This window comes from Gossypium hirsutum, chromosome D10 (assembly GCF_007990345.1).
Source record: "Gossypium hirsutum isolate 1008001.06 chromosome D10, Gossypium_hirsutum_v2.1, whole genome shotgun sequence".
Lineage (NCBI taxonomy): Eukaryota > Viridiplantae > Streptophyta > Magnoliopsida > Malvales > Malvaceae > Gossypium > Gossypium hirsutum.
In genome coordinates this window covers 60,862,110-60,934,198 of record NC_053446.1, presented here as the reverse complement: position 1 = coordinate 60,934,198, position 72,089 = coordinate 60,862,110, and the positions used below count along the sequence as shown (strand labels likewise).

The 72,089-nt window shown below is 30.8% G+C and overlaps 3 protein-coding genes and 1 pseudogene across 6 annotated transcripts; 1 reads left to right on the top strand and 3 right to left on the bottom strand.

Annotated features, from left to right (window-relative positions):
• Positions 1-46,810: 46,810 nt before the first annotated feature.
• LOC107915817 (phenylalanine ammonia-lyase G4) lies at positions 46,811-51,710 on the top strand. Its single transcript, XM_016845015.2, has 2 exons — positions 46,811-47,397; positions 49,679-51,710. Exons 1-2 carry the CDS (start codon positions 47,015-47,017, stop codon positions 51,426-51,428), a joined length of 2,133 nt encoding a protein of 710 aa, XP_016700504.1. The 5' UTR covers positions 46,811-47,014; the 3' UTR covers positions 51,429-51,710.
• A 4,183-nt stretch (positions 51,711-55,893) lies between these two features.
• On the bottom strand, positions 55,894-60,165 carry LOC107915818 (ATPase GET3B). 4 transcript variants are annotated; one of them, XR_005919841.1, is made up of 12 exons: positions 59,882-60,164; positions 59,170-59,381; positions 59,022-59,084; positions 58,732-58,842; positions 58,268-58,342; positions 58,110-58,178; positions 57,958-58,023; positions 57,627-57,701; positions 57,445-57,543; positions 57,178-57,312; positions 56,719-57,016; positions 55,894-56,549 (listed from the first exon to the last, which is right to left on the bottom strand). XR_005919841.1 is itself a non-coding variant. In XM_016845016.2 (12 exons), exons 1-11 carry the CDS (start codon positions 60,069-60,071, stop codon positions 56,879-56,881), a joined length of 1,233 nt encoding a protein of 410 aa, XP_016700505.1. In that variant the 5' UTR covers positions 60,072-60,164; the 3' UTR covers positions 55,894-56,549; positions 56,857-56,878. The 4 variants fall into 4 exon arrangements, 2 of the variants coding, with proteins under 2 accessions (XP_016700505.1, XP_016700507.1); XM_016845016.2 differs by having other exon boundaries at positions 56,857-57,016; XM_016845018.2 differs by lacking the exon at positions 59,882-60,164 and adding an exon at positions 59,475-59,755 and having other exon boundaries at positions 56,857-57,016.
• On the bottom strand, positions 56,062-56,562 carry LOC107915819 (putative RING-H2 finger protein ATL19). Its single transcript, XM_016845019.2, has one exon. The coding sequence runs from the start codon at positions 56,560-56,562 to the stop codon at positions 56,062-56,064; it is 501 nt and encodes a 166-aa protein (XP_016700508.1).
• Positions 60,166-60,909: 744 nt separating the features above from the next.
• Positions 60,910-66,830, bottom strand: LOC107915820 (ABC transporter G family member 28-like; annotated as a pseudogene).
• Positions 66,831-72,089: the final 5,259 nt, after the last annotated feature.

Sequence of the window (72,089 nt, the reverse complement as noted above, 5' to 3'; positions counted from 1 at the left end):
AACAAGCTTGCATATACATGTATGATACTTTATATGGATTTGGGAATGAAATTATGGATGTATATATATTAGATTCGAATATGTATGAGTATACAAATATAAATTCATGCTTTGATTATGAGTACGTAATTATACATGTATATGATAGACTCAAAAATATATATATAAATGTATTCGGTTGAATCATTGAATTTTTAAGTCTGGAATTGGTGAATTGAATCAGGTTATAAACCTAGCAGGCTAAGTGCCGGTGATTTGAATCAGGCTATAAGCCTAGCAGGCTAAGTGCCGGTGATATGAATCAGGTTATAAACCTAGCAGGCTAAGTGCCGGTGATCTGAATCAGGCTATAAGCCTAGCAGGCTAAGTGCCGGTGATCCGAATATGATGAATTAAGTGATTCTAAGCATTTGGTTTAAATATAGATATGATTTTATATGAAATGGATGAATGTATGAACATTGTTTCAAGATGTTGATGAGTATATAATTGTTCGAATCTTTGTGATTAGTGAGTATATATATATATCTCGGATGTCATGAAAATTGTTGGATATTTATGTGTGCATATTTAGGCATTCGGCATAGGTGAATATATATTTGTATGCATTCGGCATAGATAGATATAAGTGCATATATGTATGCATTCGGCATAGGTGGGTATAAGTGAATATGTGCATTCAGCCTTTATAGTTTATAAGTATAAAAATTATGCTTTTGGTGTATGTAATTGAACAATTATATATATAAATGGATCCGATGAAGTACGAACAACAAGTACTCTAGAAATCTGTATATGCAGATAATGATTATGTTAGTAATTTGATTTTATGCATATAATGTATATACCTTTGTCCGTTTATGTATATTAGTTAAATATACATTCTTTTAGATTTAAACGAAATGACTTAATATAGAAATGTTTGGTTAGTAATTATATTTGATATTTGTGATTTCGATAAATTTACTTAAATAATTATGTGATTCTTTTATATGTATTTTTAAATACGCTATAGACTTACTAAGCTATAAAAGCTTACTTTGGTTATCTTTGTCTATCTATTCTTATAGATTTTGGAGACGCGTTACGAGCTCGGGGATCATCAGCATAGTCTATCACACCATCGACCGTCTTTGGTATTTTATATATTTTGAACTCGAACCTATGGCATGTATAGTCTAGTTAATATGTTTAAATTTTTTTGATATGTGAATATGAGCCATGTGAAAATGGCTTGTCTCTTTTCGTTTTGAATTTGGTATTAACGAATATGTTTTAATGGTCTATTTCCTATGCTTAAATTCGGTTTAATTAAAAATGGCTTGATCATTATGTTTAAACTTAGTTTTATATATTCTAGGTTGAATGTTCAATGTGATTGATTTAAATGATTCGACCATGGTATAAGTCTATTTGTATAAATGATAATTAGTATGATTGATAATTTGATTATATTTCTTGATTAGTTACATCATGAATAAATTATGAATTAGTTTGTATTAGTAAGTTTGAAACATAGTAAAAATGCTTGTAAGTTTTTATTAAACAATTCGGCTAAAGAGTATGAAAGAACATAATGTATATTTGATCATGATCTAACCTTAATTTGAAGTGGTGTTTATGCTGTAAATTAGTTAAGGGATGAGTTTCGGTTGTGCTATGATATTGAATTGACGGATATGTATGTTCTGTATTAATAATTGGTGTGGATAAAAAAAATGGTTGTGTTGTTCGGTAATGCCTTGTAATCCTAATACGGCGACGTATACGGGTTAGGGGTGTTACAGTCGTACCCACGACTCCAAACCAACCTGCTAAAAAATAAATTAAATGAATTAGAGGAGTTAGAAATATCTAGAAATTAAATAATTGAGATAGAAGAAATAAGCAATTAAAGAAATCGAAAGTAAAATTAAATTAGAAAATGAATTTGGATTTTTGCAAACAAAATTATAAAGCCTTAGCTCTAGTCTCGGTAAAGTCCGGTCTCTGAATTGATCCTTGAAAATGAGTTTTCTCTTCCAAATAATAAGTTGGCTATAGCGGCTAAGAACGCCCTAACCATCAATTCTTCCTCTGATAGTTGATTCTGGTACGCCCTATAAACCAACCCTTACCGATTATCTAACTGTGATACACACATTTGCGAATTCAAGACTTCGGTATCCTTGCGTTATGAAGAACCCAACTCGAATTAATGGCCCCAACCGCGCGGGTCGTTTAAATCAGATCATTATATCCCTTAACGAAAATCCCAGTAGTATGACCCCGCCAAGATACGCCAATTTGTTCGAGGCCGACTCGTCTTCCCAACTATACACTAAAATGACTCCAGCATAACGTGCACTTTGTGTTAAAATTGAGTTAACTTTAAGGGATAAATTTGTTAATCTCGATATTCCGGAGAGATGATGAATATCATTATGAAAGATTTTAGTGTGGATACATTTCTTACGATTCTTGACTGGAAAGAATATTGGCCTAATAAAACTAAGTAGAGATTTAGTGAAGCATGAAATTAATCATGCTTTTATTGGTTTATGGAAATGGTTTAAATGGAAATGGTGGTAGATGAAAAGGGAAGGGACTTGGAAAGTAATTAAACTATTTTGTAAAGAAACAAGAAAATGGAAATGGAATGGTAGTTTGCTTACTGACGCATGAAATTGGAAGGGAAAAATATAATTTTATTCAATTCCAAGTGAATTCAAGTGTGTCCTTTCAAGTCCACCATATCACCTATTTATACATAAATCATATACTAAAATTAAGCTAATCCCATCTACCCACTAATTACATAAAATATCAGATTTTATTTTCTAAATTTGGTTTTTACAAGGTTAAAAATCTGATCAGCCCTTAAAAGTATCCAAATTTCTGATTTGGCCCCTCTTCTATTGTTCATGCTTCAATTGAATCATTTTTTGTTTAATTTTTGCATTAAAGCATCCGAATTTCATTCCTAATAAGCTTTAAACATAAAATTCACCAATTAGCAGGAATTAATTCAAAAACAAATTGATTTGAGCACATAAAATATGCAAAATAAACGTGCTATCAAAATTTTAAATAATTTAATATATATAATGTATTTAACTTAAGTCATATTCCCAACACTAACTCAAAGTCTCTGACACGGGAGACCCTTTACTCTTTCTTTAAACATCACAAAAAGATGTACAATTTGTTACCTTTTTCTTAGTTTTCGTGACATTTTTATAAATGTACAGATTGAAAAACTTTTCGTGATGTTCCGTCTCATTTTTTCTTGATTTCTTATGCATCAGAAAAACCCATGTTTTTGTTACTTCTCTAATTGCCTAACGAGACGCTTTGAAATGTAACAAAAAAAATTTTGTGATGCTTTTTTTATTTTTTTGTGACATTTTTAAAGTGTCACAAAATTTTTCTCTTACTATTATTCGTGATGCTTTTTTACCTTCGGAAAAAAGTTAAAAATTGACTTTTTGTGATGATTTGGTGTGGTTTTTGTGACATTTTTAGAGTGTCACAAGAACACAATTTTGATGTAGTGTAAGACATATTGTGGAGGATGTCAAAGAGGCTAATTTGGAGGTTTCAAGGATGTTTATTTCGGGATTGTAATAAATTAGCCCGTTCTTTTGCTAAGTTCGCATTAAATTTGGCAAATGAGAGAGTTTGGATAGAAGAAGAGCCACACTTGGTCTCGGACATTGCTGCTAGTGATTGACATTTGTAATCAATTATCATTTATTTAAGGTAAAAAGATCATTATGATCCCTCTAAAAAAATTGGAGCAATTTAATATCTATAAATTTTAAAAGTCGGTAATTATGGACAATTAATCACAACGTTAATGTTTTTTATTGGTATTATAATAAATTTAGCCTTCAAAGTTTACACATTCTAACAATTTGATATTGATTTAACAAATTTAGATCGCAACATTCAAAAAAGGTGTTTTTACATTTTTCCCTAAAAAATAAAAAAAGAGTTTTACCTATTTAAACGACCCAACGAGTTTTACCTATACTCAAATTTACCATACTGAAAAAATATTGTTTCAAAAGGAGAAAATGCATTTTAAAAGAAATAATACTTAAAAAAATTAATTATGTTATGAAAATCTTATTAAGTGGATATCCATCATAATCAAGATAAAGTTTTAATGTCCTTTAAATTCTAATAGTTATTAGAATTTAATCTCTACTTCTTTTATACTTCTTATGCCTATAAATAAAGACTTTATGAAGCATTGTAATCATTCCTTTTGATCAATAAAGTACATCCTCTATTGCTTTCATATTTTCTTTGTTCTTTATTCTCTCTATCTCTCTTTATTTTATAACACATTATCAGCATGATCTTGCTCAAAGTGATAGTTCCTTTTATCAACGATCAAATTTATCCTTCATGATTTTCAATATCTTTGACGGCAAGATGCAAAGTTTTTTACAGGAAGTTTCTTTTATTTAATGTTTCATATCTGATTATTATTTTTCATTCTTCTTTCATTATACATTATCATTATTTTGATTAACTTATTTTACTTTTTATTCTTAAGGATGGTGAAAGATTTGATACCGTTATCTATATGAAATCAAGAAGTAAGAGTCACTCTCAAAGTTTGCTTTTTGATATTTTCTTGGGGATGATCTTTTTTTCTTCATTACAAAGGATTTTTATAATCAGTACTTCTCATCCATGATAACGTAAGTCAATCTAATCAACTTTTGAAATTTGATTTGATTTCGATTAAAAATTTCAATTTATATAATTCACTATTCGTGTCTCTATGAATTTATAAAACCCTTCACGCATTTTGTTATTGAGATTTTTATGTGGAGATAAATATTTTTTCATTTTTAATAAAATTGATTGATTTAATTTTGATTTTGATTAAGATATATGATTATTGCAGAATGTGAGTAAAAATAATTACTTGTCATGAACTTTGGGATATTCACCTTGTCTGTGATAATTTCATATCATTGTAAAAATTGAGATGAAATTATGTCATAACAGGTGGAGGTTAGAAAATGTTTATGTTTAAAATTTTATAGTTGTAAAGTTATTTTAATTTGACATTATAATATTTTGTATTTTGTTGTGGTATGATATATAAAATATATATTATTTAACCATAATGATTTATTAGTGACATGAATTTATTATTTGTTACGTTTAATATATGTTTTATTTATACTTATTCATTTTATTTTTATATGAATGAATAAAATTTTATTTAAAATAAATTAAACATTTATTAAGGTTATATATAAATAACATAAGATACTCATTTATTTGCATTATATATATTCCCCGAAAGAATACATTACTATATGATTGAAATATCTAATATGCTCTTGCAGTAGCAATATTGTGAAAATGACTTTAACAGTATTTTCGAACGATCTCATCCCTTCTAGTGGCTAAGCAAAATAATAAGTTACTAATGAAAAACTATGAAATTCTTCCCACTAGTTTTGCTTCATTCCCTGAAACGAATGTAGCAATACATAACAATTATAAAAAAAAATGAAAATATAGAGATCATGATTGTTGTTGTAATTGAGGATGTGGTTGGAGACTAATCATGACAAAATGAATAAATAGATTTTAATTTGAAATCCACGCATGTTTTGCGATAGTGATTATGAAATAAATAATCAATGGCGGTGTTTAGAAGTGTGTCCTACCAGATTTATTGCATTCTTTAAAGTGAATACAAATATAAAGAAAATAAAAAATATAATCATGGACCACTAAAAGTGGGAACATAGTAATATATAAGAGAACAATGAGAGTTCTCAAGATAACTCTTCAAAAGGTGTTTGCCCAAATATTTTGTTTCTATTAATATTCTTTGAGGAAGGATATGAGAATGTAGTAATGAATTCTATCATTATAGATAGAAAATATTTATCTTATTTGGTACTAAAACAAACAAATATTATTCCAATATTTGGTAGTACAAAATTATCGAAAGCTTCAGAAGAGCTAATATATTAATATCTTGTGATGGTTAATCAATTGGTTTTAAAATATATTTACAATTGATCTTATATTGAGATTATGAATGAGGAAAATATTATATTTCATATGAATCACTATTGCTATAAATATCTATTTTGAAAGGATGAAAAAGAAAGGACTAGGTTATTAATTTATATTTATTTTATAATCTTTGTGATCTTCTTTTGTCATCATCCCCATTAAGGGGTTGAAAGTAAAATATTTGACTATGAAAGATCTATTTATGAGCAATAAAATATGATAATTCTATCTAAAGCTCGTTATGGTTGGATGCATCTGAAGTTGCAAATTTTTTTTTAGTTATTTGAAGATTTTAGCATATTCCCTAAAGCGAATATTGCATATAATTGTTTGAAAATTATATTGTTGACTTAGTGACATTATAATATTCACATTGATTTAGACATTTCTAGTAGTAAATGTCATTATAGCACTTATATGTGGATACAAAGTAAAAGGAATGATAGTAAAAATATTAATTTGTTACAATTTAGTACAATTGAAACACATGTTAAAGTAAACCAGAAGTTTACTGATATAAATGCATTTACTACTTGGCGTGACCAATTAGACTATCCTAGATCATATATGATGCGAAAATTAATTAAGAATTCATATGGACATTCATTAAAGAACCAGAAGATTCTTTAATTTAAAAGAATTCTCATTTGTTGCTTGTTCTCAATGAAAATTGATTATTAGAAACTCACTAGCTAAAGTTGAGATTTAATGTCTTGCATTTCTAAAATGAATATCGGTTCATTCATCCACCATGTGGATGGTTTTGATATTATATGATTTTGGTAGATGCATATACAAAATAATCACATATGTGTTATCAATTAGCAACATGTTGTTTGCAAGATTGCTTGTTTAAATAATTAATTTCGGATCATGCAATTAAGACAATTCATCTTGCTAATACTGATGAGTTTATATCTCAATCTTTTATTGATTGAGTTTGAAAAACTTTTGTAAAAGTTTGCACATAATGGTTTAGAGAAATTATTGATTAAACACATTTGATTAATGTCTAAACCATTACTTGTGATAATTAAACTTCCTATTTCAACATGAGATTATGTTGATTTACGTGTTGTACGCATCAAGCCAATAAGTTATAAATACTCACCGTTACAATTGGTTTTTGATCAAGAGCTAAATATTTCTCATCTTTAAATTTTTGTATGTGTGTATATGTTCCAATTGCTCCACCACAATGCACAAAGATGAGTGAATTCTCAAAGAAAGTTGGGAATATATATTAATTATAAGTTTCTTTATATTATTAAATGTTTTGAATGTATTTGAGATTCAATTATGATATGATTTGTGATTACAATTTTGATTCGATAGTTTTCCTGACATTAGGAGGAGAGAAATAATAACTTGTAATGGATTAGGAGGAGAGTATTTTGAATCAGAAGTTCAATAATGATAACTCATTACAAGTTAACTATTAGATGTATTTACAAACTTAATGAGAATAACCAAGTGCTATATACCATCTAATATTTTAATTTGAATCAAAGTCCCAGTAGGAAAATTAGTTAAAATAAATAATAGATTGATCGTTTCCAAAGATAAAATCCTTCTAGATGGTCATATAGTGGAGGCGAGTGCTCTAGAAGAGACCCAAGACATAACTAATAAGTAAAACTTCAGAAGAAATTGAGGTACCTAAAACTGAATTTTAAAATAATAAAAATAAGAGATCTCGATAAGTTATGTCAATTCGAGAAAATGTGGAACCGAATAATAAAAGTGGTCGACAATGATTTTGCATGCAATATTATTATTGAAATAATGAAATAAAAGGAAGATCTTGAATAAATCTACTGAGAAATATAGATATGGAATAAATTGACCAAAATAGAAAGACGCAACTCAAGTACAATTAAATTCATGGAGTTTTTGGACTAGTAGTCCAAATATCTAAAGGTATAAAGCCAGTGAGGGTGCAATTGAAGTGTTTTGCAAGAGCAGAATAAAAATATGAAGTTTTTCGCTAAGTCCCGACATTGATTATGAAAAGGTATAATATTCTTTTGTGGCGGATGCAATAACCTTTAAATATATTATTAAATTGATAATTCATAAAAGATTTAACTTGCGTCTAATGGTTATTGTTACAACCTTTTATGAACCACTATATAGTAAAATTTATATTAAAATCCTTGAAGAATTTAGGATGTTAGAAGCATATTGAAATCCTCGAGAAATTATTCATTTATATGAATTGAAATAATTTGAACATATGTGGTAAATTTGAATTAGTGAATAGTAGTTGAAGGAGGATTATAAAATGATCCAAAATACCTATTTGTGTTTTTATAAAAAATCATGATTAAAGTTTGTTATGATTATTGTTGAATCTTATGAAGAGATCAAAATATATTTCCCCAAATTTCCCTTACTCATGACTTTTAAAAGAATGATAATATAAATGCTTAGCAAATACATTCAAATAGTCATTTGAAAAACTAGTATTCAAGATTGAATACGTAGACTATGAGAAAGTATATGATGTTTTCGTGAGGGGGAGTAAATACGCGTTGCACTCTTTTTCCCTTAATCGAGGTATTGTCCCGTTGGGTTTCCCAGTAAGGTTTTTAATGTGGCAGCATATTATGCATGTAGAAGCCCAATTTCGCCCGGACCCATTTACAAAATAAACAAACCAAACCGACCCAATTACTAACCTAGATAGCCCAAAATTAAGGCCCAAATACCCATCAGACCTAATAGCTAGTCAGACTAGGGTTTCAGACACTGAAACCCTAGCACCGCTTTTGTCACCTCAGCTCTCTGCCCTCCTAGCTGCCACTTACTTCTTTTGCTCTTCTGCCATCGCCGCACCCTAGCCTCCAGACCTGGCGCCGCCCATCAATCACCTGCAAAGAAGAAACTCACGCAAAGAACAGTAGCAAACAGAGAAAAAGAAAAAGAAGACTAAAATAACATGTAAAATTGGCTATAAAAGCCAAGTATCATCTCTGTAACGGGCTTCTCCTATTTTTCACGAGTATGAAATAAAAAACACAACCACCATTGAATCGAAATAGCAGAAGAAATTTTAAGGTGGATTTAGATTATTCTTTTTATTGTTTTCCTCTTGTATTTTTATTTTTCTATCCATTTTTATTATTTGTTTTTTAATTTACGAACCTAATTCAAAAAAAAAAAACAAAAAAGGGGTGAACGTACCTGTGGCCGGACCGCGCACCATCGTCGGAGATCTCCTCCGTTCGCTAAGGCCTCGGAAACTCTTTAGAGTGTCGCTTGGATTGCGGCCGGAAGGATAGTAAGGCCGAAAGGCCGTTCTTTTTTCTTTTTTTCTTTTCATTTTTGGTTTAAAAACACCCAAATCGGGTATATGCTTTAAAAATGAGAAATCTTTAAAAAATTTTGGGTTTTGAATCGTTTTGGACCAGCGGTACGGCAGAGCCACCGTGAGAGCTCGTCGGATACCAAAGGCCGGATGTTTGAGAAAAAGGGGGAGAGTTTTTTAAGGGTTTCAGATTTTTTTATATTTTAGAAAGGAGAAATGAATTTTTAAAAAAATATATAACTTATATAGGCCTATCCAAACGGTGTCATTTTGGGTAGACCATAATTTCCCTAAAACGGTGCTGTATCACTCCATGGCTCGCGCGTGAGACCCGACCCGGGGAGGATCCGCGTGTTTTCACTCTAATGGGAATTTTGCACGTTTGGCCCTTCCTCCTTTCCTGTCCCTTCAAATCGGTTTATTTTATTTTCAAATTTGGCCCCAAGAAATTATTTCCATTTCGCTTTGATCCGCATTTGAACGACGATGTTTTAAAAAGAGGGATATTTGCTGTTTTGGTTCCCTCATTGTGTGCGTGTCTTAATTTAATCCCTTTCATTTTGTTATTTTGAACCTGCCCTATATTTTTCGTTTTTATTTTAAATTAGTCTGTATTTTAGTAATTTCATTATTTAATTAATTATGTTAATGTTATTATCATGATCATATCATACCATTAATCTTATATTATTATTATTATAATTACTATTATTAGTTGCTCATTATACTTTTTTTTATTTTAGATCTAATTATATATATATATACATATCTATATATCTATATACATATTTTGTTTTCATAAATATATATATACACACACTTATATATATTCTTTAGATTTTAAAACATAACCTCTTTTACACATATCTTTTATATTTTATAATTCACATATACATATATATATTCCTATATTTTACAACTTACATATACATCTATATATATCTACATATATATATTTTTTATACTTTATAATTTTAATATATGTACATATATACATATATATATTTTTATAATTTTATTCATTTTCTTTATCGTTACTATTGCTTTTGGTGTTCATTTATTTATTTATTTACATGCCCATTATTATTATTATTTAAGTGCTTTAGTTTTTATTTGTTTATTTACTTTGTATACATGATTGATTTTTTTATTATATATTTGTCAATCGTCATCTTATTTATTTATCTTTTTGTCTGCTCGTATTATTTTTACTTGCATTATCATACTTGTTATTCCGTCATATATAATTTTACCCGAACTCGTAAACAAGAGAAAATTTTGAAAATAAAGGCAATACTCGGTATTTGGGATCTTCGAGAGGATTGAGCCCTAACGTATTGGGTTTCAATTTTCTTTGTTGAATCTAAATAATCGAGAATGCTCGTATTTTAAAAAAATAAATAAAAACTCATTATCGGGAATTCAATCATTGTGTCCTAACGCATTGGATATGACACGTTGTTTTCTCGAAACGAGGATTTTTTTTAAAACACAAAAAATAAATAAAAGCAATATTCAATGTTTAGAATTTTGAGAAATTGTGCCCTAACGTATTGGGCTGCGATTTTTTCATCTGACTTAAACAATTGAATATCCTTTTAAATTTTATTGCATGAGTTTTTTAAGGACAAACTCATCTTTGAAGATGTAAAATATCATACCCTAACTCATTGGGTATGTCATTTTCTCTCTCTGAAATGAGAGGGTCTTAACATATAATTTGATTTATATAAGTTTTTAATACAAGGATAGTATTTTGAATTTCTTTAAACTTTTCAATCTTTGACACTAAGACATTAATTAATCAACTAGGTACCAATTTTGGGCGTTACGAGGGTGCTAATCCTTCCTCGTACGTAACCGACTCCTGAACCCATTTTTCTAAATTTCGTGGACCAAAATCGTTATTTTAATAAAATTAAATTGTTTATTAAAAACAACCATTTTTCAAGGTGGCTCGATCACACCTTATCAAAAAAGATTGGTAGCGACTCCCGTGTTCGTCTTCGTTTTTTAAAATCCAAGTCGACCCTGGTTTTATAAAAAAAATGGTGTCAACAATGCATATTATAGATTGTATACTATTTTTCCTTCATTAAGTTTTTATCCCACAGGGTTTTTCCTAATAAGATTTTAACGAGGCACATTATCTACTAATGGACATCCAAGGAGGCGTATTATGAATATCTTATTAAGTGGATGTCTATCATGATCAAGATGAATTTTTAATGTACTTTAAATTCTAATAGTTATTAGAATTAGATCTCTACTTCTTTTATACTTCTTATGCCTATAAATAGATATTCTGATGAAGCATTGTAATCATCACTTTTTTTTATCAATAAAGTACATCCTCTATTGCTTTCATATTTTTTTTGTTCTTTATTCTCTCCATCTCTCTTTATTTTATAACAAATTAATAATTTTTAATGAGTAATTATTTTAATTAAAAGCATAAATTTTCACCGTTGAAGTAATATATCGTTTATTCATAGATCTTTATATATATACACTAATATTATATGTAAATTTTGTTAGCATAATCCTATCAATTATTACATAACAATAAGCACATAAAAATTGCTAAATTAAAATATTGAGCCAATACAACCTGATTAAACCTTGATTATTGAAATTAAAACCCAAACCTTTACTAATATTCTAATTACAACATAAGTCAAACCTTTTGTTTTCAATTTGATTAATTTCCGAATATATATATTATAAGTAATTATCATCAATTAAAAATTTTATTTTATTCTCAAATCAATTCATATGTATACACATGCACTTAGATGTAGTCAAGGCATAATGAATTGACTTGTACCGAATGCTCTATACATATGTATATATATCTAAAGCACAACCTCATTGGGTTCACCTACCCCTTTTAGGGGAGAAAAGAAGTAGTGGTTGGTGATGATCATGACTTAAGCTTAACAACGCCCTTTATAACTTTATTCATTTAATTACCTCATCCTTATTTATGTTTATTTTATTAATCTTGTATGGATAATGCAATTGTTTTGGCCCCTCGAAACCTTGCTTTTCTAAGCTGAAATAAACTCTCGAGCAACATTTAATTTGGAGAAAAATTAAAAAAGTTTACTCTCTAAAGGGCTTCACATATCTATTTCTCAAATAAATTAAAAACATTCATTAGAGAAACCCCATATGTAAAGAATAAAAGGTGGCCTAAAATATCATTGGTTTTTAGAATTATGATTAAAGTTGAGAGAATTAAAAATATGACTATCATTGAGCAGTTGATAATCATCACCAATTTGTGATGAAACTATGACTAGGACAATATGAATGTATGATTAGAAAATTTGATCATAAATTAAATTTTTGAGAACTAAAAAGATGAAAGAGTTTTTAAAGGAGGTGGGTGGATGCAATAGATATTGTTGACAACATCCTACCAACTATTAGGCAATTAACTAATTGAAATGGGGTTGGTAGATTTTCCACCATTAAGTGATGGGAATTTTGTAAGGTATTTTTGTTATAGGAAATTGTTTTTTTTTAATTTTTATGAAATAATTTGATTAATCTAAAGTATATTTGATTTAGAACTTATCAAGAAAACTCAAACTTGTTTTTGGAATAAAAAAGTAGTAGTAGGCAATTCGAATTTGATAGCTAGTTGTGAATATTCAAATTCTATCCTATTTTTTTAAAATGTTTTGTCTATTTATTTCCTGGTGTGAGATATCTTCTCATTTCCAAGCAAAAGCTAATTATAGAAAAAACAAAAAACATACCAACACAACTCAAACCAACTTCTATAAGGACATTAACAAATAAGAAAATTAAGTAAAATTTTAGGGTTTTCTTTTTTTTTTTTTTTGCAAATTTCAAGTTAGACTTATTATATAGGTTTTATAAGTTAAATGAATGAAAAGAACCTATTAAGTAATAAGATAGTTTAGTCATATAATTATTTTAGAAGTTAGTAATTTTTGGGTGGAAGAATTAATGATCACAAATGATTTTTTCCCAATTTTTTACAATTTGACTTTTATCATTTAAATATTTTAATTAAAATTTTATATGAAATATATTTTAAAATTATTGTTGCTATCTACAGTTGTTTATTGAAAATCAAAATAGATATTTGAAGTATCTGATTGCATTGGTCACTACGGCTTAGCACTGCACAACTGTGCACACTAAAACAGAAAGGACATCAATGTTTGTTTATACAATTTGATTTCCCTATATTTGTGGAGCCTAAATCAATGAGTAATTTCACTATATTTAATCTACAATACAACAAGTGAATCACATTCTATCACTTTCCAAGTATAAAGATCTTATCTTTGTACCTAAATACTAGAACACTCACCTCTAAATTCTCCCTTTAAGAACTTGAGCAGTAAATACTCAATGTTTACAAATCAGTTTGCACTTACAAAATAATTTTTCAATGAATATATTTAAGTGCTCTCGCTATGCTCTCATACATAGCCTAGACAAGCCTCAAAACACTTATCAATTTCAGTTTGCTAACAAATAACCTAAGTGGATACAAAGTAACTACTTGAAAATAAATATTACAACATAAACATTAAAAGCATAATTAATCAAAGATATGATCTTCAAAAATCAACAACGCAATCTCGATTAAATCTCTACATTCTAAGGGTTGAATTGATTCACTCAAATCCAATCCAATCTTAAATAGCCAAGGATTGATTTTCATAGATGAACTATAGTTTCTTTAAAATAACAACACATTAACTAGGCCAAAGATTTCCTTCATTAAATTGTCAATTCAAATAAAACAAACAATTTTGTCGCCTCAACGACAACCTACAATGAGCATTACCGAGCGCCACTCAAATCAATCAACACACCTTACCTCAACAACTACTACATCCAAAAGTTTTAAAAACTTTTATCAATAATAAATATAAAATGATAAAAAGTAAAAGTTAAAGATTCTTTACCATTAAAATCAAAATGTGATAAGCTTATTGGAACGGAAGTAATTATCTATTCTAAAAATCTATCGTTTTCTTTTCTTTCTTTTTTCCTTTTAAGTTGGAGGTCAAAAGCAGGACTTTAAGCATCGAGGTGAACTGAATAAATTAATGTAAAATAGTAAACCCCTAAGATTACGTATATTTTTATATCGATATAAAATTAGAAATGATATTAATTAAAAGATATCTATGATTATTAAAGCATAATTTGTCGATTGAGTCTTAGCTCAATTGGCATGAGTATTGTTGCTAATGTAGGAGGATGTGGGTTCAAGTACGCTGAAGTGCATTATTCTCCTATTTATAGGTTGGGAGAGGTAATTGATAGTTTTCAGTATTGTATAAAAAAAACAGATATGATCAGAAAAATCAAACATCGTAGTTTATTAATATTTTTTTGAATGAGTAGTTTATATTTGTTTGCATGTTAACACATATTTATATGTTAAAACATAATTTTATTGATTATAAATATTTTGATGTTCTTTAATTAAATATGTGTACGTGTCACGGGGCTAGATCTTTCGCCTCGTGATCCATGCGGCCTTAGGCGATCCGTTTGCTCCAAACTCGCCTAAGTCAGCCTTTACACCCAAAAATGAGGATTCTTTTAGAATTTCTCTGAGGCACCAATTTGTATAGTAGAAGCGATTGTGCCAAAAGAAGCCACAAATGAACAACAGAAAGCCAAAGAAAGAATGCACACAAAGTGTTTGAGTAAATGCTTAAAGAATTCTATTACTCTTAAGAATTCAACATACAATGGATGAGATACAAATGAGGGGAGGCTCTCTATTTATAGTTGAGCTCCCCCAGAACCGATTGTCAAGATCAAATTACATAGACAGACGAGATTAGTCTATCCTTTGATTTTAGGGATTTACAAGATTACATCATATCAAATCAAATCTACAAGATATGATTCTCCTACTTACTAAAAATAGACTAAGTTGTCATATCTTCATTATCAGGCCAACCAGGCTTTAATCTGACAGTCTTATCCAACAGTTCTTTGAATCGGGCCAATTCTCGTGGGCTAAATGTTTCTCATCTAATCAATAGACTTCCATGAGGCGCATCTTGTGCCATGGTCACGAGTTTTACACTTTGGCCCATGACATACGCATATGAATAAAAAGAGTTATAATTACCAACCATTAAATTTGAGGTTAAAACATTTAATTAAATGCAAATATACTCAAATTGAAGGAGAAAAAAAATCTACTTTTCTTTATTAGAATTAGTGTTTGATTATTAATTGAAGCCTTTCGAAACATGCCAAAAGCTTTTAAGATAATTAATATAGTTAGACATCATGAATACCATACGTTTTAAATATATATAATGTAATTTTTATTCTGTGTTGGTCTGATGGTTAAGGTGTTCATCATTTCAAGTGTAGCTTGAATTCAAGTCACGCTAATCACGTTGCCGTTACGACTTTACCCTCCTCTTATAATTCATAAAAAAAACTTTTACTCCAAACAAAATCATTATTAATAATGAAAAATATCAATGTCTATTTGATGTTTAAATAACCTAATGAAGGCAGGCCTCGGGTGGCTTTACAACTTTCATTTCCAACATTTTATATTCATTACTTCAATGGGATTTTTGGTTAATTTAATTTCGATCAAATTAATAATAACAATTGGATACGGTAAAAAATAAGATTTGAATAAAACTTGATAGTTAAAAACATTTGTTTAAAAAATATATAATTTATTTTATTTTTATATTAAATAATAAAATTTAAGTTGAAAAGTTTTTGTTAAGTACTGAATAATAATCATTAAATCATATTTATGTCAAACGTAAATTATTTAAAATTATTATTATTATTAATTTTAATAATATTTATGTAAAAAGTAAATCATATTCAAAATTATTTTTCATATTAATTATTTTATGAAATATTTTTAATAATTAATTTAAATTTAAATGCCATTAATAAATAATGTACACATAAACGATAATAAATTTTTGTTTTTGTAAAAACTTAGTATAGATGTACCCCATGAATTTGTAATTTGTAAATTTATATTATTAATGATTTAAAAATCAATTGGTTATTTAAAATTATATATACTCTTATTGAACATAATATATATAACGACAAGTGCCGGAACCCTGTTTTTTCTATTTATTTTTTAATTATTTTTAAAATAAAATCAAGTTATTTTTAGACATAAATTAATAAAATATTCACCTATTATTATTTTTAATAATATTAAATTATAAGACACTTTTTTTAATTATTTAAAATTTAAATTTATTTTAAGATTAATTAACTTTCTTTTAAATTTAAATTAAAATTAAATCAACACCATCATAATATTAACAATTATTATTTTTAATTTATCTTAATATAACTATATATTTATTTATGAGCGTATATACATATTGTTTATGAACGTAAATTAATTATTATAATAATTATGAACAATTGATACAAATTGTTATTTATATACAATTTGTAATTTACGTTTATAATAATTATTATAAATAAAAATGATCAATTGTTTGTAAAAAAAAATAAGTATTATAAACACGGATCTAGAAATATGACTTAGAGGGGGCAAACTTATATTAACATTGCTACAAATTCTTTTTACTATTAATTTTCATGTATAATTATTCAATAATTAAAGTATACACATATATTTATGATTTGAAATATGAATAAAATTAAAGTTTAACCTTGAGAATTGTATTGTGCTTTTATTTTATTTTTTAGGGGTTTGGGGGAAAATTTTAAATTTTTAGAAGGTTTAATGTAATAAAGTTTATCTTAAAAGGAGTGTTATATATAAATTTCTGAAAAACAAGGCTGTGACGCCCGCTAACATATTTACCTACATTGATGCTTTAATCACCCTTTTAGTTGATCCATTTTGCATACTTTGTAAGCAATGAAAAAACAGTTGGATTTTAATTAGCAAATAGACCTTTCATTCTGCATAAATCATTATATTAATCTCATTATAAGTTCTTATCATATCAATTACTCATAACCTCTCTCCAACCCTTAAATAGGAGGATAATGCGTTTCAATACACTTGAACTCACGTTCTCTTGCATTAACAATAATATCAATGCCAGTCAAATTAAGATTCAACCGGTTGCCAATCAAATTAAGATTCAATCGGTCATTTTAGTTCATTGTTTTCTTTTTTGATCTATTTTACTTACATTCATCACTTTTTTCTTCATTTTATTGCAACAAATAAAACTTCAATTACTAACTTTTCTTTTTTCATTTAAAAAATTGAATGGTAGTTTAACACAAAATTACATATCTAATATTTTTACCGTAAAGCTTTAATGTACATCTCAAATGTTTTTTAGGAACAAAATGTTCTTGACGAAATTAAAAAGATAAATGATTAATATTATTTCAAAAAATTAAAATGTAAAATGGTCACTATATTATTAATAATATTGAAATTTGTAACTAAATTTTATTTTAATTAATATTTATCATTATATTTCAAACATATAATTAAATTTGTCATTCAATTTTTTTGTTATTGAACTTTATCTCTAAACTTTGAATTTTACTAAATTTTGCCACTAATCTTGATTTTTAAATAAATTTTACTGATTAATATTGATTTTGGTTATTTGAAAATAAAAAAGAATATTATTATTTCAAATATTAATATTAATATTAATATTTAAAATATTAAAATATATAAATTAACATAAAATTGTTATTTAATAAAAGGAAAAGTTGAAAAATAAAAAAAAAGTTTACTTTATTTTATAAATAACTTAATTATTTATTTATAAGTATTTAATTTTAAAATTTTATTATATTTTATTCAAAATATTTTTAAATTAAAATTAAATAGTAAAGTTCAATAAAAAAAATTAAATTTTAGTAACAAAATTCAATCAAACAAAAGTAAAGTACCAAACCTCAATATAAAATTAAAATATAATGGTAAATTTATCTTAGGCTCAAAATTGAACTGGAAAATTTACACATTAACACTATTTTAAATATGTTATTATATTTAATTATTTACATGCATAAATGAAATTGATTATAATATTTATATTGAATTTATGTTGTATTTCTACCAGTCGTAAATCCTTTAAAGATAAAGGAAAGAGAAAGGTTGTCGATAAAATTGATGATGCCAATTATGTTTATCTTACCCCTTCTAAACATCAATCTATTCAAATCTGCATCTTTACATTAATTTTTTGAGTTTTCATATATATTTTTAGAAATTTTAAAATAAATTTTAATATTTTTTGTACTTATAAAAAATGAAAATGAATCTGAACAAACGATTGTCTATATTCATTTTAATTTTTTTTAAAATATTTTTTTACCCATGTTAGCACGCTGCCACGTAGTAGTTTTTGATGGCTTCCGTCTGTCATGTCAACATGTTTAGTGGTCAAATTGGTCAATTAATGATATTCATTAATGGAAAGAGCCAATTGATTTTTTTTATGTCACTGAGGACTCAATTGAACACAGGCTAAATTAATTTTTATTTTATTTTCACTAAGGTTTTAGCCTATTATATTTAACATTATAAATAATAATATAATTTGTAACAAATTACGGGCAAGAAATGCAACCTATACAACAATGATATCATCACCTTTGTTGATTATATTATTAACACTTTATTTATTTCATGTTACGATACTAAATCTGAATTCTTTTATCATTTTTATGAATTTATGAATTAATGTTTAATTTTTATAATCATTTTAGTATCATATATTTGACTAAAAAATTATATATCCAAATTAACAAATGAAACATTTTTTATTATTACAAAGTTTATTTTTAATAAAATTCTAAGAAAAATGCTTTTTTTATAATTTCATATATTTTAATTTATACGCATAATTAACCAATGCATTGCCAGGTAAAAAAAACTAATATATATAATATAACTAGGTACATAGTTTATATTTGCACCAAGTGGCACTTTTTCAATTTATTTTTTAATTTTAGTCATCCATTAAATAAATAACTATTTAATTAAATAAAATAAATAATTAATTAATTATCCATTTGATTTAGCTTAATTAAATTATCTATACAATTTTTAAAATTTATTCAAATAAAAATTATTTAATATGATATAAATATATTATTATTTTTTCACAAATAACATGAAATAAACATGTGAAAAATGAATCCCTACCCATCGTAATCATGTTATGTCAAATTACGTATTAATTTAATTGTGAATGACAATAATCGAGAATGGCACTTTTTTTTTCAATAACATAAAAAAAAAATTTACTTTTTTTAATCAAAGGCTCGAAATTTCTTTGAGTTTTCCTTCTTAATTATCATTATTATTATTATTATTTACTGACTGTTTCTTACTTTTTAAATATTGTAAACTTATTAAATTAATCACGAGGGAAAAATGAAAAAAATAAGTTAATTATCTTATCATTTCTAATTTTTTTTATAAACATTTACCCAAATTCCGAAGTTTAGACAAAAGAGAAAGAAATAATTTGATTTATTTATATAATATTTTAATGTAACATTTTTCAATTTTATAATTATTTTTATTTTGTTTATCTTATCGCTATATAATATATTAATAATTAATTTCTTGATTAAAATTTTTCATAACGTTAACGTATGTATTTGTTAATATATGTGATATACTTTTTTATTTATATAAAAAAAATTTTGTAGTAAACAAAATATTTCTGGACCCAAATGTTAAACAACACTTAAGAACCTATTTACTTTATATTTGTTGTCTACAATACCAACATAATTAAATTTTAATAATACAATTATACTTAAAAATATGCTTATATTAATTCCACTATTTCTATTATTAATTTTTTGATGTTTTTGGTGTTGTTTGATAAACTGAAAAAATAAGTGCTGAAAAATTAAGTATTGAAAATTTAAATACTGAATTTAAGTTGTAAAATTGTTTGATATATTACTTAAAATTAATTATTGGATATAATTAGATTGTTTGATAAATATATATTTTAAATTATAAAAAATATATTATACATTTTATCCTTAATTTTTAAATATTTCATTTTACTCTAAACAAAAATCAAAATTTAAACGTAAAATTTTTATAGGATAACATAATATTAAAACAAATAAAATTAAATTAAAGTTTTTATAGTGATAAATAATTCTTATCTACTTATTATTTTCTACACTTTTTTATAGAAAAAATTCTATCAAATTATTATTTTTAATTATCAAACATTTTAAATCATTGAAAATATTAATTTTCAATTTATTTAATTTTTTTCAATGGTCTATCAAACAAGGTCTAATTTTTTTTTAATTTCGCGTGATTTTTTCTTAAAAGTATTATTACAGAATTAAAAAAATAATTAAGTTTAAAAATGTTAAAAAATTTATTTGGAAGACCATTTAAATTCAAGTGAATTATTGCAAAATTATTATTTATTATATTTATAGTTTGTAAGAAATTAGGAAATTACTCTCATTTTGTAAGAAATTAATAAACAAAATTTTATTTTGTAATATATTATAGATTTTTTTTCATTTATTTAATGTTGACAAATATATATAAAACAATTTTTTAAATTATTTATTTATTCCCCAAAAAACATGTTTATCTAATATTTGTTTTAAAAAATCTTTAATTTTCAAAATTTTAAAAATATTTATATATTATTTTTTATTATATTTATAGTTTGTTTGAAATTTTGATATGTGATTTATCTAATATATTCGGTTATTTTGAATATAAACTTTTAAACAAGAATTTAAAATCACAGATTTATTATCATATTGTATTCAGCTTATATAGTTATTTTATAGGGATCACGATAGATCTTCTTATGTAAGCAAGTCTCACTAAACTCTATATAATTGAGCACTTAATCTATTCTAAGTAAGGAACCTTATTGTATGAGTGTATATTGATAGTAAAACATTTGTATTGTAGTTTTACTTGTTGAATTCACAATGGGTGAATTTAATGGTGAGGGTATTAAGTCTTCAAAGTATAATGATGATGGAAATTATCACGGGGTGTGATGAGTAAGTTCACTTTGTGCAATTGTTGAAGAAAGTGGATATTTTTCACTGAGTTAGACTCGACAAATATAGGGAAACCGAATTACGTAAACAACCTTCTTGTTTTCTGTTTCTTTACGTAAATTTTTCTGTAATTAAATTCAATAGCAACTAATTATCAAAATAAAAATGACGCCCCAACTTCTACCAAACGACCATCACATTTTCTAGCTATAGAAGGGGGGGGGGTGGCATCTATGTTTCCATGTAGATGTAGGCCATTTATCCAAGATTCAAGTAGAATTTTAACTCATTTGATATTAGAATTTATAGAGGTAGCAAGTTAGAAGAAACATTGATGCATGATATTCAAAACATTTAGCATGTATGATGATTATTATACGATGATTTAACTTTTTTTAAAAATTTATTTTAGTTTTTCATTTAATTTTTCATTTCTTTTATTCATTAAATCTGTATTGTTTGTCTAATCACCCAAAATGAATGGAAAAATTTACGTTTATTAACTTTGTTGACATGACATTCACGTAGCAGTCTAATGTGTTTTATATTATCAATTAATTAATTTTTTAAAATATTTTTAATAAATTTTGAAAATTTAAAAAATTAATTGGCTGCTGGCATGACATCCACATGGCAATTCTTATGTATGTCATGTCAGTAATGGTAACAAGTATTAATTTTGATTTAAAAAGCAATATAAATTTAAGAGTTATAAAAAGCGGGGAAAAAAATGGAGGACTAAGTAAAAAAATTGCCTACTTTTAATACTACTTCTAGGGTAATGAAAGGTAATTGAATGATAGGGGCAGTAGGAGTTACCAACTATGTCCATATTAAAGTTTCTATTATTTATTTCACATCATAAGTTGATGTCATGCAATTGTTTATGCTTAAATTTATGTACATTTAGCGGTTCCTACATCTTTACTCATAAGGTCCACCCCTTGATATTAAATATTGGAGTATTACTAATATTCCATCATAAATGAACATATCCCTTTAATATATTAGTATAAAAGGAAAAAGGAATTTTGAAAATTTAAAAAATTAATTGGCTGCTGGCATGACATCCACATGGCAATTCTTATGTATGTCATGTCAGTAATGGTAACAAGTATTAATTTTGATTTAAAAAGCAATATAAATTTAAGAGTTATAAAAAGCGGGGAAAAAAATGGAGGACTAAGTAAAAAAATTGCCTACTTTTAATACTACTTCTAGGGTAATGAAAGGTAATTGAATGATAGGGGCAGTAGGAGTTACCAACTATGTCCATATTAAAGTTTCTATTATTTATTTCACATCATAAGTTGATGTCATGCAATTGTTTATGCTTAAATTTATGTACATTTAGCGGTTCCTACATCTTTACTCATAAGGTCCACCCCTTGATATTAAATATTGGAGTATTACTAATATTCCATCATAAATGAACATATCCCTTTAATATATTAGTATAAAAGGAAAAAGGAATTTAAAAAATAATATTAAAAATATTAAAAAATTAACAATTAAATTTTTTTATAATTAAATTTTAAAATGTATTTTATTATTTAAATTGAATTCAGGTCGGGCTGATTCTTGTCCAAGTCCAACTCTAATCATGTCGAGTAGGGCGGGGTAGTATCCATGTAACAAAAAAAAAATAACATTGTAATGGATCTAAATTTAATAGATAACAATTATTAAAAATTCACATCAATATTTTAATCATAATAAAGTATTTAGATTAATTAATGACATTATAAAATTTGAGGTATCAAATTATGTTAAAATTAAATTATATAAATTAAATCTCAAATTTAAACGAAAATAGGAATAAAAACTAAAATTTAATCATTCTTATATAATTTTAAAATATGGAGGATTAGAACTAAATTTAACCATTATATTCTCAAAAGGAGAAAAGAAAAGAATCAATGAATGGACAGGTGTCATGTTAACACCTTCCTTTTATATAAATAGTAGTATCGATGGTAAAAAAATCAAGTAAGCCTAGGGTGAATTGTATTTCAGTTTCCTATAAATAAACCTTTATATATTAATACTTTCATTAAATTTTATTTATTAAATATTAACGTAAAATGTTAATTTATATAATTAATTACTAATTTGGTCCCTGAATTATAGTTAAAATATTATTTTAATTTTTTTTTTAAATTTCTTAACAATAATGGTTTAAGGTTTTAATGGCGGTTCGATAATGGTGATAGTCGAGGGGCTTGAATGATGGTGATGACTTTGGTGAATGGAGTTTGGTTGAGGTGTCTGTCTGGTTATAGTTCTGTTTGTGGTTGGTTTGGGAGGTAGCCGAATAGCAATGGAAGCAAGGTCAAATGCAGATGATTCGTGGTTGGAGCTGGAATTCTATAGCAATGGAGGCTTTATGGGTGATGATAGTAGCTGAAGGTGAAGGAAAAATGACGGTGGAGATGGAATTGCTAACCTTCCTTGCCATTGCTTTCCCTTTTGTTTGTATAGAAAGAAGAGCAAAAAAATATTAAAATTTAGTCATCCTTTTGCCGATTATAACTTTGTTCAAGAAATAGGGATAATGGTGGATTCATAAGTGATATTTGTTCAACAATTTTTTTTAAATGCGTACATTTATTCAAACATAAATAATTACATTAATCTAATATGAAAATAAATGCATGTATTCATTTCTTTAAATATGTACAATTAAATCAAAATTAAAATTTCATATATACATATGAACTACAATTCAAATCTTATATATAATTGTATCAAATTAAATTTACATATTAAATTACACACTAAATCAAAATTTATATACAAATTTGATATAAATTAATAATACAAATTTGATTGTATTAAAAAAAACAACCCAATAAATAATCAAATCATACATTAAAATAAGCACAAAAAGAGGGGTAAAGAAATCTTAGAATTTTCTTGATAGTTGCTTGAAGAATATGAGTATGACAACAATGGTGGTTAAAAACAACACTAAAGTTCATATTTTTATCTAAGAAAAGAAAGTTTAGTTGAGAATAAGGATTAAAATAAAAATACAAAGAGAGTTAAAGTACTAAAATGCAAATTAAACCAAGCTATAGTGAAAATAACTAACATTAAAAAAAAAGCTTAAAACTAAACCCTAGAAAGGAAGAAGAAGATAACTAGAAAGCTAAAAAGATAAAAAGAACGTAAAGTGAACAATCTCCTTAGTTCTTAGCCAAAAATGGCTTTTAACATCTGATTACAACCCAAAATTTTGGACCAAAATGTCTTTGGACATTGTATTTTGATTGGTGTTGTTGTTGGACAAAAACTACCTGTACAATCAATTTTCTCTTAATCCACTAGTGGTATCACGACACCAAGGCTTTGATTCGCGATACCCAAAATAGTATTGAAATTGGGAGTCTTGGGGGTTTCGATGTTGCAATACCCATGCTCGGTGTCGCGATATCACTAGAATTGGACACAATTTTCTTCACTTTAGCACCTTCAGGGGCATCACGACTTCCATGCTCTCAATGTCACGCTACCCACTTTGAATGATGATTTCCTCGAGCTCGGGTCATTATCAACTTCCTACACCACCTCGATCATATTATTAGGTCCCTCAATGGTGCCATTTGGCCAATTTGGTTCTTAAAAGGGCGTAAAACTAATAAAAATCATTTATTAATGATAAAAGCTAAAAATCGACAAAAGTAAAGAAAAGACACCTAATTGCTTGAGAATAAGCTCTTTTAGTGCAATGGAGAGTCTAATTTGACGTATCAAATTACGTCAGTTAATCCTAATTGCTATAGGAATACCGTTTAATTGACCCGTGCTTGTTTGAATAACCTCAGTTAATCTTGTCTTTCTTTGATAAAAATTAATACGATCTTTATAAAACTCTGCTTTAGACTGAAATTCAATGGGATCTAGAGAGATCATGTCTTTATCCATAGGACCCCAAGTGCCTGGATCAATCAAAAGTTCAATTCTATCTGAACTACTCATTTTCAAATGATATCCACATTGTTCACAAATATTCATTTTTGACTCAACACAACACACTTAATTTTTTTTACTTATCCTCAAGCAAACATCTAAAACACATGCAATGCAGACGACTCTTGAACAATGAGCAGAATTGACAACCAATTAACGAGTATGTATAGTGTAACTAATTCTTCTAATTTACAACCTAAGAATGATGCATTGCAAATTCACAAATTCGGGATCAAATTGAGTTAGCTCACGAAGTTACTAAATAACTAAATATAGAGGTAATCTCATAAAAAGACACTTTTTCAAATTATTCCATCAAAATGAGATTTGCATATAAGGTGTAACTATACATGAAGGAATTCAACTTATTCATTTTGTGCTAAGTTTTTGCACATTTCAGATTTGTGCATGAGGATGCTAATGTCACATTGGGTTTTTTGTGTAACGCCCAAAACCCGACCCAGAAGTTTTGATCGGATTCCAGAGGTCACATTGGTCACCGAGGTGACCCAAATCCAAAATGCTGATCAAATCCCAAAAAATCCCATTTTGAAAATCATTTCATTCTCATGTCCAACAAAAGTCCAATAAAACTTATGTTTTTGTATTAGTGTTCTTAATATCGCTAACATTTAAGTTTAATCAGATTGATATTTTTTGTATTGATTTGCAAACATTTATTGCAGCCGAAAAAAATCGTTGTTTGGCACTAGCTCAAAACTCGTAAGTGATATTTCAAATTTTGACTCTTTGTTTAAACAAAACAGTTATATTGTTAATGCTTCCGCACAAAAACATTGGAGTAACTTAGAATCAAAACCACAAACAATTATTTCAAACCCATGCTTGGAATTAAAATTTAGTTTTGGAAAAACTTAAACCAAAAACTTAACGAAAGTCCAAAAGCAAAACCCATACCATAGTTTATATAATCTTCTTTACAAACCAATTGAAAATAATAAACTGAAATTTAGGAAGCATCAATTTAACCAAACAAAATTCCTTAAACTCTGAGACCATCGGTTTGCCGAATCTAACCTCTAAGCTCAAAGGTTACCTAAAAGGAGCAACTAGGGGAGTGAGCTATGAAAGTTCAGTGTGAGTCTAAACCAAACGTAATTAAATGGAATCGAATAGTTAACTAAAATTTAAAATTACGATAAATCAATTCAAACACAGAGATCATAACAGATTGGCGTATCACATTACTACAACACTTAACAGATATGATAACTTATTTACGTATAATTTCTCAAAAATACAAAAACCGAATCAAGTCATAATCAATCAGTCATATGTGGAGTATTTACTCTAAAACAAAACAAACACAAATCATAATCAAATGCATCAGTCCCAATACCTACCTATCCAGCCTCTACACACCATCTTCATCCATCCATCACACACCAATTATAGAGTTTTTATAAACCCTTCCATCCTCTACACACCACTATCGGATTATGGTGGACTTGTCCAACCAATTCACACGATGAAAAGGTCATTTTCCTCATTATTGTTATGCAGTCAAGTTGCTAACAAATGTTGCGATTTTGTCGTTATTTAAAATAACGCAGTTAAATTGCCGGATCAAATTTCCTTCATCTCCAAAATCAAAACCTAACCCGGAATGCAAATACAAACAAATTCCAGCATACGAATATACAAAATTACAGATACAAACATTCTCCTTCTCAATTTCCATAATCTATTACATATGATCAAACAGTTCAGACATGTAGAGTCAGTCTCAAATACTCATATAATCAATTGTAAAATAACAAAGTCAGTACGCATAATTTCCTGATCATCATGACCAATACATTTATAGATACCGAATTTCCCAAAGCATTATCATACTTACAACCAACAAGATTAATAGTATGAAATTTACAAACATTAGTAAATAAATTATTCTACCAGTAACACATCTACTGTAAGCAAAATTCATGTTCCAAACACCCCTACGGAAGCTTAAACAAGCCGGAAATCAACCAGGGACCAAAACGAATCAATTAGCAAAAATAGTGAAAATTTGCAAAAACAGAACCACATGGCCGTGTAGAAGGGTCTAGACCATATGACAGGAATACACGACCGTATGACTAAGGCATACACCCATATGGCAAAGGGACACGGCCGTGTGGCTGAGAGACACGTCTGTGTGACTGAAGTACATGGCTGTGTAGACAGACCATGTAACTCTTTGAACTGTGTGTCAAAATTACACAACTTAAGGTGTAGGGAAGACATGGTCGTGTAGTTAGATGGCACGCCCGTATGGCTAAAACACACCCCCGTGTATGACCGACAAAAATCCCTGAACACAAGTTACACGACCTTGTCGCCAGCCTATGTGACCCACTTCAGGTCGTGAAACACAAACGATACCCTAATCTGCTACACGCCCATGTAGTCCAAAAACCACCTCCAAATCAGCTACAATTCACGAAATTCGACACTAAACCGACCCCTAAACTATATTTGATTAAGAAACACACTTGATAGACGTTTTCAACGCACTAACAATCGATTAACGCGCCTCAATTAAACCAATCTAAAAACTCAATTTTACAATCATACTTAACCTGTAAGAATTTCGATCGAAACAAAACACAAAAAGAATAAAGAAACTAATGCAAATTAACAGGAACAATACTTAATCTTACCTAAATTGACACTTGATTAAACAAGAAATTAAAGTACAAACGGATCCTTGAGGAATGTCACAAAATTACTAGAGCCGAAGTAAAGTAACGACGAACACAGGAAAAAGAACCCAAAAAGAAAGACAATTTTTACCAGTGTTGTAAAGGCCCAATTTTGCCCGGGCCCTAAATAGCAACCAAAAAATAAAAATAAAAATTAACAATCCCAGTCCAAATTACATCAAGCCCAATTCAATAAAAAAAACCTAAATGCCATTTGATCCCTCCCTTTTTTCACGCGTTACAGTTTGGTCCTTTATTTTTTTACAATTTGGCCCCCTAAATTTTATTTAAATTTTAATTTAGTCCTTTTTGCATTTGTTTTATTATAATTTATGCTCTAAATTTCATTTTAATTTCGATTCAATCCTTTAATCATTTTATTTCAACCTTTTATAGATTATTATATGTATGTTGTTCTATTTGTTTTTTTTCTTTATATTTATTTATTCACTTATTTATTATTTCTTTACTTTTTTGCATATTTAAAAAATATATTTTACATTTTCTTAAGCATTTATTTTTTTGTTGCCCCAAATTATTATTATTATATTTTGATTATTTATATTAGAATTAGAATAGTAATTACATATATTGTTTTATTTGTTTGTTTATCTATTTATTATCTCTTACCCTTTTTATATTTAAAAATTATGATGTTTATATTTTCTTTATTCGTGCACTTGTTTTTTTTTTTGTATTCTTCTTCTTAATATTTTCATTATTATTATTTATTTTTCTTATTATTATTTAATTAGTATTAGAATTAGTAACTATAATATGATTATTGCCATTGTTTATTTGGTGTTTTATTATTATAGATATATCATCATTTATTAGTATGATATTTTTATTTTTTTGTATACCATCATTTCATTTATGCGCGCTATTATTTTATTATTACTACAACCATGTCATGAACTGTGTTCACATATATTTATTCGTTTCTATACTATATTCGAATAAATCAAATACACGTTATTTCAAATTTTACATTCGTTTTTGGCACAATGTACAAAAAAGAAAAATTTTAAATTGAGGCGATGTTCATTATTTTTGGAATTAGAAAAGTCGTGTTCCTAACTTATGAAATATGACTTCCTTCTAAAATCGAGATATTCGAATGTTTACTTTAAAATAAATAAAAAAAGAGATTTAAGTAAAAATCAAATGGCGTTTATTCTCATTTTCAAGAATTCAAAGTATCATATTCTAACTTACGGGGCATGGTCTTTCTTCTCGATCAACTTGAAATAAACCCTTTTCGCGAAAATAATTTTAGTAATGTCTTAATAAAAAAAAGGATTGTATTTTAAATTCTCTTCAAATTTTTAATTCTCGATGCTAGGACATCAAGTAGTCAATTAGGTACCAATTTTGGGTGTAACGAGGGTGCTAATCCTTCCTCATGCGTAATCGACTCCCGAACCCATTTTTTGGATTTTGTAGACCAAAAATCATTGTTTTAGTGAATAAAGCCTTTTATTAAAACAATCAAATTACGATGTGATCCGATCATACATCATAAAAAAAGATTGGTGGCGACTCTATTTTTATTTTTTTTAAAATAAAAATTCGATTTCAAAAAATGGTTTCGACAAGTGAAATTGCAAAAGAAAGCAAAATCTCAAATTGGAGAAAAAATAGAAAAACCCACGTGAGAGAAAGAAGTGGACATGAAAAGAATCAGGGAATTTCAATTTTTTTCTTTTTTCTATAAAAGAGTTTTGTTTCCTAAAAATCAAATAAAAATAAAAATTACTAAATATAATTTAATAAAATGCTAACTTACCAGATTTTCAAAATGGAAGCAAAATAAAATAAATACACTTTGCACACATGGAGATTTGAACACAGGACCAAAGGGTAAACTAAAAAAACACCTTACCACCGAACCAGTATGCTCATTCTTGTCCTTAAAATACAAAAGAATACGTAACAAACTATCAGAAACCAATGACTCACTTGCAAATCTTAATTCTTCTAACCTTAATTTCGGGGTGTTACAACTCACCCCTCATTAAAGAAATTTTGTCTCCAAAATTTCCCACTACCTAACAGTCGCTAACTCGTACAATTTGCTACCACGCATCCGCTGCGCACTCTAATCCCACACACTACAAAACAATACTTACTCTCACAATCTTTTATGAACAGTATTGTAGAAACCCAATTTTGCCCAGGGCCCAAAACTCGGAAGCCCAAAATCCAAACACAAATAGTCCATAAAATACAAATAATAACCCAATCATAAATGGGCCCGAAATTAAAAAACCCTAGCCCATATGACTTTAACATTTTCGGCAGAAGCAAATCCTATTTGCCTCCCCTAAGCATGTGTGCCGCTGGCCTCCTCATCTGCCACACCTCCAGTTCTCCATGCCACCATGTCGGCCACCATGCCTCTCAGCCTTGGCCACCACGCCCCACGCGTCTGACACACCACCGTGCCCACCACCTGCAACAAGAACAAACACAACAGCAAAGAAAGCATGCGAATGATGGGGAAGTAATAAACAAAAGGAACGAAAAAAAATATATTGGCTTTAAAAGCCGAAATCTATCATTTGTAACGGGGGGAATTTCCCTTGTAAAAAACGCACATTAGAAATAAAAAACAAAAAAAAATAGAAGTTCAAAAAGGTTAAGCCTCTACCGGTCTCTATTCATTTTCATTTTATTTTTTTTATCTTTTTCTTTTTGCAACTTCATTTTAATAAGGAAAATAAATATAAAAAAAAAGGAAGAGGGAGTGCACCTGAATCGGCCCTTAGACCGGCCGGCGATTGGTCCTTTGCCGTCGTCGGATTCGGGCTTGAGAGGGGCCAAAGATCTTGTTTTCTCCTCGATTTCCCTTTCCAAGGCTCGAACCTTTAAAGGTGCTTCAACGTGCGGATCGGGAGCCCCCTTTGCGCGACGCCGGCCACCGGCCGTGGCGGCGAATCGGAACGGCCGAGGAATGGGAGTTGAGAGGATTTGAAATCAATTTTTTTTAAAAAAAAAAGGGAAATGGAGGCTGATGCTTTTTAGTGCTTTATCTTTTTCTATTTATACAAGATTCTAAATTGCGTCATTCAAGGGAGAAAAATCTGCACATTATTGCCATAATGGGTATTTTTCACCTTTGGTCCCTCCATTTCTGCGGCACATTCAATACAGTTTTTGTTTTACTCAAACAGGAAATATTGCGCAATCGGTCCCCCATGTCCTCGGTGCCTTTTATCTCAGTCCCTTTACCACATATTTCATATATTTACAGTTTGGACCCCCGGATTTTGGTTTGATTTTAATTTTCATCCTTTAGTTCATTTAAGTTATTATTATTTTTTTTGTTTTAAAAAAAAAGAACAGGGGAGTTTCCTTTATTATTTATTTTAAGTTATATATATGTGTATATTTTATTTACCTAATATTTTTCTTATTATTTGTATTACTTGATTTAAATCATTATATACACACATGCGCATGTTATTTATATATATGTAATTATGTTTTCATATTTTATAATTCTTATACATACACATATATATATACACGTATAGACATACATATTTTCATTATATATATATATACCTACATAGCTTTTTTGTATTTTAAATTTTTTAAAATTCATACATACATTTTTAAAATTTTTATAATTTTATTCATTTCTTTATTATCATTATTGTTTTACTTTATGTTTATTTATTTATTGATGTGTCCATTATTATTTTTAAAAAAATGTTTTAGTTTTTTGTTTATTTACTTGTTATTGTATATAATTGATTTTTTATATATTTATTTTTGTTATTTTTGCTCGTATTATTTTTACTCGCATTATCGTAATTGTTATTCCGTCACATCAATTTTTACCCAAATTCGTAAAAAAGGAAAATTTTGGAAATAAAAGCAATACTCGATACTTGGGATCTTCGAGAGAATTGGGCCCTAACATGTTGGGTTCTAATTTTTTGTTGAATCTAAATACTCGAGAATGCTCTTTAATACAAAACATAAATAAAAACTCATTATCGGGATTTCAATATGTTGTGTCCTAACGCATTGGATATGACACGTGGTTTTCTTGATATGAGGATTTTTCGAAAGTAAAGGCAATATTCCGTATTTAGAAAATTCGAGAAAATCGTGCCCTAACTTACTGAGCTTCGATTTTTCTCGTTGATTCTAAGTAATCGAATATCCTTTTAAAATTAAAATAAATGAGGTTTAAATAAAAAATAAAAGGCAAGCTTACTCTAAAAAAATACAAGGTGTTGTGTCCTAACTTACTGGATGTGACATCTTGTTAATTCGAGATAAGAAGGCATTTTTCATTTTGATTTATCCAAGTAATTTTTTAAAAAAAATAACGCAATATAAAGAAGGATCGTATTTTTAAATTCTTTTCGAGTTTTTAATTTTCGACATAAAGACATTAAATAATCAACTAAGGTACCAATTTTGGGCGTGTCGAGGGTGCTAATCCTTCCTCGTGCGTAACCGACTCCCGAACCCGTTTTTGGATTTCGTAGACCAAACTCGTTGTTTTAATAAAATTAAATCATTTATTAAAAACAACCATTTTACGAGGTGACCCGATCACACCTCATCAAAAAAAAGATTGGTGGCGACTTCCGTTTTCATTCTATTTTCAAAATCCAAGTTGACCCCGTTTTCCGTCAAAAAAATGGTGTCAACAGCTTGGCGACTCCGCTGGGGACAATAAGAGAGTCAAGCCACGTGTTGATTATTTCTTGTCTTTTTGTTGAAAGTGGAAAATTCGATTTAAATTTACGATCCCCTCATTGCATCTCTTTTGTTTTGAGTTATATTTTTTTATCGTGTTCTGTATTTTATTTTATACCTCTGCACATTGCATTGCATGACCGCTGGTCATACCCTTTTAAGTGGGAGTGAGAAACTACGCCTTCGTGAGGTTTTCACCTCCGCATAGGATAGTGAATCGCTTCCGGGATACATCCGTACCTATGTCTTCGTGAGATTTTCATCTCCGCATGGCCATAGGGAAATGCATTCCCCTGAACTGAACTCGGTCCATATGAGCCTATAATGGGTGAAGATCGAGGAATCTGCTGGTTCAGGTACCCTTACTTTAGAACCAAACCCCATGTAGTGAACCTTAGGAGCCCACCCTAGGTAGAACCACTTCGAACCCCTAGTATTCACCCAAATAGGTGTTCTATTTATTCTTGCTTGCTTTTGCTTTGTACTAACATGTTTTCTTTTTGTTATGATTGCATTGCATTTTCATCATAAAAAGAGGTGTTGATTCACGTTCAATTGCTAAATAGAGAGCTTGTCATAAGAAAATGGGTTTCTTGATAAAGTGGATGACGATACGGTTATCCTAATACGGTCCGAGAAGATATAACAAAAGAAGGATAATAGTTCAGTAGAGGACTATACGACTTTGCCTCGTTGCCTGAAGACTCAAGATGACAAAGATTATTCGAGAACCGTTAAACTTTTTAAAGAGAAGCCAACGAGCATCACAAGGATGAGTGAGTAACGAGTCGCGGCCCAGATGAAGAAAAAAGAGATAGAAGGGATGTCCCTTTTGAAGAGTTCGGGAGATTTATCTTAACGCTCGAATGAAGAAGAGGATCGAATGTCCCCGCCTATGACGGCAAAGCCGTATATATATCTGCTTTATGTAAATAGATTTGTTTTCTATTCCAGTTGTTCTAATAGAATTGAACCAAGAATCAACGTTTCTTTTGGCATTCATTTCATGCATTTGTATTACATTGCATCATATGCATTAGACTTTCACGAAGTGACCCTAACTAGGTAAAATTATTTCAGTTACCCTGGAAACCAACAAAAATCTAATCAAATATCACTACGGTACTCGTCGCCAAACGAAAGCAATGGATCAAAGGTTGGAAAGATTGGACCAGTTGCAACGAGAGATGCAAGATCAGATGCACGAACGACTGGAAAAAATCCAGCAAGACATGTTAGAATCCCAGAACACTGTGATGAACCAATTAAAGCCGTTATTGACTGGAAGGAATGACAAAGGAAAATGCCCTTTAGTTGATGCTGGGGATGATCACGATGGCCCTGCCTATCCTCCAGGTTTCACCCCAACTAACATCCAAGCGCAACCAGAGGTGTACCCGCAGAGGGCACCTGTTACCATTAGATCCCAATACCAGGTCGGTGCCCCGGCATCGATGAACTTTCCAATAGGCTCGGGTTCTAATCCCGGTGATAATCCTACCAACCCCGTGTTTCTTGATCTCGATAACATGGCAGAGATGGAGAAAGCGAAAACGGACTTGTCAAAACAACTTGAGGACCGATGTAGATGGCTAGAGGAGAAATTTAGAGCCATGGAGAACACCGACTACCATTGTGGAGTCGACGCCAAGGACTTGAGTTTGGTACCTGATCTAGTACTCCCTCCCAAATTCAAAATGCCGGAGTTTGAAAAGTACAACGGGACTAGTTGTCCTGAAGCTCATATAACTATGTTCTGTCGAAGAATGACAGGATACATCAACAATGATCAACTGTTGATCCACTGCTTCCAGGACAGTCTGATCGGGTTTGCAGTTAAGTGGTACAACCAGTTAAGCCGTGTCAACATCCATTCATGGAAGGACTTAGCACAGGCTTTCATAAAGCAGTACAACCATGTGACAGATATGACACCCGATAGAATCACATTGCAGAACATGGAAAAGAAGCAAAGTGAGAGCTTTAGGCAATATGCCCAAAGATGGAGAGAGGTCGCGACACAGGTCCAGCCACCTCTTTTAGAGAAAGAAACCACGATGCTTTTCATCAACACTCTGAAAGCACCGTTCATTAACCACATGTTAGGAAGTGCTACCATGAGCTTCTCAGATGTAGTGATGTCTGGTGAAATGATTGAAAATGCAATAAGAAGTGGGAAGATAGATGCGGAAGAAGGCATCAAGAGATCAACCCCAAAGAACAAAGACAATGAGGTGAACAACACGAGTACATATAGCAAGGGTTATTCAAAACCAATTACGGTGAATCAGCCAAGAAAAATGGTCGCTAACCAACAAGGCTCATTGAGACAAGAACTTAGAGTGAAACCAGGTACTGAGAAGCTCCAGTTCACGCCAATTCCGATGTCATATGAAGAGCTATATCAAAATTTATTCAATGCGCATGTTGTTTCCCCTTCCTATTCAAAACCCCCACAACCTCCATATCCAAAGTGGTATGATGCGAACACACAATGTGACTACCATGCAGGAATTACAGGGCACTCAATAGAGAATTGCATCACCTTTAAAAAACTAGTTGAAAAACTCATCAACATGGGTATTGTCAAGTTGGGTGACTCATCTACTGCAGAAAATCTGCTACCCAATCATGATTGACAATAAGGTGAATACGATGTATGAAGAGATATTGGGAAGTGTTCACATCAATGACATGCATGAAGACACAACTGAAGAGGGAACTTTGTTAGATGTCTGCCCTCATAAACTTGGAAGTGTTCTAAATAAATCAGACTGTAAAAGAAGTCTCTGTAGTATTTAGAGCCTACTTAGAGTAATATTCAGAACAAACTTGTTGCTTTTAGCCTGAAGCAATATGAATTTTTTTTGTGAAATAGGCTCATGTCTGAACGTTGTTATTTTAATAAAATGCATCTTTGCGATCATTTTTGAGCTAATATTCTTTCATTCTTTATGAATAATTATTTTTAATCTTTCATTCTTTCTCCAAAATCATTCATTCATTCATAATTATACTATACAGATAATTATTCTTAAATTCATACATTCTTTTGCACCAACAACAGGTCCCTGAATATCAACGACATGAATGACACTGCTACAGACTCAAAATCTCCTTTTGAGCGAGACATGTGTTTAGAGGAATCTCATGACTTCGAAGATGACATAGATTGTGGCCTATCTCTGTACTTATTGAGGAAGGTAGAACAAGGTGGAAACAGATTCCACCTTACGAAAAATCAATGGAGTCCATGTGGGGCATGAAGGTTGTTAGGTCGATCTCGCCAAAAAAAAAAAAGGTCTGGCGGTCATCAGTTTATCTTCACGGGAAGAAGCTGCTTCATATGCCAATGTCACGAAGTCGACAGCAAATTTTTTGAAAAATCACGTCAGCTTGAAAAGTCGAAAAGGATCATATTTGACAATGCACTAAATTTGAACAAGAGCAAAATATAAGAAGTTTGCAGTCTGTTCAAGATTAACATCATATCGCCAAAAAAAAACTCTCTCAGGGCAACGCCCTCTTTTTGGGCTTATCGCGGTTTCACCTATCGAGGTCGAGATCTCCTTCTCTTTGAGTTTTTGGATCCAATCCTGGTTGAAGAGGAATATTCAAAATATCTATCATGGTCAAATGTACCAAAAGCAAATGGTATGAGTTCACCAAAACAAGGTTTGCTCCAGAGAATTCCACAAGGGGGACCCGATATCAAAGAAGATCCTTCCCATACAAAGGGGACTTCAGAAGAAAGTGGATGCCAAGCCAGAAGGACCTTATGTGGAAGGCTTTATCTGGGAGAGTGTCGGTATGACCAAGATAGATGGCAAGAACTTGCCTAATCTTGAGAATTTTGATTCAATGAACAAATACTTCACTTAAAAAAAAGAAAATTAATGAAAAGAAGAAAAGAAAAATGAGTGAAAAAAGGAGAGGCCAAGGTGAAAACCCACAAAGGGCGCCTTGAGACCAAAGGGGCTTGAGTTGAAAACCCAAAAAAAAGGGCGACTCAAATTTTGGATCAAATTGGGGCATGAGGCGATCAGAGCAGCTCAAATTTTGATCAAATCGGGGCATGTAATGATCTTGCTATACCTGATTCAACAGGAAAGGGTAGGTAGCATCTTGGGGCATCGACAAAGTCTTGTAGATCTCCTAAACACATGTCAAACACAGAATGGTCTTTCAAAGAGTTGGTACAGAGAAGTTCAAGCTACGATATCTGGGGCATCTTGTCCTCATACTATTTTTTTTTCTTGGAATACTTCATTCTTTTTCAAGATACGGGTTCCCAATTAATTCCCCTTTTATTCTTGCTATCCTTGATAGTTTATCCATTTTGAGCTATGCTCTCAAATCAATTCTATTTTATCTATCGTTATGATCTTTTGCAAGCATGTTGCATTGGAATAATGATTAATGGACTAATAAAATTTTCACGAAGGAAGTTTTGCATATTACTCTGAAAAGTTTCTAAATAATATAGGAGCCTGAAGCAGGACAATTGTTTAGAACACTTCAAATTTAAAGGTTGGAAATTTGGGAAGGAATAGTCTAAATTTAGACTTTCTCTTTGGATTTTTGTTGTCAAATGCGTTGATTGACAAGACGCCATGTTGGTGACAAAGCTTGAATAAACAAGAAAGTGATGATCTTCAGGCAATAGGAAGAGGTTACCTCGGGAAGGAGAGCCCTTGTTTGCGCATGAGTCTTTGGTACGACACCTGGGGAATGATGTAAGGGACCAGAAGGATTTAAATTTTATACCCTTGAATTGCGATAGGAGAAGATTGAAAAAAATCCATATCTTTCTACCCTTGGGTTACAGTAGGAGATTGATGGTACAAATTTTATGTCACAATGGATTGAACTACGATGTTCACAGTGGGGGGCAATCAGATTACGTGTTTCTTTGGAAATGCCGGCTGGTCAAGAAGGCGTTGCGACACGTTAGTGATAAAGCCTTAATAAGCTTTTGAGCGATGATAACCTAAGCATTAAGGAATCATTTTCATGACATTCTGCATTCATTCAAATGTCATTCACGCACATCTAGTTAGGAACATTTGATCCATTCTGATCATGCCATCCTAATCATTAGGCATAATTAGGTTCATTATACAGGTCATGTTCCCTAGAGAACAGATCAGTAAAAATCAAAGACAAACCTTGCCTCTCTCGTTTGTAGCAGAGCTGGTTGAAGATAGCAAATCTTGCCTTCCTGCATTGACAGCGAAGCAGATCGAAGACAAACCTTGCCTCTCTCGTTTGTAGCAGAGCAGGTTGAATATTGCAGATCTTGCCTTCCTGTATTTGGCAGCGAAGCAGATCAAAGATGGCAGATTTTACCTCCCTGACTACAGTGGAGTACATTGAAGCCGATAACTCTATCTCCCTGCATTTGGCAGTGGAATAGATTGAAGATCAAAGATGGCAGATTTTACCTCCATGTGACTATAGTGGAGTACATTGAAGCCGATAACTCTATCTCCCTGTATTTGGCAGTGGAATAGATTGAAGATCGAAGATGGCAGATTTTACCTCCCTGACTACAGTGGAGTACATTGAAGCCGATAACTCTATCTCCCTGTATTTGGCAGTGGAATAGACTGAAGATTACAGATCTTGCCTTCCTGTATTTGGCAGAGAAGCAGATTGATGATGGCAGATTTTACCTCCCTGACTACAGTGGAGCACATTGAAGCCGATAACTCTATCTCCCTGTATTTGGCAGTGGAATAGATTGAAGATTACAGATCTTGCCTTCCTGTATTTGGCAGAGAAGCAGATCGAATATGCCAGATTTTACCTCCCTGAGATTACAGTGGAGTACATTGAAGCCAGTAATCTTACTTCCCTGGGAAACAGTGGAATAGATCGAAGATTACAGGCTTATCTCCCTAAGCAGTAGCGGAGCAGACGAAACCACAGATCTTATCTCCCTAAGTAGTAGTGGAGCAGATCACATCAAGTCTTATCTCCCTAAGAAGTAGTGGAGCAGACTAAAAACACAAGTCTCATCCCCATGGAGTTGTAGCAGAGTAGATTGAAAGCATATTTCTCTAAAAATGCCGTGAGGGGGACCCAAACGAGAAGACACAATGGACGGGAAAGAGGCTACTTAAAAAAAAAAGAAGGTACCAAGAAGTCATGACTCGGTGAGACTGGGCAAAATTGGTCTTTCTTAGTCTTTGCTCTATTCTCGTTACACGAAAATGAGCAAAGAAGGGCAGCTGTAGAAACCCAATTTTGCCCAGGGCCCAAAACTTGGAAGCCCAAAATCCAAACACAAATAGTCCATAAATACAAATAATAACCCAATCATAAATGGGCCCGAAATTAAAAAACCCTAGCCCATATGACTTTAACATTTTCGGCAGAAGCAAATCCTATTTGCCTCCCCTAAGCATGTGTGCCGCTGGCCTCCTCATCTGCCACACCTCCAGTTCTCCATGCCACCATGTCGGCCACCATGCCTCTCAGCCTTGGCCACCACGCCCCACGCATCTGACACTCCACCGTGCCCACCACCTGCAACAAGAACAAACACAACAGCAAAGAAAGCATGCGAATGATGGGGGAAGTAATAAACAAAAGGAACGAAAAAAAATATATTGGCTTTAAAAGCCGAAATCTATCATTTGTAACGGGGGGATTTCCCTTGTAAAAAACGCACATTAGAAATCAAAAACAAAAAAAATAGAAGTTCAAAAAGGTTAAGCCTCTACCGGTCTCTATTCATTTTCATTTTCATTTTCATTTTATTTTTTTTATCTTTTTCTTTTTGCAACTTCATTTTAATAAGGAAAATAAATATAAAAAAAAGGAAGAGGGAGTGCACCTAAATCGGCCCTTAGACAGGCCGGCGATTGGTCCTTTGCCGTCGTCGGATTCGGGCTTGAGAGGGGGCCAAAGATCTTGTTTTCTCCTCGATTTCCCTTTCCAAGGCTCGAACCTTTAAAGGTGCTTCAACGTGCGGATCGGGAGCCCTCTTTGCGCGACGCTAGCCACCGGCCGTGGCGGCGAATCGGAACGGCCGAGGAATGGGAGTTGAGAGGATTTGAAATCCTCAATTTTTTTTTTTAAAAAAAAAGGGAAATGGAGGCTGATGCTTTTTAGGGCTTTATCTTTTTCTATTTATACAAGATTCTAAATTGCGTCATTCAAGGGAGAAAAATCTGCACATTATTGCCATAATGGGTATTTTTCACCTTTGGTCCCTCCATTTCTGCGGCACATTCAATACAGTTTTTGTTTTACTCAAACAGGGAATATTGCGCAATCGGTCCCCCATGTCCTCGGCGCCTTTTATCTCAGTCCCTTTACCACATATTTCATATATTTACAGTTTGGACCCCCGGATTTTGGTTTGATTTTAATTTTCATCCTTTAGTTCATTTAAGTTATTATTTTTTTTTGTTTTAAAAAAAAGAACAGGGGAGTTTCCTTTATTATTTATTTTAAGTTATATATATGTGTATATTTTATTTACCTAATATTTTTCTTATTATTTGTATTACTTGATTTAAATCATTATATACACACATGCGCATGTTATTTATATATATGTAATTATGTTTTCATATTTTATAATTCTTATACATACACATATATATACACGTATAGACATACATATTTTCATTATATATATACCTACATAGCTTTTTTGTATTTTAAATTTTTTAAAATTCATACATACATTTTTAAAATTTTTATAATTTTATTCATTTCTTTATTATCATTATTGTTTTACTTTATGTTTATTTATTTATTGATGTGTCCATTATTATTTTTAAAAAATGTTTTAGTTTTTTTGTTTATTTACTTGTTATTGTATATAATTGATTTTTTATATATTTATTTTTGTTATTTTTGCTCGTATTATTTTTACTCGCATTATCGTAATTGTTATTCCGTCACATCAATTTTTACCCAAATTCGTAAAAAAGGAAAATTTTGGAAATAAAGGCAATACTCAATACTTGGGATCTTCGAGAGAATTGGGCCCTAACGTGCTGGGTTCTAATTTTTTGTTGAATCTAAATACTCAAGAATGCTCTTTAATACAAAACATAAATAAAAACTCATTATCGGGATTTCAATATGTTGTGTCCTAACGCATTGGATATGACACGTGGTTTTCTCGATATGAGGATTTTTCGAAAGTAAAGGCAATATTCCGTATTTAGAAAATTCGAGAAAATCGTGCCCCAACTTACTGAGCTTCGATTTTTCTCGTTGATTCTAAGTAATCGAATATCCTTTTAAAATTAAAATAAATGAGGTTTAAATAAAAAATAAAAGGCAAGCTTACTCTAAAAAATACAAGGTGTTGTGTCCTAACATACTGGATGTGACATCTTGTTAATTCGAGATAAGAAGGCATTTTTCATTTTGATTTATCCAAGTAATTTTTTTAAAAAAAATAACGCAATATAAAGAAGGATCGTATTTTTAAATTCTTTTCGAGTTTTTAATTTTCGACATAAAGACATTAAATAATCAACTAAGGTACCAATTTTGGGCGTGTCGAGGGTGCTAATCCTTCCTCGTGCGTAACCGACTCCCGAACCCGTTTTTGGATTTCGTAGACCAAACTCGTTGTTTTAATAAAATTAAACCGTTTATTAAAAACAACCATTTTACGAGGTGACCCGATCACACCTCATCAAAAAAAAAGATTGGTGGCGACTTCCGTTTTCATTCTATTTTCAAAATCCAAGTTGACCCCGTTTTCCGTCAAAAAAATGGTGTCAACAAGTATTAAAAGACCTAATTTACTAACGCACACAATACCACATCCATACAATTAGAAGATCAAACAGAACAAAACATAGATCGAAATAACCTACAACTATACTTGTCTCGGCCTCAGTTCCAAATCTCTATTTCCAAGTCTTCTTTGGGGCTTACCTCTAAACAAGTGGTCGATAAGGAAAATCCTTAATTCGGTGCTCTGTGGACTCACATCTAAAACACGCCCCTGACTTCTTCTGACACTCGTCCAGATGGCGCTTACTATAGAACCTACATATCAAATAATTCGTGCCTCTACCAAAACCTATCGTATCACCTTTCTAAAATCTAGCCCGCTTTGTAGAGTGTGACTCAACTAGAGGAACTAGGACCTATCTTATTACGGGTCTTACCATGACCCTTACATGCATACACAATAGACTTACCTTTTTCCTCCACCTTGGACCTTTCTAGCATGGTCTCGAAGACCCTCTCCAGAACTTCCAACACCGACTCAGTCAACAAATCAACACTAGTCTCCGAGTTACCACTACCAGTAGCTGGTGTAGCCATGGAAACTTTCGGCTCTTGTGCAGACACACACCCCGACAAAGAAAAGAACTCATCTAAAGTCTCACTAGGTAGATTCTCATAATCTTTCTTATCATCAGATTCCAGAGCAGTTTTTGAGTCTAATATCTTAAAGTATCTACAAATTTCATAATAGAATAATCAGAAATAATAATCTAATACCTTATATTTCTCATCTTACAATTTTGGAGTTCCTACAGACTAGCATCGAAGTCTTAAGCACTTGCTTGAAGAAACGCAAAATTTTAAAACACTGTGGTATGTTTTTATCAAAACTCTTTTAAAAATCCATGCACGCAAACACATTAAAACACAGACTGAGTTTTTGCAAACTTGGCTCTAATACCACTAAATGTAACTCCTTAAAACTCGGCTCAGAAGTTTTGACTGAATTCAGGAGGTCACATTGGCTACCGAGGTGACCCAAATCCAAAACACTGATCAAATCCTAAAAATCCCTTTTTGAAAACCATTTCCTTCTTATGTCCAATGAAAACCTGATAAAACTAATATTTTTGTAAACAATGTTCTTAATATTGCTAAAATTTAAGTTTAACTAAATTTCTATTTTTCGAATCGATTTGTAGACATTGCAGTGAAAGAAAACGTTGTTTGGCTCTAGCTTAAAACTCGTAGTGTGACATTTCAAAATTTGAGTGTTTGTTTAAACAAAATAGTTATATTGTTAATAGTTTCACACAAAAACATTAGAGTAACTTAGAATCAAAACCACAAATAGTTATTTCAAACTCATGCATGGAATTCAAATTTAGTTTTGGAATAACTTAAACTAAAAACTTAATGAAAGTCAAAAAAGCAAAACCCATACCACAATTTATATAATCTTCCTTACAAACCAATTGAAAATAATAAACTAAATTTTAGGAAGCATCAATTTAACCAAACCAAATTCCTTAAACTCCGAGACCACCGGTTTGCTGAGTCCAACCTCTAAGATCAAAGGTTACCTAAAAAGGAGAAACTAAGGGAGTGAGCTATGAAAGTTCAGTGTGAGTCTAAACCAAACATAATTAAATGGAATCGAATAGTTAACTAAAATTTACAATTATGAAAAATCAATTAAAACACAGAGGTCATAACAGATTGGCGTATCACATTATTATAACACTTAACAGTTATGCACAACTTATTCACGTATAATTTCTCAAAAATACAAAAGGTGAATTAGTTCATAACCAAATAGTCATATGTGGAGTATTTACTCTAAAACAGAACAAACGCAAATCATAATCAAATGCATCAATAAACGCAAATCATAATCAAATGCATCAGTCCCAATACCAACCTATCCAACCTCTACACACATTTTCAGCCATCCATCACACACCAATTATAGAGTTTTTTTCTAAACCATTCCATCCTTTAGACACCATTATCGGGTTATTGTGGACCCGTCTAATCAATTGTTCCTACCTAACCCTCAATGTCTGTAGCCTGACATCCATTCTATAGTGCAATTCAAGAACAAAGACCGAGAAGGTATGAGTCTTTTAACACACTTTAGGCTCAAGGTTTCAAACACATTGGTTCATTAAGAAATGATCACAAGTCTCAAAATTAGAGTGCTAGGAATGTATATAGCCTACAGGTTAGTCATTTAGGCTCTTGGCTAATAAACAATGTGTTAAGTCATCCGTTAGCATCTCAATGTATACAAAACCTAAACACTTCTATTTGTTTTCATGAATAATGTTAAATTCCAATGCATGCATTCACTCATAATTTGACAAAGAAAAAAAGGAAAATATCTTATGTGGATATATCAATATTGTGATGTGTACAACTTTAAAAAGATAATTTGTTATGCATTTAAATATTTTCACTTAATTTCTTTTAAACATTTCACATGATAAATTATTTTTTTTTCATTTTTAATTAACTTACCTTATAAGATATTTAAAAGAAATTATACATAACAAAGTATCTTTTTAAAGTTGTACACATCACAATATTGACATATCCACCTATGATACTTTGCTTTTTATCAAAGGTTTTGCATTTAGGTCTAAGACCTCCTAATTTTTGACAACATTAGACTTCTACTAAATTTAAAGTCAAATTAGGTCAAACTTTTAAATGAGGGAAATCTTTTCGGGAATTATTTATCTTTTATCAAGAAATTCGAACTTAAAACCTTATTTAAGGAATTATGAGTACGTATATAATATTATTATTTTTATCCGCGAAAGACAATTATAAAAATTTTAATAATGAACTTTGATTTCAAATTTTAGTATATGTTGATTTCTTTTCTTTCTGTTAGATTTGTGTATCATAAACATATCATGACAAATTAATTGAATTTAATTTGCATATTCTATAAAAAAAATCATAAAGGCAACGTACACATAGGAAATATACCTAATTCAATAATATATATGAAGAACAAAATTAATTTAGGTTTTGCACTTAAGTCTAAAATCTCCTAATTTTCGATAATATATATGTGTCTAAAACCTCTTAATTTTTAATTAATTTAATCGAACCTTAATATATTTATCGAAAAATATCATATTGTTTTTATTACTTTAAATCTTTCATATAATAAATTAATTTTGTTAAACATATGATATGTATATATACATAAACTCTAATAAAAATTAGGAAATATACCTAATGCAATAATATATATGAAGAACAAAATCATAAAGGTTTTGCATGTAGGTCTAAAACCTCTTAATTTTCGATAACCACATTAAACTTCAATTAAATTGAAGTTTTAAATGAAGGAAAGCTCTTCTAAGTATTATTTGTTTTCTATTCACAAAATTCGAACTTAAAATTTTATTTAAAGAATTATGAGTACTTTACAATTGGACCAGCTCAAAGAAGGGAACACTATAGGTAAAAGTATCATGGAACCTTTATATTAAGAGTCAATTTTCATTTTGTCTCTCCTACTAAAAAAATGAATAAATCAGTTCTTGTATGTTAAAATTAACGAGCAAACATGTCATTTCTATTAAACAAGTCATCCATTTGTAGTGTTAAAAAAATGGTATGACTAACTGAATAGTGCCACATACACTTCATGCTGATGTATAGAGATCAGTTTTTAATAGTAAAAATTTATGAAATTTTTAATAAAAAGATCATATTACTTTTTGATTTAACATTTAGGAACTAATTTATTTATTTTTCGAATAAAGAAAATAAAATACAATCTAACTCTTAATATGAGAGTCTCTATGTTATTTTTACCGATAGCCATATTAAACCAAAAAAAAAATTAAACTCCAAGGCTCTCTATCTCCTGTTTTCCACCTCAGCTTGCCACCAAACACTGCTATTAAATCTGATCCAAGTATTTTATAATCCTGTCACAGGAGACACATGATGCGTCATACCACATTTAATCATTTATAGAGTAAACAGTAATGGTGATCTTAAAATTTTGAGTTTACATTTCATCCCTAGATTTTCAAAAGTTACTTATCAGTCCTCATTCTTTCAACGTTTAAACCAAATAATCCTTCTGCTAACCCTACCGTTAAATAATTTTCCTTGAAATGTGTCCATCTAGAATTTGTGTGTTAAAAAATTTAGTCAAATATTTTAATATTAATGTAAGTAAATATGATTATAGTTTCTTACAAAAACAAACATTAATTTATTATTATGTACCCCAAATACATTGCAAGTTCCTTTTTATTATTACAAAATTTAACAAACTTTGTTAAGTTTGTCACACTATTGCTATCAACACACCAAGTTAAAAAAAAAACTATTCGGATAATAAATATAAAAATATATAAATAAACTTACAAATGTAATTACTAAGAAAATAATAAAACAAATTATTACCCTACACTTAATTTTTTTTAAAATGTATGATATTATATTGTTTCATATCTGATTCAACTAATTAGACAATCAGCTCTTAATTCGACTAGTTAAATCGTTGATTCAATAATAATTAAAAAACTTAAATCAGTTTAATAAGTTGAACTATCGATTTCTTATTGATTCACAAATAGTTTGGTTTATACTTGGTTTTATGTCATCAATCGAACTATTAATTCTCGATTCAATCGGTTGGTTTGATTTTGGTCCTATATCACTATAACCATGTTTAATATATTATATATCTATACTATATATAAAGTGCCTGATTGGGTTGGTGTCATAAGTCAACTTGATACTAATTCAATTAAAATACCCTTACTTTAAAGAGTAATTAATATTATGGTAAGGATATTCTCATAAAATATTCAAATAAAACAATTTAAAAATACTATTTGAGAATCAAATACAATACCAATAAATTCATATAAAAAAACTATTGCCACTCCGATAATAATCATTTATTAATATATTTTTACAAATATAAAATATTTTTATTCACTCACATCTACTTTATATATATTTTTAAAAAATTTGTAAATACCATCGCAACCAAAATATATCTGGATACAATCTACGTATAATAAAACTTAAATACGAGTAATAATGGACAAAATGGTAATTTAGCAAGCTGAGAATTGTGGGATGACGTTGCTAATTTCGTGCCTCCCCGAGTGCTCACCAACCCCCATTTCCCTTTCAATTAAAAAAGAAAAATGTTGGAACCATTGGAGGTTAATTAGAGCATCCACCAATCAAGTTCAACCAATTGTCAAAATCACAACCATCAAGATCCAACGGCCATATAATGTTCTCAACTAACCCGTCGGCCAACCCACCCAACACTCAATGTTCATCTCTCAGACATTTTTATTTATTTTTTTATTTCTTTTTTCTCTCTATTTAAACCTTGGAAATATTGTTCAACAAACTCAGGAAAATTTTCACTTTCCCTGAAAAATTTCCTTTCCTTTTCAAGAAAGAAAAGAAAAATCTTTAGTTCCAAAACTTCCCAGACGCCAAACATTAGCCATTTGAATCAATGGAACCAATGGAGTTACAGTTTTGTAATGGCGGAAACGGTTCGTCACTGGGCGACCCCTTGAACTGGGCCGCGTCAGCTCAGTCAATGAAAGGTAGCCATCTGGATGAAGTGAAGCGCATGGTTGAGGAGTACAAGAAGCCGGTGGTTCGTCTTGGTGGTGAGACGTTAACGATAGCTCAAGTCACGGCCATTGCGAACCGCGACGTCGCCGTTCAGGTTGAGCTCTCGGAGGCGGCTCGGCCGGCCGTTAAGGCCAGCAGTGATTGGGTTATGGAAGGAATGAATCGAGGTACGGACAGTTATGGTGTCACCACTGGCTTTGGTGCAACATCTCATCGGAGAACCAAACAAGGCGGTGCCCTCCAAAAGGAGCTTATAAGGTAACTTCAATTTTTTCATTTTATTTTATTTGTTACCGTATAATTCGGTGATTATATAAAATTTCATACGTTAATTATTTATATCATATATATAAATCTGAAAATATTTATGCATTAATATCATTTCCATACTTTATGTTTTCTTTGTTCTATAATCGTTATTTATTTTTCTATGTCGGATTAATTATTCTGAAAAATTCGAAAATCGAACCTTCAACATCATGTTAAGGAGTTGTTGTCTGGTATTATTATTTTCACGTATCAAAACAGTACTATTCCATTATTGGTAAAATTGCTATATGACCTTTTAAAAGATTGGTAAAACTGCTATTTGACCCTTGTAAAATTTATAATTCAATATCAATTTTTTGGACACAAAATTCGTCTTTGATAGTAGGTTAATATCTGATTTTGATTAATTTTATATACTTATATTATACTTTTATTTTATGATAATATATTTTAATTATATTTTCCGCCAACTTAGGTAACTAAAAACTAAGATCCTTTAAATAGGCCATAATTAGCACAACACTCTTTCCGCCATGTTTGGTAGTTGTAATTTCAGCTATATATCTCCTTCATTAATTAATTATGTGAAAAACCCATGCACTTAGCTTTCAATTTTTCCCCCACCTCCCCTATACTTTTTCTAAAATTTTTTGTAGCTTTTTTTAAAAAAAAATCAAAATTTTCGTGGAATAGAAATTATATATAAATAGTTTTGTTTTTTTATATTAATCTTTTTTGATAGGAGTCGCTTTTAGGAAGGGCACAAATTTTACTTTTGTGGGTCACTAGAAAAATATGGTAATTCAAATGGTTTTAGATTTTATTTTAATACCTGAAGAAAATTTTCAAAAAAAGAAATCAGAGTTAATGATCCTCAACTAAATATTAATTATGGAACAAATCTGGCAATCCGTTTATGTTAATCACGTTTCCTATTTTTTTCCCTAATAATTTAAACATAAATATAATTGATTTCAACTAGTATCACAGATTAACGGGGTTGAAAAATAATTAAAAAATTATTATTTTTAACATAATATTATAATAATTTGAACTTAAAATATCATAATATATAAACATATATTAATTGTGTTTAAATATGTGTTTCTTACACTGTTTTCGTGTTTTTACTAGGAACTTACATGCACTCCAAACATGAATAGAATATGTAATAAAGATTGGATTCTGGAGTTTAGATAGTTGAAATGAAATGATTGGCTCGAGTTAATTTATTTTATTGTATTCTTCATTGGTTTTAATAAATTAAGCCTCAATCATTTAGGTCTTAATGTGGGGTCAAAATTCAAAGACAATGACATATTTTATATAATCTTAAAATAAAAATATATTTCATTTGGTTGGTGGTGAAGTAAAATCCAAGAAATATTAGAAAAATAAATTTGGTAATCTCCAGCACTTCAACTTAATTTTTGCCAAGTCAAAAAGGGTAAAATTCTTGTTGAAAAATGATCTATCAAGGTAATAGACAGTACTAATTTGTCATTTTTCCAACTCAATAATCAATAATAAAAACTTGGAAATTTAGATACAGTTAAAACATTAAATTTGTTAATTTAATTTTTTTTCTCTCATTTTCTTACTGGATATAGTGATTCGTATGTTTGTTATGCTTGAGTTATTTTTTTATTGTTATAATCCTTTTTGAGATATTATATATTTATATCAAATTTGATACTTCAATAATTTATTTTATATAAATTTGGACATGTTTGTTATTACATTATTGTTTTGTTTTGTGTATTGTAAGTGCTATTTTCAAATCGAATCAAATCAGTCAATTGAATTATAAACCAAGTATAGGGCCTGAATCAATTGTTTTGTAAATTGATTTTTTCTATTTTTATATATATTTTAATCTTTTTTATAAATTTTTAAATCACTTGAACTGGTCCAACTAACAATAAATGACCTGGTTTATCTAGTCCCATACCTTCTCGGCCATGGCTAACCTAGGGATGACAAAATTTTCCATAAATGTTGGATCCCAGTCCATACTCATTAAGTTCTGACTTGCTCTGTGTGGATAATTTTTTTGGGAAATTGAGCTGGGACCATATCGAACTTTAATTACATCAGGGACTGTTTTAGATAAAATCTGTTTATTCTGAGATATTTATTAAAATATTTTTTAATTTTAATTTTTTTTTATCAAATGTGTTTGGTTGAATTTCAGCTTGTAATCTTAGATGTTGTTCTTGAAGTTAGTATATTGTTAAACTGTGGCTAAAATATCATATTGTTGCAATAGGTTCTTGAATGCTGGAGTTTTCGGGCAAGGAACCGAGTCATGCCATTCTTTGCCACACACTGCAACGAGGGCAGCCATGCTTGTGCGGATCAACACTCTGTTGCAAGGCTATTCCGGCATTAGATTTGAGATCCTAGAAGCCATTACTAAGCTCCTCAACGTCAACATCACTCCATGTGTGCCACTCAGGGGTTCAATCACTGCATCCGGTGACCTGGTTCCACTTTCCTACATTGCTGGCCTTTTGACTGGCAGGCCAAACTCTAAAGCTTTAGGACCTAATGGTGAAACATTGAACCCAACTGAAGCCTTTAGCAAAGCTGGGATCAATGGTGGGTTCTTTGAGTTGCAACCAAAAGAGGGTTTGGCTATGGTTAATGGAACCGCTGTTGGGTCTGGGTTAGCTTCCTTGGTCCTTTTTGAAGCTAATGTATTGGCTGTTCTCTCAGAAGTTCTGTCAGCCATTTTTGCTGAAGTTATGCAAGGGAAACCTGAATTTACAGACCATTTGACTCACAAATTGAAGCATCATCCAGGTCAGATTGAAGCTGCTGCAATTATGGAACATATTTTGAGTGGTAGCTCTTACATTAAAGCAGCACAAAAATTGCATGAACTGGATCCGTTGCAGAAGCCAAAGCAAGACCGATATGCTCTTCGAACATCGCCTCAATGGCTCGGTCCTCAGATCGAAACTATCAGGTTTGCAACCAAAATGATCGAAAGAGAGATCAATTCAGTGAACGACAATCCCTTGATTGATGTCTCAAGAGATAAGGCCTTACATGGAGGGAACTTCCAAGGTACTCCAATTGGTGTATCAATGGACAACACTCGTTTAGCTATTGCTGCAATTGGCAAACTCATGTTTGCTCAATTCTCTGAGCTTGTTAATGATTACTACAACAATGGGTTACCTTCGAACTTGTCAGCAAGCCGGAACCCGAGCCTGGATTATGGTTTCAAGGGGGCGGAAATTGCGATGGCTTCGTACTGCTCTGAGCTTCAATACCTTGGCAACCCTGTCACCAACCATGTGCAAAGTGCTGAGCAACATAACCAAGATGTGAATTCTTTAGGCTTAATCTCAGCAAGAAAAACAGCTGAAGCTATTGACATATTGAAGCTCATGTCTTCAACTTTCTTGGTTGCCTTATGCCAAGCCATTGATTTGAGGCATTTGGAAGAGAATTTGAAGAACACTGTGAAGAACACAGTTAGCCAAGTGGCTAAAAGAGTCCTAACAATGGGATCCAATGGTGAACTCCACCCATCGAGATTCTGTGAAAAGGACCTTCTACGAGTCGTCGATCGCGAATATCTCTATGCCTACGCCGACGACCCTTGCAGTGCAAATTACCCCCTAATACAGAAACTGAGACAAGTACTAGTAGACCATGCATTGATGAATGGTGACAGAGAAAAAGACTCCACCACTTCAATCTTCCAAAAGATTGGAGTCTTTGAAGAAGAGCTGAAAACCCAATTGCCTAAAGAAGTCGAAAGCGCCCGAACCGAATTCGAGAACGGGAGTCCGGCTATCGCGAACAAGATCGAAGAATGCAGGTCCTACCCATTGTACAAGTTTGTGAGGGAAGTTCTTGGGACTCATTTGTTAACAGGTGAGAAAGTGATTTCACCAGGAGAAGAATGTGACAAGGTTTTCACAGCAATGTGTGCAGGGAAGTTGATTGATCCGTTGCTGGATTGCTTGAAAGACTGGAATGGTGCTCCTTTGCCCATATGCTAAAAAGGGTGTTTCTTTTCTCAAAGTTTGAGAGCGACAACAAAGCCACACTGTTCTATAAGTTCTTTAACCTGTGCTCATATATAAAGACATATATATAGCTTGTTTAAGTTTTTCATTCGAAAAATTTGTGAAAAACCAGAACTGCTGCTGTTTTTAGTGACTTGTTCTTTTCTTTTCTTTTCTTTTTTGGGGAATTTAATTACTTGCATTAAATGTTTCTTTGTATCAAGACGTTGATTACAGCAAAATGAAATGAATATATAAGATACTGTTTCTACTCAATTCATTGAATTACCTCTCTTGGTCCTGGCTTTGGAAATTAATTCTTGTTATCATCTCAAAGGATGCTATCGGGATAAATTAAAGGGTAGTAAGAAAAAAAACTTTTGATTAATTTAACTAAATTTCAAATTCTATGTGACATGGTCCCAACATTTTCCAATCTTTACATATCGAAAACTTGTTAATTCTAATTTAGATACAAAAATCAAACTCGATCAACTCAAATATAAACAAAGCTTGATCTTATTTGACAAGTCAATAACCCAAACATTAATAAATTAGAACTTAAAACAATAAAAATTTAAAGTGACTCAAACCTAAAAAATTTGAATACAAAATAATCTAACTCGAAAAACTCAAATTACCTAAATCTAAAATAATCCAACTTAAATAAAAAATTCATCTCAACTAAAACTCTTCAAATATTTTAAAACTCGATAAAAACAATCCAATCCAATCTAAAATTAATTTAATCCACTAAATAAAATCAATTTGACAAAAACATCTCAACTTAGAAAGTTGAACCCAGATTGGACTGTTCTGCTTTGATTTGATTAGTGTTATGCCTACTGATAAGGATGTGCTTATTTATAGTGGAGGATCTGGGTAGGTTGAGTTCGCCATTGTTGACACCCTTCATGCTGTTTCAATTGTAGTATGGTCATCAATCTCCAACTTGTTAATTTTAACCTTTTAAATTCCACCATATTTTAGAGTTTAAAAATCTTATCAATTTGGTTAATTATACCTCAATTAGTGTCAACTAATTGATAAAAAAGTCAACCATTTGAATTCAACAATGCAATATCAAAACAATTCAAATTTTATTTAACTTGCAGGGTGTATTAAGTATTACTTTTAATAAATATTTTTGAGACAAAAAATATTTTTTGAATAAATGTATTTCTAAACAAGTTTTTTTTAGAAAAAAAATTGCTTTTTTTAAGTCAAAAAGTGGTCCAAAAAACACTTTATTTCAAAAGCTGCAAATTTTAACTTCTCTCCAAAAATGTTTTTTTTTTCATAAAAACACTTTTGAGAAGTAATGCTAAACTAAGTCTTAACTCTTAATCAGCTCAATCCGCCTATTTACGAACTTTAATCATATGCTTAACATATTATTTTTATAAATTTATATTAATATTTTCTCTAATAAAACCAAAATTATTATTGTAATCTAAGGAGGTAAGTAGGTAGTCACTAGCGCTTAACCAAGTAAGAATTACACGTGCATATATAAGCATAGAATTTTCAATGCATACATATTATTAGGGGTAAGCAAAACTTGATTCGACTCAAAATAATCGAAAAAAATTTAAATTTCGAGTTAAACGAATCGAGTTATTCGAGCCAACTCGAATTTTTTTTCAAATTTCAAGTTCAAATCGAGTTTGGTTTTCGAATTCGAATAACTCGATTAATTTGAATAAACTGAATATTAAACTATAATATTTATATTATTACCCCAAACTCCTAAACCTCTTTACTTTCCTCCCAAAACTTTTACTCCCCTCCCATCCTACCTCCGTTCTACCTCAAACCCATCCCCCCGCCCCACATTTTTTTTTGAATATTTTTCTCCCAAAATTTTACTCCTTCCATTTATTTCCCCCCTCCCAAAAAAATTTTACTCCCTCCACCACCAAAACTTTTTATTTTCTCCCAAAACTTAGGGGTGAGCAAAATTCGATTTGATTCGAAAAACTTGATAAAAAATTCAAATTTTAAATTAAATAGTTCGAGTTATTTTAGTTAATCAAGTTATTCGGATCAACTCGAATTAAAAATTAAGTTTTTTTGGTTTAACTCGAATATGAATTACACAATTTTGAGTTATCTAAAAATTCGAATAAGAAAAGGCAAAACTACATCGTTTTGATAAATGTTTACATTTTCTAAAGTTAAAAGTCAAAACTATTAAGTTAGAAGGTAAAATTATGTTGTTTTAATAAATATTTACTCATTAAGTTAAAAAGTAAAACAATTATATTATTTATGCAGTTAAATAATCTTGTACTTCGTCTATTAGTTAAATAATCGGTCCATGTAAACGCAACATTGAGTATAAATAATATGATTCGTTAACTCGACTCGACCGAATACTCACCCCTACCTAAACTTTTACTTCTTACCCTTTACCCCAAATAAAAAATTTAAAAAATCCAAAAAAATTCTAAACCTAAATAATACTAAATTTATTTATATGTACTATTTATATTATTAAATTAAATTTCAAATTTGTACTATTTATATTATTGAATTGTTTTATCATATTGAATCTTTATAAATTTTTGCTAAAATTGAATTATTGATGATACCATAAAATATTCGTGTTAAAATTTTATATTGGTATCAATTTCATATTTTATCTTTAAGATAATTTTTATTAAAAAATCAAATTTTTTACATTTAATATATTTTTTTAATTTCAAAATGCATAGTGATAAGAATCAGAAGATAATTGAAGCAACTAAGCAAGTAAAAAAGTTAACCCGTATATAAAAGATTAATAAATAAAAGTTAATAGCAAATTTGATTATGATGGGTGATAGTGATTGCAAGGACCTAAAATATTCTTTTTTATTTAACTCGAACAAATATATTTGATTCGATTCGATTTGAATTACATCTCACTCGACTCAATTCGAGAAAATTTCAAATCGAGTTAGGATGATAAAATATGATTCATCAACTCGATTAACTCAAAATTTTTTCATTCGATTCGATTGAACGCTCACCCCTACATATTACTACTATTAGATGCGAACTCATCCAATTGTAGGTTTGGTTTAAAATTTAAAAGGGTTTAAATAAAAAAATATATAAAATTTAAAAAATAATTTTGGGCAATAAAAAATAAACTTATTTGAAATACAAGTTAGGCTCAGCTTTAAAATTCAAAAGCAGTCCCTTGATTTGGTTTAACCTATTTTCAAGTTTATTTTTTTGTTATTTTTATATATTTTATATCAATAAATATTAAAAATACTATACTATAATGTAAATATTAAAAAGTATGTTAATTTTTTATATTTAGAAATTAAATATATATAAATAATGGTAATAATATTATACATATAATCACCAAAAAAAATAATTACTTTTTTAAAAAATAATATGAGCATGCTTAAACAAGCTTGGATTAGTCTTTTACAAAAGCGGGTGAACTTGGATCAAATTTAATATCCATATTTCGAACAGGACTGAACATGAATTTTTATATATAGTATTGATATCATGCATGTAATTATCCCAAGCCCAATCCAATCCAACTTGATTTATGAACATTTCTCTCTCTCTCTCTCTCTCTCTATATATAAAATACATATATACGAATACTATTATTAAATACTTGATTGAGTTTGATTCTTTTTACAAAAAGAGATATCTTAATACAAGAAACTACAATGGATATTGATTGAATCTTAACTCGATTGGCACCAACATTGTTGTCAATATAGGAGGTCGTGGGTTTGAATGTACTGAAGTGCATCATCCTCCTATTTAAGGGTTGGAGAGAGGTTATGGATAATTCTAAATATTGTATCAAAAAGAAACTTACAATGAATATTTAATTTAACTAAGGGGTAGATAACTACTTATCACTTAATGTAGAAATAAATTATCTTCTTTTAAAAATGAAATATTGAAATTAACATATTTATCTTTCAACCAAAATTATTCAAAATAATATAAAATATTATATTAATAAGATTAAAATTTTAAAAAAAATCTTTAAAATTATTATTTATTTTTATCAAACAATATAATTATATTAGTACATGTATATACTAATTTATCAAATAATTTTTTAATATAAATTCAACACTTATAAAATTTAACAATAAAAATTCATTACTTAATTTTTCAACACTTCAAATTTTATTTATCAAATATTATTACTGGGGTTAGCCTCCTCCACTTTTTCCTTCTGCACCTAGAAAAAAAAATACTAAGAATACTAAATTAATTACTTAATTTTAAATTTTGGACAATAAAAAAAGTTAATAATAAAATAAATCTAATTAAATAAACCCTAATAGAAACCTAAAAGGCGGATTAGCAACTTTTCATGCACAAAAAAAAAAGAAAAAGATAAAAACAACTTTATTACATAGAACAGAAACTAGAACAAAAATCACAGTTACAGCATCGATTTCCAACATCTCATCCATCTTGACAATAAATCCCAAGATTTAATATCAATGTATTCATTAATGAAAACAGTTGTATATATCAAAAATCAAGAAAAAGCATCCATATACTACACCTTCACCTTTATGCAGCTCAAACCCCTTCTAATTTAGAACATGAGAATACTGAAACATTAACAGCCAATTTAGTTTCAATGCTACACAGTGATTGGTGTCCGTTCTAAACCATGGACTGAACCACGACAAAGAGGGCAATGCCTGTCCTTAACCAGCCATTCATCTATGCAATGTTGATGGTATTGATGTTTGCAGTTAGGAAGAACCCTACAACAATCTCCGCCTTTAAACTCTTCCAAGCATATAACACACTCGCTGTACTGCAATTCAATTTTTTCCTCCTCGTACCGAACAATGGTCCCGACCGTGATTGGCCTCAAAGTTTTATCAAGCTCCGTCTGTGATGGCTGTCTTTGCATGGCAGGATGAACTACTGGAGAGCTAGGTAGCCCGTTTTCGATATCTTGGTGGATATCCCGGCGGGAACGACCAAGCACTAAATCTATGCAAAAACATGTAGGCACTTCCACATCAAACGTCAAGAAATCAAACGCCATCTTGATTAAGTTGCCAAAAAGCACAGCAGCAATCCATAGAAGTATGAGCTTTGCGAATAACGTGATCAATTCTTCGAACACCATGTTGAAAGGAGAGAAAGATATTCAGAGAGATACTCGTAATATTAATCAGCAACTTCGATTAACTACGACTTTTATAAGCATCCTTGTTACTTGCTAGAAAAGTAACGTATAGTTTGAACCCTATAAATCTAGTAATATTAATAGCAAACAAAATACCTAAACTCGACCCAAGCTTGGCAAATCAAATAGTAAGCCAATACTGCTGCTCAAAAGAAGTTTTTTTTAGGACATTAATTAATTATCTATTTTTTAAAAATAAATATCAAGCCTTTGATAGAGAATGTTTTTGTGTACCAATTAGCCTCAAAATGTTTCTTTATTTCCATACAAAGTCCCCCATAAATTTAAGTGCTGGAACACCCCTAATCTCCATGTCAACTAGGGGCGACTGGATTAACTTCAAGCTCGATAGCTCAGGATCGTTCCGAATCATATCAAGTGCGCGCATCTGATCCTGAAATTTTCAATTAATGGAAAGTAAATACAGGGAAGTGTTAGGAGAAAAGGAACACATAGATGTTAATGTTCTGTTCATCGGTTATAATCTAGCACCATTGGTCTCTTGACCTGGTTAAGGGGGTTATAATCTTCCTACGAAAGTAAGCCGATTAATACCTTCCTTTTCACTGCACAAAATTTGCAGTCGAAGGCCGAAGGGGGAAGAATCTGATTAACAATAAGTCTCCGGACTGGAACATTTTCCTTGCTCAAGGAGGCTCGAAGCCTAGATGACTCGCTGACTGCCATCACCTAGGCAAAAGTAGGTAAAATGTAACCAATTGCTTGGAGGCAACAAATGATCACCGTAATATTCATGTAAAGAAAGCTAAAATGGTCCGCTATCGAAATTGAGCCCTGAATTAAAATTGTGAAGGGTGTCACCGTGGGGATTGTGACGATGACGAACTCGGTAGAATCTGTGTCACGGAAAAGGTCTCTCACTTTCACCATCCGCTCCCTCAGCTGCTCCAACTTGTCAGCCTATGCAAATAACATAAGTGAAAATAATATAAAAATAAATTGGTTTTTAGAAAGAAAAAAAAAATGCCAGTTATCAAGCTTACAGCATTTTGACGGGTTTCTTCTTGTCCGAAAACAGATTTAATGGCTGAGGTGGCTGATGCTATCTTCTCTCTAAGCTGTACAAGGCAATGGAGGTGAGAAATCATAGCAAGAAAATAATTCCTCCAGAACTAGATATGAAAAGATAATACAACCAAATTGATACAGCAATAGTTCCGGATTCATAACAGACTTAGTTCAGGATGCTAGAACCATATGATAATAAGAAAATGTCATACAAATCACTCATTTTGTCACTTCATGGTTCACCCTTAGCTATTGATAGCCGACAAATAAGAACAAATAGACTACGGGATTTTATGGCATTCCAACCTTCAATATCTTGCCTATGGATGCATCCAAGAAGTCTGGCAAAGACAAAAGTCGCAAAGTATGTCCCTGAAAAGAAATCTCATCGATTAGAATCCGTTACGTTGACTTAAAATATTAAGTGCCACCAAAATAGAAATATAACTCAAACTCACTGTTGGTGCAGTGTCAAAAACTATTCGAGTAAACTTGCTATATTGTGGCGAATCAAGAAATTGCATCACCTACCAAACAGCTTCAGTTGTCAGTATACAGCTCAAAGATATGAAAATGGCATTCAAACATGGAAATAAGCAGAGCACTTGTAACTTACCTTTGAAATTGCAATCGCTTCATCTAAACCGGGAGGTGGAGTGTCCAGTAGCTCTCCCAATTTCAGCTCTCCTAACTACATAAGTCAAATACAGCACCAGAATCAGAAATTTCAAAAGAACTTCCGCATTTCTCCATGGTGTAGCATCTTAAACTTGCCATGTTACTGGGGTTTTGCGAGTCCATGTATGCATGAACATACGCTGTCTGCATATTTGCCTCATGCCCACATCACTAGCCCTAAATAAACAAGCAATTGAGAGAGACATGTAGCAAATAAAGAATGAAACTCCAACCAAATAAAAGTTTTGGGGTCATTTAGAAGAAATTTTGCTTAAAACAAAGATTGGCTGCCTAAATGCAACCATTGAGGTGACCATCAATGGAATTACATAGTGAAAATTATATCAAAGGATTATTTAGTATCTTAAGTTACCATGCTCATAAGAATAACTAAAGCTTCACCTGTTCGGCAAGCATCCCAAGGCCCATGCCATCCATAAAATCTTTGACCCCAGTTCCACCATTGTTCTTAGCTGCATCCCTAAATTCTTCCCTAGCCTTCTCCGGGTTTATCTGTGTTAAGGCTATAAATTTAACTTTCTGAGTATACACAGCAAATATAACGATCAAATCATAACTAGCAGACAGTTATCCCTTACAGAATACACGACCTCAAGGGTTACATGTAACAAACAGAAAAGAATCTTCAAAGAAAAACTAGGAAACTTTGATTTGGAGTTTATTCCACATACTTCAAGAGCAAACAAGGGAAAGTCGGGTCCTTCAACTGGTACTAGCATTCCTCCAGTCAAATCCTACAAACACATGGATTAAGACCAAGCAAAGATGAATGCAGTAAGAAAAGCATAGGAAAAAGAATACGAGGGAGTGGATTTAAACCTGCGCGAAAGAATCAGACAACGAATGAGCTGGATCGGTTGAGACAACAAGAGTGTGATGTCCATTATTTGCGAATTTTACGGCTAATGAAGCAGCGCAACTTGTCTTTCCTACACCTCCCTTGCCGCCTAGCATGTAATACTTACGTTGCTTCCCGGAAACCATGTCATCAAACCCTGCAACATCTTCTGTTGGAGCAGCCACTGATCTCACTGCCACCCAAATATACAAATTATATATCCAGCTCCAATATGCTAAGTACCATTTTTATATGAAAAATATAGCAATGGCACGAAACTACTAACCATCTACCATAAACATTTTTCCAAAACACTAAGCATCATGGCGTAAAAAAATTTTCAATCATTGGAATCACACTAAAAGCTATTAACCTCTTCATCTCATACATGAAAATATCATTTCAATTACTCTTTTAAGAAGCTTTTAGCGTTAATATCTACTTCCATCCTCAAAAAATTAAAAACATTTTTTATCTAATTAGCACCACTACAAATCAGTTTCTAAAAGAGTGGAATTTTATAACAGTCATACTACTTCTAAACCAAAAGTACCCAATGTAGAATCCATTGTAAGAAGCAGAAAGGAAAAAAAAACATTGAAAAGATTAATATTTTCCTAAAAACAAAGTGAGACCCAAGACAGACACAATGATGAAAAAAAGTAAAAAAAAAAAAAAGAGTAAAGGAATCACCTTGAAAAGTGTTTGTGGGTCGCTTTGGTTTGATGGAAAGTGAAGGAAAAGGTGAAGATAAGGAGTGAATTCTTGGTGAAAAAGAAGCCAAAAAACTAACTGCTGCCATGGAATTTTTAGGAGTTAAAATCTTGTTAAAAGACAAAGAATATGAAGTAAAAGAAGCATTCAGAGCTGCTGTTTTTTCCATTTCTTGTTTCCTCTGCTTTTCTTTTTCTTTTTTCTAGTTGTTCTTAAGAGGGTTATGAACAGAGTTGTTTTTTCCGTTTGTGTAGAAACAAGGAAAACTTGGATAAAATAATATAATAATCAAGACGTGGCCCCGACCCGCCAATCCTTTGCCTTTGGCGGGCGGGTAGAATACTAATTTTGTTATTTCTTTTATCATTTAGTCATTTTAAATTTTAAATTTTTTAGTGAATTTACTTTAAATTATTTTATTCGGATTGTTATGAGTTCAAGTACTTCAAATGTGTTGCTCAAGTATTTTTTGGTAAATTAATTATTTAGATTATTTCAAATACTATCAAATTTGAATTCATTTTTTATTTTGCTTAGCGGTGGGCTGGCTATCACCAAAAGACGGTACATATTGTTCGTTAAAACTCCACTCACTATCAGTAATTTTTCGTGAAAAATGGATAATTCTTCGTCAACTTAATCTATTTCTATTTTAAAATTATTTACTATCTTATAATTTCTTAAAAAATTCCTACTTCAATCCTTAATATTTTTATAATATAATTATTTTTTACTAAATAAATAATATTTTCAAGTTAAACCAAACTAAATAGTATTTAATTTACTAGTTTAAAACAAATGTTGGGTGCGAAAGTAAACACGTTGTACTCTCGATAAGAGAACACAAATTCAGACTTTAAAAACAATATTATTAAAAAGAATAAAAAAAATTATTAGTCTAAATCACTCCATAAAATTTATCAATCATGTATGAATTAAATCGTCAAAGATATGACATTTTATCATCTATGGATGAAATCATAACTCTTTTCGAGTAACTCAGGAGAGAAAGAGAAGATGTGTACGGACTAAATAAAGGAGCTGTATCTTTACAGTTATTATATGCCTGGAAATGGATTATCAAGTAAAAAATCCTAACCAAAGAAACATTCTCTCCCTAATGTACAGATGAAATGGGAGATAGGGTAGTATACCTAAGTAATCAAATTTAACAGATTGATTCCAGACGTACAAGAAAAGACATGGCACCATTTACCAATAGATTGTGATCATCGCTCCCATGATTTTCGTGTTGCTGAAGGTTCGATGGTGCCACGAGCCTTTAGGTCCGAAGACCACTTTTTGACAGGAAATAGAATACACGTTAGGTTGGATGCGTATTTTCACTTCTTTCGGAATGTAATCATACCAAAAAACGCAATTAAACGGCTGATTATGCCGGTGAGAATAAGGATGCCTATACAAAGAGTCCATTCGTGTAGATTATAATCGCTTTTCGATAGGGCTCCACATCGAGTAATTAACCACACTCCGTAGTACCTGAAACGTAGCAAGCCTCTTTCTGTAAATTCATGCATCTATCATGGAAACTTATTTGTACGAGTAAGTTCTCGTTAAGCATCAACTTATTCGGAACTTATTCATACGAATAAGTTGTTCCTAAAGCACAACTTATTCAAAACTAAGGAGCAATGCATAAATATATATATTCGTGATCTCTTGAAATAGATAAAAGGGTGAATACAACATACTTTTCGGCATTTGCTATCACGAAAGCTTCCAAAGCCCACTTAGGATAACACAAATTAGATATATTTTTCAAAACTTCATTATCTTGAGTCCGAGTGGCAACGAGAGTCAAAACAACTGGAACAAGAACCGACCACTACAAGAAGCACATTGAGGATGAATGAAAGGATATATGAAAATTTAAATCAGTAAAGAGACCTTTTTTCTCACTCGATATGGTCTAATTTTTACTTACCAGTTGCGCAGAACCAGGATGAAAGAAGATGGCAAATGCATAGCCTATACCGGTCACACAGTACACTAGGCACAGCAGGACAACGTAATTTTCTGCGAATGAAGATCTTGGATTCGTGAAGAAAAAGAACATAGAGAGATACACCAGGGGCTTGATCACAGTATTGAAATGGTCGATTGTGTCTTTGGCCAAAAAGTAAGCCAAGCTGCTCATGCCAGATGCTCTTTCTCTCAAATATTGTAGTTTATCGAGTGAAAATGATCTCAAAGCAGCTATTTTGCATAGAAGAGCTGAAAACATCAAGAACCTTTATGGTAAGTAATTTGATATGGCGATAAGACAATTTATGTTTCATTTGCAATTTTCATGGGAACAAATCGAAAGAGCAATTTAGTTCAAAGAAATCCTTGTAGCATCAGTAACAGTTGGCCAACTTACAGACTGCGATTATGGTATACGTATAACCAATGGCCCCAAAGTTTTCTTCGCCTGTTTTACCTATTGTTCCTAAGCAAGCCACAGCAAGCAGTAAGATCAGATAATCGGTTGCTTGTACTTTGGCTTCCCTCATTCGCTGCTTGCCAAGCCTGAGATTTTACAGATTTAAGAAGCTGATTATTTGTCAAGTAAAAAGGAGACCACGAACAAATTGTACTGTTTTCACCAAGGATAGTTGACTCAAAAGATCATAGACATTTACTCCCTCAGGCAAATCCAAGTAATCATTATGTAGATAGTGCTTACCTTCCGAGAAAGTATCTGTATTGCCAGAGTACACCCGGAGTTCTCCGGCTCGATAAGTCCTTAAACTTCAAGAAATTGTGGCGTATGGTATCCTGATGTATCTCGACAGTTGTCCTGACATCTTGCCATAACTCTCCAGCAAAAGATCTTTCATCTATTCCAGCATGAGGACTTATCCCATCTGAAAGATCTGGACTTGCTGAGGGCATAGAAATCCGAGCAGCAGTTTGCTGCAGTTCAGGGGGCACCGGGTAGCCATTGTGAAGCATCCACCTAACCGGAAGCTCTTTATAGTTCACGCCCGAGCTTTGACTTGGTTTTACTATACCCTCCAAAATGTCAATAAAGTGGTCTGGAGGATTAACACGATCTGGGACATGGATCCCAAGGCCTGCAAAGTATTGTTCCGCTTTCTTTGCTGAACCATGGTAGACTGTGAATCCCCCTTTCGCCAAAAGGACTAGATCATCAAACATTTGGAACAAGGAATAGCTGCACCAGACTTCTCAGCAATTAATATGTTTCATGAATACCAGAATGGCAATGTGGACTTTGGATAAAATAATCGTTACCTTGGTTGATGAAGCACCATGCAGATGTTTACACCTTCAAGAGCTTCATGTCGAAGTGCTCGAAGAAGTTGCAAAGAGGATGCGCTGTCCAAACCAGATGTAGGTTCATCCAAGATCAAAAGTGAAGGTTCCATGACCATTTCCAGTCCGACATTTACTCACTTCCTCTGGCCTCCTGAGATACCTCGCTTCTCTACAGTTCCTACCAAGGAATCACGCACCATCTGGAGCCCCAAAGCCTCTATAACTCTTTCAACAACAAGAACTTTATCCGGTTTTGATAAATGAGCAGGCAGTCTTCGGTATAGAGAAGTTTATCACATAGGAAAATGGCAGTAGTCAATATAAAAGAAATCATAGTAGAAAAATATAGAAAACCATAAGATCATGACATATAATTGAAGCATGCACAAAAGAACATCAAACACAAGTATCAGGAAATAAAAGGGTTTGAATCTAGCATACCTACACTTTGCATTGAACCATAGATTCTCTTCCACTGTCAAGTTCCCATGCACGATGTCATCTTGTGGCACGTAACCAATTATTTTCCTATATGAGCGGATTGACTCATTTTTTCCATTTATAAGAATCAAACCAGTCATCTTGCAACCCATTGCCTTTCCAGCTAGAGCAGAAATAAATGTTGTTTTCCCAGCACCGGAAGGGCCCATGACAGCAGTGATGCGACCGGGCTTAATTTTTCCAGTAACACACCTCAAAAGATGCTTGTCTTTTCCTTTCAAAGTGAGTGTAAGGTCTTTGAAAGAGACCTCAATCAGAGGCCTTTTCCTGATTTCAGGATTAGTTGCCATAGAAACCACTCCCGAGAATGTAAGATCCTTATTTTCTTCTTGCTTTGCTTTCTCTTTCTCAAGTTCAGCATATGCATACTTAAAAATCTGGCTATTAGTATGAGGCTGCTTTCCCTTTGTAGTATGACCTTTAGATTTTCTATCATGGCTGCTGACATCAAATCTGTCATGCTTCTCAATGTCATCTTCAATTTCATGCATCTGCCCCTTGGATGCTGCAGATGACGATAGAGACTCACTTGAAGCACTCGTATACGCAGGAGCATATGAGTCTTCATCTGCTTCAAACCTTGTTCGATCCAATATTTTGAGTTCCTCAGGATCTTTTGTGGATTTTTTAAAAGAAAATTTCTGCGAAATATGACTTTGCAGTTCACTTGCATGCTTCTTAGCAGCATTCTTAGCAGCTATCCACCTCTTCCGTGCTTTAGCTGTCTCCCTTGCACTTCTTGCCGCTGCTTCTCGGGCTTTGGCTAGTCTTCTTTCCCTCGTGGTAAGAACTTGGTCTGAACAGTTGTAGATAATAAGGAGTAAAGTAACAGTAGCAACCTACATGAGAAAAGGGGATTATTATTGTTGACAGTTGCCTAAGGAGCTATAAGCTTACTTCGGTGAGTATGTCTGATTCAAATGAGAAAAAATAAAACGCAAAACAACTAGAAAATGGTAAGATTACAAAAATAAAAACCAGTGATCAGTCATCCTTATGGCTAGCGGAATAAAACAAACAACTTACTATAAGCATAATTCCATAGGCATGCAGATCTTGAGTTGATGTGCTTGCATTGCAAGAAGTCAACTTGAAGCAGCCTGCATGATCAATGAGAGTAAAATAAACAATCCAGACAACTCGAGAAATATTTTGAACTAGGACGTATAATTAATATTCTAAGCAAAGGCTTACGTTTCTTAGACGTTGAACCCGTCCTGCAGTAATGTCTGAAAAGGCACACAAAAATTTGATAGCATCAAGAAAGATGAAAACTAAAGCAGGAGTTTAAGCTATACATAGAAATAATGTGAATAACATATGAAAAATGTTGGAAGAATGAAACTAAAAAATGTAGCAATACCCTTTACTGCAAAGCTCTTTCTGGACTGTTGTTGGACAATATGACCCTGCAGAACAGAACACCTCACCACTGCTATGAACATCAGCCCATACATTGGCCCCTCCGCAAGTATGGTTTTGCTTTCCGGGAGGCAGCTGGTAAGAATATCTGAAATACCATATTCATAAATCTTCTTAATACGAACCTTGTTATAGCCGTAGGGCATTCAACTTGTTACGAAATGTTTAGAAAATAATATGAACTTACGGCTCACATATGCCAGTTTGATCATTCAGTTTTGCAACCGGACAATGGGAACCCAATGGACAAGCTTTAGGAAGACAGCATCCAATGAAGCATATGCAGAAAACATATTATGAGACACTAACTAAGCAGAAACAATATAAGCTAACAAAAGATTCTCAGATACTTACGAATCATGCACGTAAGACCACGAGGGCAGAAAAATCCCTCACAACATGGTTGACAAGAATTAGTCCTAGAAGGAATAACCTGAGAATTTTCAAGGTCCGGCTCATTTGAAGGTGTTCTACAAGCCCATCCAGGCTCACAACCGGAAACCCATGAGGTTAAATTACAGTTCCTGTTAGGCTTCAAAGTATTGCCATTTGAACCTTTGAAAATGGTATCGAAGTAGAATATAGCCTCCGCAGCTGTGCACACACGCTGCATAAAACTTCCTGTTCAACCGATAAACACAACAGTACCATAATAAAATGTGAGAAAACATGATTCTTAAAGCAATTCAACTAATCTAAGTTCTAAGTACATTTTTGGTTTTATGCAAGAAATCTCCACTTAAAGCAATAACTTATGTCAAGGCAGCATGTTTTAGCAAAATAGTACTTGAAGAACACTGTCGAACTATGCTACTTCAATCTCAAAACAAGAACCAATTCCATTGCATACACAAGTATATACATATATAAGTCTTAAGCATTGAGAACCACCAATTAGTTCATATATTCATAATCAAGAACAGGTCAATGCAATTAAGAGTTCTACAATTCAATTCAAGAACCAGACGATCAACATGCATAACAATTGGGGAAAAAAGAGGAGGAAAACTCACGGGTCCTTTATGCAGAAACTGGCTTGTTTACTGATATCCTTACTAAGAACAGTGGTAAGATTAGAAAGCCTGCTATTAACAAGGGTTGTAACAAGTGGAAGAACATCTGGGTTGTTCACTTCATAATCATTGAAATTTTGACATTGTACCATGTTTACCAATAAACTCAAAACTACAAAGCCCCAGATTGAAACTGACCATAAAGAGCAAATTTTTAACTTCTTCAACCCCATTTTCAGCATTTTGAAAAGAAACCCAACAAAGAGACAAATTAATTCTTTTTGACACCCAGGATCAATATGAATGTTTGTAGCTAAAAATGTGAATGAAGAATAAAAAGGGATCTAGGGTTGGCTGAAGGGCACCAAGTCGTGGGGTTTAAAGGTCAAACCTTTAAGATACTTTTAAGTAAGCAGCTTAGCCACCTTCTTCATTGAAAGGGGAAATAGAAAGGAAAAAACCTCCATTTTTAATCTTCCTATTCCTTCGTGGTTCATGTATAAAGACCAGGTGAGAACTAAGAAGGGCAAAAGGAAGCTGGTGAAAGTGGGACCCTTGTAAGAGGAGACCTTGTCTTAAGAACTATTTGCATTGTTTGCCGGCTTTTAGAAACCATGACATGCTTGGTTGTGGTGTCCAGTTTTGAGAAGAAAACTGTTTGTAATAATTAAAAAAAAAGAAAAAAGAAAAGCCATATGTTATATTTTATATTATTAGATTCTAAATTCTAAATCCCATACGAAAAACATCAAAAATTGATCTTTTTAGAAATTTTGAACAACTAGTAGTATACTAAATTGTTGTATTTCTGGGTTTAAGAACTTTAGGACCACTTGTTCTTGATAGTTTGAAATGTGGCGTGACCCTTGGGTTGGGTTTAGACCAAGTCAAGCCAACCATGGCTTACTCTTCTTCGTCCATGATAGTACATCACATATTTCAGTTCATTTTTACCTTATGCTTTGTCCTCAATGCAATTAATTGAGGTTTTGATTTCACATTGAATTTTTTGTCAGTTCATCAATATTAAGTACAAATTCATTGACTTGTATAATTATGGATTTAATTCAATTGATTCTATAGAATTTTTTTTTAAAGTACTTAATAGACCTCACTATAAGAAAGGCATCATAAATATCTAGTGTCATTTAAGATGTTATAAACATCTTTCCAATTTAGAGGTTGTGAAAAATATGCTGTAATACTAATTTTTACTTGTAGCTCTTTTTTTTTTCCCTTTTAAGGAATTTTTAGTTGTAGTTGTAACTTCATATACTTCATTTATTTTTTTCCAAAATAGGTAAAAGTATCAAAAAAAACCCCGTGGATTACATTTTAGTTTCTCTATTACAAATATAATTTAACCTTTATATATTTGAAACATGTAAATTAGTTCTTTTGTTAAATTTTTTTGTTACATAATTATGTGAAAAATGTAGAAAATTATTCTTTCATGGGTAAATTATAAAAATATCACCCAACTATTTTTTTTAGTCATTAAATTTTTTAAAATTAAATATTTTAGACACTTTAAGCTGATATAGATTTTTTTATCGGTCTAGTTACAAAGTTATCCCTCTAATGTTCATACATCTTATCAATTTGATCCTAAATATAAGAAATTCAACAAATTTAGCCCTCAATGTTTATAAAATTTTTCATTTTAGTTCTAATTATAAAATTTCAATAAATTTAGCCCTCAACATTTACAAAATCTTTCAATTTAGTCCTAACTTTGAAATTTTTAAAAATTTATTTTTTTAAAATTCAGTTTTAGCCCATTATAACCCATCGGTGAACTAGTGGTGGCAATGGGTGGGTGATTTTTTACCCGCCCTAACCCCAACCCGATGCTCTACCACCATGTCCCACCTCGACCAACCCTAACTTTAAAAAAATTTAACCCGCTCCAAACCCAAACCTGAAACTTAATAGTATACCCGACTTCAATCTAATTCGAACAGACCCGAGTTTATTTATTTATTTATTGTAAAATTATGATTAATATATTTTTTTAAATGAAAGGTTTTGGCACCATTTCTTATTAGATTTGCTTAATGATTTATCTTTGAATTATGTGCTAATGTATATTTACACACATATTGTGATTACAGCACAAAAAAGAAAAGAAGGAATAAATGTTCTTTTAATAAGTTATTAAATTAAGAAGATAGAAAATGGGGGAAATAACCTTACGAGGGTGATAGGGGAGACTAGTATAGAGGCGACAAATTGAGACTAGTACTGATAAATTTTAGGGATTTTTTAATTTAATTAATATTAAATATGTATAGAGGGTAATTTCATAAATATCTCGAGGGAGGGTGGGGAGGTTTCATTCTAAACCCGACCCAATTATTTTTAAAAATTAACCACCCCAACCTACTCCCGACCCCTCAACTTCAAGAAAAAGAAACTCAGACTCTATTGAGTCGGATAAGCTTGGATCCCATCGAACTTAGGTTCTTTTTTCCATCCCTATGGCTAACCCATATGAGATATTAAAATAAGAAAAGGAGTACCCTCTTTCAAGTCACTTGCAACAATTTCTTGAACTATAATTTAAGCTTCACACTGGACTAAACTTGGGTTGCAAAGGGCTAAAAATAATTTTTTTTTAAAGTTTTAAAATTAGGACTAAATTGACAAATTTTATAAATATTGAGGGTCAAATTTATTAATTTTTTTTAGAATTAGAACTCAAATGACAAATTTTGTGAACATTGAGTGATAAAATTGTTGAATTGTTATATTTAGGATCAAATTGATAAAATGTGTAAACATTAGAGGGTTAAATTTATTACTAGATCAATAAAAAAATTCACATCATCTCAAAGTGACTAAAATAGTTAATTTCAAAAAATTTAGTGACTAAACCGAAAGACATAGTTAAATAACTATTTTTATAGTTTACCTATAAAAAAATTTATTTTCAATATTTTCCGTGTTATTATTTAACAAAAAAAATTAACAGAATATAGAAGAATTAATTTATTATTTTTGAACCGAAATGTGATACTTTCCTAATGCTTTTACTTAAATATATAAATAAAATGATTGCATAAGAAATTTATTATTTGTTGGAATAGGCATCATTAAAGGGATCATATTAAATTCAATTTTAGAAAAATTTAAGTCAAATAGAATTTTTTTGAGATATTAAATAGAAAAGAAATTCAGTCAGAAAGTGGCCGTCCTTTTGAAAGTGTGCTAATTCAAGTTCCGACCCAGTTAGGATCCGATTGCCGATTGGTTCGTTCATTATATAAAAGGCTACAATATGTTCGTATTCTTCGAAAATCTAGAATTTAATTATTATATTTTAATTCAACTATTAACATTATTAAATACTTTTATTAAAAGCAAATAAATTATTTTTTAAATAGTGATTAAATTTTAAAATTTTTAATAGTATATAAATTTATGAAATATTTTATCCTGTATAAAAGCTGGAAGAGCTTTGGGCAGGCAGAAAATGAGCCCCATGTGGCAGGCCATGGAGAAAAAAAATACAACAAAACATAAATAGACGTGGTGAACATGCTATTTACCACGTGGTTACATGCATGGTGAAAAACTCCAAACACTTGTGGTTGACATGTGACTTGAATGTTTTACTCAATTTAAGACACAGACATAGATAAAAAAAAGGAAATGGTTTATGGGGAAATTTAATGTTTTTAGGGTTAATTTCATGAAAATATTTACTAATAATATTATATTTTTATGATTTTATTAATAGAATAAATTTAGCGTTAGTTATGGTTAGAAGTATTTATGGGTCTGGTTCATTCAAAATTTTAGGTCTATTTTTTAGGTTTAGGCTCGGGTTTAACTCGGATAAAAATATTAAAATCTAGGCCCGGTCCGGCCTACCCATATTAATTTATATATATATTTAAAACATATTACATCAAAAATATTAAAAACATTAAAATAAATTTCCTAACAAATTGAAAATAAATTAAAATATATATATACTTAAATAAAACTAAGATAGGTGTAACTTAACTAGCAAATGCCTCTAAAATAGCAATAAAACTAATAACAAAATAAGAGTTATATAATATCTAAACGATAATAACAAAATAGTAGTAACAGAAATAGTAGTAAAATAGTGAGAAAATAACAAGAAAATAATAACCAAATAGTAAAAAAAAAGCAAGAAAACAATAATTTTTTTTGTAAATTCGGGCCGAGCTCGGGCAAAAAACCTTACCCGAGGCCCTACCCATTTTCTAAACAGTCTTTTTTTTGCCCAAACTCATTTTTCAAGTCTCTATTTTTACCAAAATCCTCTCACTTGTCAGATGGACCTTCAAGTCAGGTCAAGTGACCCGGCCCATGAACAGGTTTAATCATGATCTCAATAGTCTACCCAACCCGACAAACTCGAGTATATTAAGTTCAATAATAAAGGCTTTTATACTTTCGAGGAGTTTGATTTGTTCCAAATTATTGTTTCTATAATATTAATTTTTTAAATTTAATTATTCATATGAAAATTACGTATTTAGAATAAAAAATATGTTTAAAAATAACATATAATAAATAATAAAAAGTTTGACTTAAAACTAATTACTAATAACAAATAGAATATATATAATATTAAAATAAAAATAATTAATTATAAGTAAAATAAATTTTAAAATATGAATAGTAAGGGAAAATTATAAGCATCAGGAAGTTGGCAGATTATTGACAAAAGATTTCCCCTTTATTCTCATCAAATTTTTTATATATTATTATGTCATGGTCAAATAGGTAGGTTAAGTGTGTGAGAGTCTCTAAAATGTCAATTCAATGTATGAACTTAGTTGGAGAATATACATATATGTGTGTATATAAATAAATGTATATGTGCCTTGGAATCCATATATTGGATCTCATGTTTATACATATATTTATGATGTATACATATGTTTATACTCCCAGATAATTACGCAACATTTAGTATTACGAAGTTTGATGAGGTGGTTCCTAAAATTATTGGATACGAAAGGTTAACATGCAATTCTCAAACTTGAATCAATTTTAAAAAATAATAAAATAAATTTAGTATTTTTTATTTTTTAAATTGAATTCACTAGTGCACACTTTAAAATTTATATCCTCATGATTAAATATCAAATTTGAATTTATAATTTCAAAATCTAAAAACAATATATGTTTAATAAGGTATCAATTTTCGAGTGTTACAAGATACTATAACTTTCCTTGTATGTAATCGACTCTCAAATTCAAACTTATTTTTTTTTATGAAATGTAATTTTATAAGTATTGGTCACACCTAGCTGAGAATATCAATGACAACTCTTGTAATTTAAGACGTGACATATTGTTTTCAAATAGATAAGTTTTTGTACTTGTTTGCAAACAACTAAAAACCTTTCAAATTTACTTGTAGATATAATTTCAACCAAATCTATATACTTAATGAGTTCCATATGTCTAAAGTACCAATTATACATACATGCTATCATCCATTTCAATAATTTCATTCGAATATATAAGTCAATTTATCCAAGTCCTTCATTTAACTAGTTGCAACTTATATACATATGTATATGAGCACAAAACCAATTAAGTTATTATCAAACTACAAAACATGCCTAACTATAAGTTGTGACATTCATAGTTTCATGTATTTAGCATATAATCAAATCAAAATACTAATTCTGTTAGCTCTAATTTGTCAAGTATTTTGATATAACAAAAAGTACATTAAAAATCCCCTACTTAAATTTGCAAAATTTATTTATGTGTCCTTAAAAAAAATTTCAAAGTGTTGGACAAAATAAACTTTTAAAAAAGCCTTGAATTAACTTAATTTTTTAACAAGTTTTTGAAGTCTGAATGATTTCTACCAATACTTAGATGGACAAGTATTGGTAAAATTCAAGATGAAAAGACCTGAAAAAAGCTACAGAATTCTATCCGTAGAATTGAGAGTTCTATTGATACAA

Coding starts and splice junctions, on each gene's coding strand:
- LOC107915817 (XM_016845015.2), top strand. CDS start 47,015: ATGGAACCAATGGAGTTACAGTTTTGTAATGGCGGAAACGGTTCGTCA. Junction 47,398..49,678: donor CTCCAAAAGGAGCTTATAAG/GTAACTTCAATT, acceptor TTGTTGCAATAG/GTTCTTGAATGCTGGAGTTT.
- LOC107915819 (XM_016845019.2), bottom strand. CDS start 56,562: ATGGTGTTCGAAGAATTGATCACGTTATTCGCAAAGCTCATACTTCTA.
- LOC107915818 (XM_016845016.2), bottom strand. CDS start 60,071: ATGGAAAAAACAGCAGCTCTGAATGCTTCTTTTACTTCATATTCTTTG. Junction 58,343..58,731: donor TTGGGATGCTTGCCGAACAG/GTGAAGCTTTAG, acceptor TGACTTATGTAG/TTAGGAGAGCTGAAATTGGG. Junction 57,702..57,957: donor CCATAGGCAAGATATTGAAG/GTTGGAATGCCA, acceptor TGCCTTGTACAG/CTTAGAGAGAAGATAGCATC.